Below are 72089 nucleotides of genomic sequence, written 5' to 3' on the forward strand. Positions count from 1 at the left end.
ATCTAACATCCAATCTTTATTGTCATGGTCAGCCTGATTTCACTACCAGCTATGAGACAACAACTAAGCCACATATTTCTGTCTTTACACCACCATCAATATGTCTTTTACCAGTGAGTCACATTCCACTGATTTTGATCCACCCCTGTCATCAATGTACGTAACGGCTGTTGTATTATCTGATCTGACCTGAATATGCTTTGTCCCCGTGATGGAACTTTCAAACGATTCCACCCCCCACACCCCCCGCCAAAAAAAAGGATTGCTAACAATTCCAAATAACTGATGTGACAGTTGGCTTCCAAGGGCCATCCATGTCTGTTGTTGTTGAGACTGGGGGGAAACGCCTCTGCTGAAAAAAGCTTTGCCCTTGGAAAATATCCCCTTCCTCGGTCACGCCAGGAAGGCGAGAACGGGTTAAACTCATAACCTCCATGCCCCAATATGTGGACGCGGGTGAAATGGCCCGGTATCCGTCCCGTCGTGTTATACTGCTGTTGTTGCACGACGACCCCAGTTTGATCTTGCTGCTAACTTTGTTGGCCTGTCATTTCATTCACATGCTTGGATATATCTTCTCCAAATAACTGGTATGACGAAGAGTTTACACAAAAGTTTGTTCTCTTGTTTCACATGAAAACAAGATTAAAACATAATTGACTCTTTTCTGCACGAGTTTAGTTCGCTGTTGGCATTTGCCAACAAGGACAGGCCGTCCATACATAATGTAGCCAATTTTGGTTTGTCGATTTTCCCACCTGTGACAAGTTCATTCATGACTTGTAGAACTGCGATTGTCCCTTTTACTAAGGGGTTCTGTATACGCTGAAGTTTCATGTCCATCGAGCGCACAGCTGGGTTCAAACTGTCCCACATTAACTGGTTTATAGTTACCTTGGGTCGCAAGTTAGTATTTGCGGGCCTCACGCACTTATTTAATAGCCCTGTCATCGCTGCTGTCTGCATGCCACCAAGTGGCAGAGAATTCATGATATCCGCCAATTCCTCGTCCACAGATTTGCCGACATTTTCAGCGAGGTTTTGGTTACCACCAAGGATTTACGAAGATTTATTGTTTCGGTTTCTGTACTATCATTCCCTGGTGTTACTGAAACGTGTGGGTCACCTGACAGGGACGTGTCATCGTCATGGTTACTGCGCAAGGCTCGGTCTGTGACCTCCGCTGCACTAACCTGATTACATAGCATGAAACTAACATGGATTCAAGACGAATGGTACGAAGTCCCAAGTCTGAATTGTCTGCGCTCGCAGAACTACTGGCACATGGCGTCGGACAAGACATGTTGCTTTCAACTTCAGACGACCGTCTCTTACTTCCAGCAGAACTGGTTTTCAGAGTTTTGTTACTTGGATGTTCTACCATTTCAGTTTGTTTATCTTTAACTCTTCTTGTAGATTTATTAGGTCCAGGGCCTTTGCCCTTTGAGCTACTCGAATCTTTAGCACTAGCTGATTTTGAGTCAGTCTCTCGTGTTTCCAACATGACGAGCGTCTCTACCACATGCCAGTATGAGAGTTTGAGGTATTGAACGGATTACCGGAGAAGTCAGTTATGTCCTTCTCTTGATTAAATTCAAGTGTTTGTTAAATTATTAACAACGTTTGTCTGCAGGCGCAATTATGCGTCTGATTTGATCGAGCGATACACTATGCTCTGCTGGGCACATGCGCGTAGCTCATCTCACGTGATCACTCTGTGAGGCGATGACGTATTACTGGGATTTCTGTTCAAGGCAACTTATAGAATTATTGACATGTGACAATAACAACATTGGTCCAGATTGATGGATACAGAACTTTTATAAGTACCAGTGTTAACTGCCAGGAGAACCGTTGCGTTGTTCATCGGTGCGTGAACATGAATGTTCATCCACCAGTATATGGTGTGCATATCTGCTCGTGAGAAAGTTCGTCAGTAAATCGCTAAAGGTCAGTTGGTTGTATAGTCCACTCGAATTTCCATCCTCTATAAAACTGAGCGACAGTGTGTAAGTGAAAACTTCTCGAGTGTGACATTACAAACAATTAAATAAATAAATGAATATTTAAATTTATATAAAAAAAACAACATCGCCTAGTACACAAAATCTAAGCCAAAACGTTCTTATTAGCAGGACAGTTCAAAAAGGTGATCCAAGATTCCATGTTTTCTTATCGCTTCTCAGGAAATTTCTATTCATAGTATATTACAGATTAAGTGCAAAAAGTTGATCCAAGATTCCATGTTTTCCTATCGCTTCTCACGTAATTTCTGTAAATAGTATAATACAGGCTAGGTGCAAAAAGTTTAGAGTCATATATGGTTTTAGTATGAGCTTATCATGGTCAAAGTTTGATCAGGGCAGGAGAAATGAACATCTGGCTTGTAATCTATGATGTCCAGAAACAAGGCCTCTCGCCGGAAACTCCTAAAATAAGTAAAAATTAGACAAATAAAGTCAACACTCACGCAACAAACCAGCTGTTCCAAAATTCAATTAAGTTGCTTTTGATAACTTTAAAGCAGACTGGAGATCATTATTGTTTGTATTCTGTGGAAAAGTAAATCAGTTAATATTTGTCAGAATGTGTAACTTCCCCAGTACTTTCTCTGAGGGAACGTTTTAATGGAGCTGTTGAGTACATATGTGTGAATAAGTCTCTGAAGAGTTTCAAAGGTTAACAGACATAGTGGACAACCAATGATCAATGTTTTTAAAATAAGACATACGTGGAAAGAAGAATGACAATATGTCAAGCATAGTTTTTTTGGTGAATAAGTCTACTATCAATTCTTTCAAGATAAAAGTATTTTTGTTCGTCGTTTAAAACAGGAAACATTTTCCCAAGAACAGAATGTTTCCGGACAATGAAAACCACACTAAATCTTCTAACGTTAATACCTAGCCCTTAATGCCGCTCCATCATGAAATATCCATGTAGGAAGAACATGTGAACATCACGTGCACAACTGGAGGCGGTCTGGTTCATATACACGTATCTAACCCTAGACATCTGATAATGTACTGTTTTCACTGGACGCCCACATACCAAGAATTAACCTTTTAGTACAGTATCGTAATCTTTATGGTAAATGCGTGTTTCAAAATATAAATCACAATAAACATGCATTAGTATGTACCTACTAAACATGCAGTAGTATGTACCTACTAAACACGCAGTAGTCATACATTCACATTAGTGCACACACTTTACCAATATTGCACAGCCGATCTGTAGTTACTAATCAGTGGTACAATATTGTACAGCCGATCTGTAGTTACTAATCGGTGGTACAATATTGTACAGCCGATCTGTAGTTACTAATCAGTGGTAAAATATTGCACAGCCGATCTGTAGTTACTAATCAGTGGTACAATATTGCACAGCCAATCTGTAGTTACTAATCAGTGGTACAATATTGCACAGCCGATCTGTAGTTACTAATCAGTGGTACAATATTGCCTAGCTGATGATATAAAGTCGGACGAAAGACAATACTAAACATATACGCCATAGGAGTCTCTATTTAAGTGGATCTTTGACTCATGGCCCAAACATTAAGCAAAACCAACACATTTGAGGTTGCTTGAAGACACATACAAAAAGCCCTACACTACAGTGCATAAACCATGTTAATGATCTACATCAACACCATGCATGGTCAAACTGGAAGTTAAAGGAAGAAATCATAAAATTTCATTGCAAGAAAATGTCACGTACGTTCACTTTCTGCGTGATTAATACGTGGATTTCCAAAATTCCCTGTCGGTACAGACCTCAGATATACTTTGATATCATGTATCCCTGCAAGTTATGTTTTTGAAAAGAAAACCAAATAAGTAACATTGTATTATCGAGGTATACGTTGTTTGCTGTAGAAGGTACTGTGACTTGTGCACTGCAGGCATTTCTGAGTACAAGGATGTCAAAGCATACATCTATGAAAACGGTTGTAATCGGAAACCTTTCTACACTGCGAGGGCTGACGAACTATAAGGATCACAAGAACGCTGTATTTCTGGGTATGGTAATTTCGTCATGTGTGACGCAACAATATATATATATGGATACATAGAGATAAAGGAAACAAGTGCATAAAGATCAAAAATTTAATAAAATAGGAGGTATAAAAGAGCCAGCTACCAATCTTGTCAGAGCTCTGGATATTCACATTTAGTCTACAACGATGAAATCATTTGTGTTATTAAGCTTAATCGTGGGCATGACTCTCGCCCATAAAGAGTATATGTCTCGGTTACCTAATGGGCACACAGTGCCCAATCCGTGCAAACCTGGTAGCTATTATGGAGCGTCTGGACATACAGATGAATCGGGCAAACACGGAGAAAATCAGTTTGGCAAGGTGAAGTGTCTCACATTCGATTCTTTTTTGTTTTGTTTTTGTGGTATAAAATGTGTCAGTAAGTGTAAATCATTATGAACGTTTTAAACTTTTTAAAGATGCATTTGCCCATTCTCACTGTTTGTGAGGCCTAGGTGAGAACGTGTGTGGCTGTGCCGTCAGAACGCCAGTGTGTGAGTGTTTGTGAGGCCTTGGTGAGAACGCCCGTGTGTTACTGTTTGTGAGACCTGGGAACGCCCATGTATTAGTGTTTGTGAGGCCGTGGTGGAAACTCCATTGTGTGAGTATTTGTGAAGCCTTGGTGAGAACGCCAGTGTGTGAGTATTTGTGAGACCTTGGTGAAATCGCCAGTGTGTGAGTGTTTGTGAGGCCTTGATGAGAACGCCCGTGTGTGAGTGTTTGTGAGGCCTTTATGGGAACGGCCTTGTGTGTGTTTGTGAGACCTTGGTGGGAACGCCAGTGTGTGTGTTTGTGAGACCTTGGTGAGGCCATACGTGAGTGTGTGCACAGTCTATCACAAATATGCTGAGCATATCTGTACATCATAGATGAAAAAGTTTATCAGTAACTCGCCGACACCGTAAAGGTCGGTGGTTTATGCAGGGTACTCTGGTTTCCCGCACCCATAAAAATGAACGCCTTCGTAAAAGTTAAAAACAAAGCATGAGTATAGAATATGAAATAATCAATGGGCCTCCGTGGCTCAGTTGGTTAGCGCGCTAGCGCAGCGTAATGACCCAGGAGTCTCTCACCAATGCGGTCGCTGTGAGTTCAAGTCCAGCTCATGCTGGTTTCCCCTCCGGCCGTATGTGGGAAGGTCTTCCAGCAACCTGCGGATGGTCGTGGGTATCCCCCGGGCTCTGCCCGGTTTCCACCCACCATAATGCTGGCTGCCGTCGTATAAGTGAAATATTCTTGAGTACACCGTAAAACACAAATCAGATAAATAAATAAATAAAATAATAAAAAAACCTGTTATGAGTGATAACCAATATTCAGCCCATGCAGCGTGATTGCAGCTACCTCGACATGCAGCTGCCGCCGTCGTATAAGTGAAATATCCTTGAGTACGACGTAAAGCACCAATCAAGTAAATAAATAAATAGAAACATGAAATAATGGCCTCCCAATCACAAGTTTGAAAACTTAGACCAGACGTCTAGTCGTCAAAGCAAGTATTCGTATACCAACCTTCCATCAAAATGCACGTTCCAGGGCCCGTATTCATCAAGACTTAAATCATAAATTGCAAATAAACTCTGGATTAACAGGAAAGAACTCAAATTGTGGTCGGTACACAGTTCTACAGTTAAAAATCAGTGTACAAATTTTTAACTTAGTACAGTAAAACATTTTAATTGTAGTAATTGTTTTTTTACTTAAGTCGTAGGACTGTAGCTAAATTTGGCCCAGGTCAACAATCACAAAGTCAGTTCCCAGAACAACGTTCAACACAAACCACCAAGGAACTAAGAAAGTAAACGAAGTATGAAACATAGATACTTTTATTCACACTCTCTGTGGCTTAGCACATTACGATAAATGGACGAAAGGTGGTTAATGATAAATGGTAATCTTGTAGTGGCTTCCATTTATAAAGCCGCCCGTCAAAAACCAAAAAATTCTTTTGGACATGTCACTTACAGGCCACCGTTAGCCACTGGCGGGATGTTCTGCACATCGAAGGGTTGGACGGTTATATTTTGGCAAAGAAAATGCGGTTGAAACCTTTTTACTGATCCATAATGTTACCTCTGTAAAGTTGTTTTCGAGGAGAAGATGCATTTGCCTTGCATGACATCATACTTGTTAAACATCATTTTACATGTGAGGTCTCTGTTCAAAAGACATGTATAATTTGATTGGTATAAAAATGTGACAATCCAGACGTCACTGGTTCTGTTCACATAACCAACCATAACAAAAAGTGAAATTCTTATAAAAAAAGAGTTTTCTTTCTTAACTGCTGTCTTTAAGTTTCCGATCTAGCCACAGAATTGCAAATGTATTGGGTGTTTTCAGAGATACCAGCATGACAAGAATATCAAATCAGTATAGCATAGTATTTTCGTAGTGTCTACATATTAGGTCTGTGACTTGCGCAGTGAAGATATGCTTGAGTACAAGGAAGTCAAAGCATGTATAAATGGTAACACTGGTGATTGGAAACCTTTCTGCACTGCACTGTGAGAAACTTTTCTGCACAGTTCGAGACGATAAGGAGTCTCAAGAATACTCTATCTTCGTAGATGTTCTTTATCAGAATTCTTCCATATGACCTTTGACTAAATATAAATTTTATTTAGAAAAAAGGGGTATAAAAGGGCTGGCTATGCCTCACATGTGAAATCTCGGGATATTCATATTCATTCCATACAACGATGAAGACATTGATATTATTTAGCGTGATCCTGGGCATGGCTCTAGCCCATAAGGAATATATGGATAGGTTACCCAACGGACATAAAGTGCCCAATCCGTGCCGACCTGGTAGCTATTGGGGTGCATCGGGGCATACGCAGCCTGATTCGGGCAAACACGGAGAAAATCATTTTGGCAAGGTGCTGTCAAGTATTTTTAAAATTTTTTTTACCCATGGCAGTGAGTTTTAACAGTTAATGTGACGATAAATGTTTGCTTCCTTTCCTTTCAGACTCGTAGTAAAATGGATGCTTGCGTTGTTGCATGTTCTCAATGTAGAAATGCTAATATATTCGTGTGTTTATTAAATTTGTATTTAACCCTGTATTAGTGATTTTTTTGCATTGACACGAAAACACTCAGATCTGACACGACGGCTCTCAGATTTGACACGACGGCACTCAGATTTACAGACAAGGAACTAAGATGCCTGATAAAGACTTTGATATAAAGCCACAGCTGAACTTGCGAGAATTGGAATCGATCATGCGGCTTCATTTATCAGAACTGATAGAATAGCACCAGAACAGGGCTTTAGCTGATAGGACAAGCCAGGACCTGTACTTATATGCCAATGGGCCATTTCCAGAATCATCCCATTTTGACACTCTGTACCTTAAATCCGCATAAGAAAAGCTCAGAAATCTAAAAATATCCTTAGTCTTTCAAGGTAATTTTCTCTCTTGCATCTAAACATACACATAATGTATTTTCTTACTTTGGGCAATGATATCACTGCATAATTTTCATATTCATTAGAAAAAAAGGTAAGGACGCTGAGTTGAGCCAGCCAAACCTTTAATCAGTTGTTCTGCAAATTACATCATGTATATTTACCGACAGGACTTTAAACACCGCGGGGACAAACATTGGAACACGGAGCTATGTCAGATGGACTCTGACGGGGACGGCCAGACGAACGGAGCGGAACTGGGAGATCCAGACTGTAAATGGAGTCCAGGATCGACCCCTGCCGGACCTGCCAAGAGCCATCCAGGTTGGTTACATTCCGAGTGTGTAGTCCTAAAACGTTTGCAGAATATGTGTTGATATTAACTTTTCGTGACTTTTACGGCTTTGATTGACTTGTGTTAAATGCAACCCACAAGGAAGTTTCCCTTATGCGATGACGACAAATTTCAAAGAAAGACACGAAAAAACAAAACGAAAAGGACGTTTTCTCCCCCTGAACTTTTACGGGGATATCGAGCTCGTTATGCATGCTGTCTTCAACGAACTTGTTTTAGAAACATCTAAACTTATTGGCACCAGAGTCCGGAGAATTGTAACCGGATCGTCACATCAGATATTTCTTTGCGATGGCAGTTCTGTGATTTGTACAATGCATGTATTAATGATATTTGTCTGAAATATACTTTGAAATTTTCATAAATAATATCTTTCACCTATCATAGAAATCCGGAATTCCGCGAACTGGAGAAAATGCTTTAAAGTGTAAAATTGTAACCTCATTACAAGAATCTACCTGGGGCCCTTATCACAAAGCGCACGCAGCGCCGCGTGCACGTACCTACCATGGCAACGTAATACCTACAGTACTGGTTGCCATGCCATCACGCTTTGTGAAATGAGCCTCAGGTCGTTATATCCTATGAAGACTTGTGCACACCTCAAGATTGGACTTTTGGGATATCACGAATACAGCGCTAATTGTACTTGCATATGTTATGGACATGATCCCTTATAAATCCCTGTCTTCATTTCAGGAATATGTGAGCCGCTTACAAGCAGTGCCTGTCGTTCTCATAACCCATGCTGAGTAGGAGTGAGTGGACGTATGGATTCTATTATAATTGATCTAACGATTTAATACCGGTACTTAATTTGTAATTTTTTAAATATACGAGTACAGGAAAAGTGAGATAGTTTGTCTTCTCTCTGTTTTATCTGTAGGTTTACCTTACTTACTTGATTTACTTGATTGGAGATTTACGCTTTATTCAAAAATATTTCACTTACTCAACGTCGTCCTGCATTGTGGTTGGAGTAAACTGGACAGGGTCTAGTGGAAACCAAAACTTGCTGGCAGACCTTCCCAGATATTACCGGATAGGAAGCCAGCATGAGCTGGACTTGAACTCACAATGAACGCATTGGCGAAGGCTCCTGGGTTATTCTGATGCGCTAGCACGCTAACCACCAGGCCACGGAGGCCTCAAATTTACCTTTCAGTTTAATTTAGATATGAAATCCTGTGTACGATGCCATCACAGTTTAACGCCTATACTAAAATACCAAAGGAGCCTCTACCATCTGCCTCACACGATTTAAGATTCAAGGATTTTTTCATTTTTGCTTTTTGTTATGAGCTTAGGCTATGGCCCACAAATATAGACAGACACTATGCAGTTAATTCTTGGAACACCCACAGAACACCATCTTAGAATCATGACCAAATTGTTACACGTTCCCTTTAAGTGACACTTCACACTATTCCCTGAATATGTTGCTCAAGCTCTGTCTCGCCCGCACATTTCCGTTGAGTTCTTGCTCTGTGTGAATATGGTGTGAAGATTTCCTTGAGATGCTGGAAAAACTGACCTACATAATGCAAATTTTTGGGGTCAGTTTATTCATTTATCTACTTAATTCTTATTTAATGTCATACCTGGTACTCGAGAATGAATTGGTTTATGGAAAGACTGGGGCCTGGCTGACCCAGATGTTAAAAGCACTTCTTCATTGCGACCATCGACTTGGTCAAAGCTTGTTGTTTTATCGTCAACACATGAAATATTTACTGAACACTTGTAACTAAATGGAGTACAGTCATACAGACGTTTAGTTGGAAAGGACAACTACGGCGTTGTTGTTGTTCTTGGGGATGCCATTCTTCTTGTTCTTGATACTGGGTGCATTTTTGAAATGCACATGCGTCGCCATACATAATCATTTTTTCTTTATTATTTTTTCTATTTAATATGCATTGGAGCAGGAGTTGGATTTTGAGTTTGAAATTTGATTGATTGTGTGTCTAGAATGATGGTAACATTCTTCAAGACATTGTTGAAAACAAAAATACTAATTCCCTTTTGAAAAATGTAATCATGCAGCTTTATTTTAATATACGTATGTTTTTGTCTCGCAGTATACGAAAACTGGGTTTTAAAAGTGGAATTAACGGTTGTTTTCAACAAGAGTCGTGCCAGCTGTGATTCTACAGTTGACAAATAGCATTCTGCTATTATGCTAGTATGTAACATTCTTGGCCTTGAAACTTCACCCAACATCTGCGCCGCCTTATCCAGTCACATTAAGTAGGTATATGCTGTATTGCTACTACCGGTGACTTATACTGGGTCTCACAGAATGTGGATTCTTCCATATACCACTTTGCTGTAGAAAACTCATAACTGGTAAGTATGCTAGTCAAAAGAAAAGTCTTACAACAGCAAACGAGGCGCCATACTACAGCTTAACACAGCCACATCACATTGTTAGTATAGTACACGGTGACGGTGGTAGGTAATCGTTTAATATGCACACCGAGACAAAAAGTGTATTATTTCAAAAGTGTATTAAAAGTTAAATCAGGCTTTAATCTTAATACAAAACCAACAGGACTTTAGTTCAGATTAAAGTCAATAACGGTGTTAACAGCCAATACATTTTTGAACAGCTGAGCCCTGAACATCTAAATTTCGGAGAAAGTTTAAACGGGTTAACGTCGAGTGCACTTTATCTGATAACACCAATTTTAATATCAATGCTTGGATAAAAATAAATCTGACCCAAAGACCAGGCTTATAAATACAGTTGATTGCCCCCCAAAATATATTCAGCGATCAAATTCCGCCAGTTTTACCATGAAGACTTTGCTTCTCTTCTCCTGCATCCTAGGGATGACTTTGGCTCATAGAGAGTATATGGACCGGATTCCTAATGGGCATAGAGTGCCCAATCCCTGCAGATCGGGGTCAGTTTGGGAGGCGGTGGGACACAGTGTGCCCGACAGCGGACATCACGGGGAGAACCATTTTGGCAAGGTGAATGAATTCCTGGAACCATCAATAAATTAGGAGCAAGGAACCTTTTCCAACTAAGACACAATTAAACTGCAAGCTCTTTTGTAGTGTAAAGGTTCATACCTCTAACGTTTTCTTTCCCAGTGCCGTTTTGCTAATAAGGGTATTGTTGATCAGTTAAGATATACAGGCTCTATGCTATAATTTCGATATTAAATCACGCGGACTTCAGAGGTTCTTTAATATCAGCTTTGCAGGGTGAAACACCAACCTATCTCAAGTCAACAAAGAAATCGATTTTTTTCTCCTAAAATGTATCACAATTTTCCTAACAACTGTGTTAGATTGATTTGGATGTATAAACATATTACAGTTCTAGCTGATTTCCTGATGGTTCGAACGTACCAGAAAAGGAAGGGCTGCATGTCATGAAGAAACGTCCTGTCTAGAGCTTCGGTCTGAACAGCTGTGATGCAGGCTCCTTAAGTAGACAATATTCAAGAACACCAAACTGGATGAATCTCCAGACCTGTCAGGCACCATGCGAATACTAAACGCATTGTAACGTTTCCTATAAGTGAGGTTTATCCAGCTTCTTGAAGTTTTAGATTGGCTTATTGTGGTTAGAGCGAATACTAAACGATAAGTGCAATGTGAGCAATGATGCCGAATTGATGTGCATTTCACGTTTATTTGCGACAGGATTTTAAACACCACGGGGATAAACACTGGAATACAGAGCTATGTCAGATGGACTCTGACGGGGACGGTATGACGAACGGAGCGGAACTGGGAGACCCGCACTGCAATTGGCAACCAGGAGCGACACCTACCGGACCAGCTAAGAGCCATCCTGGTAAGTCATGAACTTATGAAAGAAGTCAAGAACTAAAAAAATCTTCTACTTCTGTGGTTTCTCACAAACAATACCTAAATATGCGTCTAAATGATATGAGTGCAGTTCGATTCGGTCAAGCGCTGATGATCATATCAATGGCGTCATACTCAAGCAAATTTCACTTATACGACGGCAGCCAGCATGGTGCGATAAAACCGGGCACAACCCAGGGCAAACCCATGACCATCCGCAGGATGCTGACAGACCTTCCAACGTAGGAACGGCATGATGTCATTCTCTGAAAGATCATGTTCTTATCAATATCAAGTGATATAGGAATATACACGTATCTGATATTTCGGTCTGTGTTTTCTTCATCTAGGAATCTGTGAGCCGTTGACAAGCGACAAATGTCGATCGCTTTCCCCCTGCTAAACTGTTCAGTACCAAGTAACGCTCTCATTTCAAGTGCGAGACTGACACCACACCCAAGACAAACAATGCTTAGTTAACATCATATCTATGTGTATATAGATTTATTTTACAGTCTATTGATATTAAAACTACTTTTTTTCATACATATTTTTTGACTTCATAGTTACTGTATATTCAGATTCATGAATGGTTTTTGGAATATATTCAGCATTCTGATACGACATGGGGCCGAAGATGCTCGTGGTCGTTTGGGCACTTGGTCCTTAACCAAAATAGTGTGCATATCTGTCCGTCACACGTGGGAAAGTTCGTCAGTAACTTGCCAGAGCTCGGGGATTTACTCAGGAGACTCAAGTTTCCTCCTCCCACAAAAAATGATCGTCATTCTGTCGTACCAAGACGAAGACTCTTGAGAATGGAGTTTAACAACAATAAAAAACGTTTGGCAAAGTTTATCAGTTTCCGGAGGTGGAGAGTTGGAGGTTTGGCATACCAATCATAATTATTTGAACTTTAGATTGACGATATTATTACCATATTTAATTATCTGTAATCATACTATTGTGAAATTCGATTTCTCCACCAAAAGACTCGTGTCAATAAGTTTTTACTCATTCGATTAACGATTACCTCTACAATTTTCACCTATGTCAAAACGTTTAAATGTATGGGTGAAGGTAACTGAAAGGCAAAAGGCAAAAGCTAGCGGCTCCCTAAAGTTCGTGTCACAGGCTTCTATTTCAAACAAGCAAGTATATGTAGCTAAAGAACTTCTGCATTCCGGGAGTGAAAATCCTTTTTCGTTTGGCTTTTTGTGATTTTTAACTTTACAATATCCTGCCTTGTGCAATTACAGTTCACAAACCTCACCTGGGCATGGAATAATCTCGAATTTAGCTGTAAAAGTATAGCTATTGTCACCTGTTCTCTGTGTTAAACACATTGGGAAGCCTCAGATGCTTGCAGCGAAGGTACCGCTGTGACGTCACAAGGTCAAGGACGGCTCGATCACAGCAGAGCTGTTTGATCACCAAATTGTACTATTTTTTCCGTTTTCAACGTGTTGAACGATCGGAATCGATTCAGGGACGTGAGACCATTTTTGTGCACTTTGAAAAACCCAGCGCTGGGGATTTACTTTAAGAGCAAACGTTTACCTACGACTATCCGCAGATTGCTGAGAGACCTTCCCACACATATCCCCAGAGAAAGCCAGCATCAAAAAAGATATATTCGTCCGTTTTAGACACCAGATTCTCTGTATGGCAAGCTTTAAAAACGAACTCTCGAAGTACCCTCCCCAGTCGTATGGCTATGACCATTACCACGTTACATGACCACGCCTCAAACACAAGTTAATTTAGGTTCTAACAAAAAACCAGTTTGTTCTACATTGAATCGAGATGGTTTATTGACTTCAGTTCGTGTCCGTTAGTAGTGAGCATTGGATGATTCTTGTCAGCTGAACAGAAAACTGGGTTGAAACAAGAATATGTAGGTCTATCTTAGCGCGACATAGCTCAACATCGGTAAATAATCTTTTAACAGTAATCAAATCTTTTAAACTTTTGAATCGAGCAAGTCGACGCAACATCCGCAAAGTTTTGAATTCGAACTTCCAGCACGGCGATGGGCCGCAAAAATTTTACCTCAGCCAACATATACCTTATGAATTTGTAAAAGGTAAGCTCACCATGCAGGTTTTACGATCGAATAAAGTATTCTGTAAGCCCAGAGGTGCCTGTGCTGTTTAAAAAGGCGGAACAGAACACTAGAGACTGGATGCCGACTATAACTACGGAATCAAAATGGGATCGTGGGGCTTCCAAAATTGCGTTTTTAAAATGTCAATGGTTCATTTAAAAACTTGATGCAGAATTCTTAAAAGCGACTTCGAGCTTTAAATGTGAATTTATCATATGAATGCTCGACGACTAAGCTCAACCTTAGTTTCAACCACGAAAACGCGATGTCCAGTTCCGAAAGGAGGCGACAAGTTTCAAATCTCATCAACTTCTGTGCACGCCCTTCCTTCTAATTTTAGGAGTGTAGGCGTTAAAGTGTACTCGTATTATCTGATTACTCGTTATCAAAGTTTTATGGAAGCCGGTTTCATGAACGTGACCGACTGGGTGCATTATGCGCTTTATCTTCTTCTTTCAGTACATATGCTGTGCTGAAACAAAAGTATACAGGAACTAGAAATAATATTCCATAAGGCAGCAGTAACGTCCTGACTGCCAAAAGACCGATGGCACAATCGTACGAAACGATAATTCGAAGGTTCGAAGCAAAATGACGATGATAACGGAGCGACAAGACGCTGACAAAGACGATGGTACGAAGCAACGCGGCGATGACACAGAGGATGGGACGATGGCCCGAAGCAACTGGACAATGACACAGACGATGCGACAATGGCACAAATCGATAGGAAGACAGCACGAAGCGAAGGGACGATGGCACAAATGGTCATTCCCATTCCCATTATCATTCCCATTCCTTCCGTCGCCGGCCGATACTATGATGGTACGATTGTGACCTTAACCGGCTCAAAGTTTGGATATAGCCTGAACAAGTCTGACCCAGAAAGACGAAGGCTATAAATCTCACAGCTTGTTTATACTCCAGGCTTACCATGAAGACGTTGGCTCTATTTTCCTGCGTTCTGAGCCTAACCGTCGCTCATCAGTTTTAAAGTGACCGGATTCCAATGGGCTCGCCGTGCCAAATCCGTGCAAGCTCGGAACGATTTGGCAGGCAGTAGGGCACGAAGTAGCCCAAACCAGTTTGGCCAGGTGAATAAGTTTGAACTCCACATTTCCCACCTAGCACTGTATTTCATGACGAATGATGTGGGTCAGGATCATAGGATTCAGAATTGAGCTGTTACAGACCTTAAACCATGAGGGGTTAAAAGAAAAAACATAATATAACCTTAGCTATATTATGAACAAGAGGTGAAATAAAACCTTAAGGCCAGATGCATTTTTTCTTATAGGCTTGTAAACTCTGTTAAGTTTAATGGATGACACGAAGCCGCGTCTCTGGTACACTAAACTCTTCATTCTCGGCGTGTACGACAAAAATGACAGCGTGAAGTCACAGGTCAAACAGTCGCATTGTCAAGGTATAGAAATAACTCCCGCCTGGCTGCTAAAAATTGAGCATTTTTGCTTATATTGAAATGCGATATCTCTGTTATTCAACATCGCAAAATATAAATAAAGTACGCATTTGACATTTTGTGTACAACGCTGTATCTATAGGCCTACATATATGCAACTGAACCAGCGCTGTCTTTTCTTTTATGGCTTTCTCGGCTGTGAATTAAGCTGGCTTAAAGGCCCGACTGAGCTCAAATAATAGTGACATTCGAATAGCTTCATAAAAGCTTGCATAACCAACATGAAAACTTAAAACGGTATTAAATTTCCATATAGGGATATCGTCATATATCTCATTTGACGGCTGTGTGAAACTTACATGATGTACGATGGCTTTGCTAATCAAAGTCTTCACTGGTTCTCTAATACATATCAAACATTTACCTTAAGATATGGAAGGCACCTCATTAAATATCCCTTAAGAAGAATGGATGTAATTTTAAGTCTGTGTTAAAGTGTATGAGATGACAATCCCATTTGTGCTAAAATATATACTATATCGCTATATAAAATGTGTTAATTTTAACGTTTCCTAACAGTAAAATTTATTTGTTTAAATGGTTTTATTGTCTTCACCAACGATGTTGCGCCTGTAAAATGATGGAGATAGTCAGTACTATAGATGAGCAGGATAGGGAGTTCATCAAACATATAACTGATATACGTTTATCGTCGATTTGACAGGACTTTGCAGGTGACGAGCACAGAGTTTGGACTACACAACTTGGTCAAATGGACTCTGGCGAGGACGGTGTGACGAACGGAGAGGAACTCGCCTGCCGGACCAAGTGCCATCCATGTAACGACTTTACTGAATTAACAAGAAACGATGCCTCAGTGACATCTTTCAGATGTTAACGGCTTACTAGGGTTGGATTTCGAATTTTGCCATGTCTAAGGCTTACTTTTATGTTGCCCCCCGCAACTGAATCTGTGCCATGTTCTTTATAAAACTCTTTTCCGGTGTACCCCGAAAGGTTTCACTTACACAACTGCGCCTAGGTTCATAAGTACACGAAACCAAGGTACCTGGAACGCTTCATGACTTACAACCATAGCCGAAGTATCAAAACCTGACTCATGTAGTCTGCAAATGTAAGTTTCGAAAAGTCAGGAATCTTGGGCTTCACGAATGAACATGCCAGATTAAAGGTATGGCCACAACATGTGCCATGACACAGCTCGATCAATTAGAAAAACCGCACCGAATTACCAATCCGAACAACGGAATACACAATGTATTTTCTAATCATGTACACTAATATCTGGTGTTTAGCCGACGTATCAAGAGCTGAATAAGAGTCTGCAAATGTAAATTTTAGAAGTCAGGAATTGTAGGCTACATGAATAAACATTCCAGATTTAGAACATGCCGATAAAAAGGGAGTCAGTCGGTTTGAAAAAAACTTACCATTTTCTTACCATTTGCCCTAACATCTGATGTCCGATGTCTTTTGTCAACTAGGAATATGGGAGTCTCTGGAGAGTGTGCAGAAAGAAAATGGGTATTCGCAGCTGGAGAAAGAGGCCTTAGCCATCGTGTTTGGAGTGAAAAAGTTTCATTAATTTCTGTATGATCGACATTTTACCATCATGAGTGGCACAAACCATTATTTGAACTGTTAAAATAAACCAAGGGAATACCAGCCATGACAGTATCACGTATTCAGCGCTGGGCGTTAACATTGTCAGCCCACGAATATGAGCTGGTCTACAAATCTGGTAGGTCAAATGCAAACGCAGATGCTTAAATCGTTTGCCACTTCTTAATTCGTCAGGCGGTAAAAATTTACCATTCCCAGAAAAGAACATTTTACTCACGGAACATCTGGACATTCTTGGATCTGTAAACCCAGAACAGATTAAGTCATGGAATTAGCGAGGCACAGTGTACTAAGATTTGTTATCCGGGGCTGGCCAGATAAAAGCCCGGAAGCAGACCTTCAACCGTTTTTTTCACAAGGCGGACAGAACTCTGTGTACATAACGGTTGTCTTCTATGGGGAGCACGTTTAATTGTACTTCCACCGGGACGTCAACAGGTGATACAGGAACTTCATGTAACTCGACAAGAGATTTATTTAATGAAAAATCTTGCAAGGAGCTATATGTGGGGGCCTAAGATGGACAATAAACTTGAAAACAAAGTACGCAGTATAGAGTGTCAACTACACCAGCGTACACCACAGGAGGCTCCGTTACATCCATGGGGAAGTCCGGGACGAACTTGAAATCGATTATGCGGGACCATACATGGGAAAATGTGGCTGGAAATCTTCCCAACTTAGGGATCGATTAGTAGTTCCAGTATTGAGAAACTACTAGAGTGCTTTGCCACTCACGATATGGTCACCCATGTTAAGCCATAATCATTCATTCTACCGGATCAGACTGTATCGGATAACGGGACTAGCTTACTAGTGGTGAATTCAAGGAATTCATAAGGCAAAATGGAATTAACCACATCTTGACTCCCCCATATCACCCGGCATCGAATGGTCAAGTAGAACGAGCTGTTCAGCTCTTCAAAGGGACTACGGCCAAGATAAAAGGTGGTTCCATTCAGGACAAGCTGAATCATATACTTTTTCAGTATAGAATCACACCACAGACAACAACAGGCTTGTCACCTGCTGAAATGTTGATGAATCGTGGACTTAAATCCAGACTGGACGTATTGCATCCAGATATTCAAGGACGCATGGAGGAGAAGCAAAATAGCAGAAGACATACCATGATCAACATGCGAAATGTCGAACTATATTGGAAAACGACAGGGTCTATGTTAGCACTCATAACAGAGGGAAGAAATGGATACCAGCAAATGTGCAGAAAAGGACAGGACCTTTGTCTTACCATGTTCTAACGCCAGACGGACAAATCTGTTTTCGACACCAGGACCAGATTCGACTTCGCACTGATATCAGCGATGACAATGCTGTAGCCGTGAAGCATCAGCATCAGGCATTGACACCAACATTGGTCGTTGTCTTTGTGATAATCACATGAAGACTAATAATGTTCCAGAGACTACACCAAACTCTGAACCAGTGCAACCTACCTTCCAGAGGCTAGGGGTGAAGCGTTATAATTCACGTGTTAGAGAGTCACTCTCTTATTTGAAAGACTATGTTCAGTGACTTTTAATTATTGAAGATGTTAAACTGTTCTTTGGTATTTGATTATGACAAAGAATTACCTATGTTTAAACTGACACTAATGATTCTACAAAGACTGTGCAGAATTAACTTAAGCGTCAGGATAGTCTAAGTATAACGCTTTACTGATTGACATGTATGTTATTTCCATATTACCAGTTGTCATTGCTAATGTTTTATTTTTTCCCATGTTACCATTTTCACTTAAGTGTAATTCTTAACTAAAGTTGAAGGATTGTAATATCGTGTATAAGCGCGTATAGCGCCACAACAGTTTATGTGCACATGTAATTTCAGCGCCCATATAGCGCGACGCTTGATCGATGTTCACTGTGAATTCAAACTTCAATGCGCCTTTTACATACAAAGCCTTGTGTGACTTTATTACAATATCACCCCATTATGCGGTAATAATAAATACTGTAACATCGCAAATAACACAAATATAATCGACGCATCCACTCGGACAGCATCAGAACTACGCAAACCGCCATTTTCGAATCACGTGACTCCATTATGCTATGGTGGACTCGCCTGTTCTTCCCAAAATAAAGAACATTGTTTTTTTTCACAATGGTTGATTATTGATTACAGTTCCTTTCTGTCCATTATTAACACATATATTACAGTTAAGAATTCCAAACAAATTGTCAATCCTCGTTTACATGGTGTACATCTCTTTGGTTTCAATCCAATCATTCCACGAGTTTAACTTTAGTCGTCCCACAAGAGGATAAGTAAATCGTCTCACTAAGGCATAAGTAAAATCGTCTCACTAAGGCATAAGTAAAATCGTCTCACATAGGCATAAGTGTATGTATATGAGTGTATGTTTTGGGTTTAACATCGTAATTTATAGCCATATGACGACGATGAGTTATTAAATGTGTGTACATATACTTGTGTTTTCTTGTGACAGGCGAGTACACGCCACCAAAGTGCTGGCGCCTCTGATGTATCATGCCGAAGACACCAGATATGACAACCCACCCACTCGCATTATGCTGACACCGGGTCAACCAGTGCTGTTTCGTTTCTTTAACCTCTTAGTGCCGACCGCCAAGGAAGGCAGCAGCAGGTATAATTTTTTAAATCTTTGGAATAATCCGAGTTTAACCCTGGGATCCCCGACTTCAAGGCGGATGTTCCGACCATTAGGCCACCGGTCAGAGAAAATTAAAGTCTTCTCACAAGGGGATAAGTAATTTCGTCTCACAAGGAGATAAGTAATGTCGTCTCACAAGGGGATAAGTAAAGTCTTCTCACAAGGGGATATGTAATGTCGTCTCACAAGGGGATAAGTAATGTCGTCTCACAAGGAGATAAGTAATGTCGTCTCACAAGGGGATAAGTAAAGTCTTCTCACAAGGGGATATGTAATGTCGTCTCACAAGGGGATAAGTACAGTCGTCTCACAAGGAGATAAGTAATGTCGTCTTACAAGGGGATAAATAAAGTCTTCTCACAAGGGGATATGTAATGTCGTCTCACAAGGGGATAAGTAATGTCGTCTCACAAGGGGATAAATAAAGTCTTCTCACAAGGGGATATGTTATGTCGTCTCACAAGGGGATAAGTAATGCGATCTCACAGTGGGTTAAGTAATGTCGTCTCACAGGGGGTTAAGTAGAATCACCTTACGAGGGGATAAGAAAAGTCTTCCAAAAGGAATAAGTGAAACTGTCTTACAAGAGGATGAATAAATTCGTCTTACAAGATGTTAAGTAACGTCGTTTCACAAGTTAAGCAACGCCCTTACACAAGGGGATAGGTAGCGTTTTCTAATAAGGGGATACAGAAAGTCGTGTTATGAAGGGGTTCGATAAAACCCCTCTAAATGGCAGAGCTTTTACAAGGCTGCAAGTGCTAAATTATATGATTTGTGTTTTGAGTCTTTTGATGTGTACAAGGAGGATCCATTTATACGCACAGTACAGGTTAATTCAAACGCGGGAACATTCATCTGTTGTGCACATTTACACCAATGGTAAGAAGTTTGGGTGAAAGGCGCCTCGTTGCTTTGAATGCACCGGTAACTTTCCCACCTGTAGAGTTTTGCCCAAGTTTTAAATCAGTAGTAAGGCATGACATTTACACGAATTATTAACACATTGATGATAAACATAACTAATTGTTTATCACGAAAGATTACACTATTCTTTAAAATGTGAAATCTGCATTTGACGTATGCATGTATGAGGCGGTTGCCTTTCTCAAATTGCAAGGCAGCCAAGAGTGTGTCAAAGATATTTCAAACACCTAATTTTTATTAAAATTACTATGTTATCACGAAAAGATTTATGTTGTTATCCACCTGGATGTATTTTATTTACTTAGATATTTAACTGATTGCGTCAAACTCAAGAATATTCCCTTTTACGACGTCGGTCAGGTTTGTGGGTGAATTGAAATCCATCCTCTTCCAATTAACCAATGAACACGCATAAACACCACTTACTTATGGAAATATTTTCATTGGGTAAATCATAACAAAGAATCACAAATTGACGCCCTTGTACAAATCAGTTCATTACTGTGCAAACACACTCACAAGTTAGATTATTAGTGTTCGCAGTGGTGCTTGTCCTTTTCGTGACTGTGGTGCTTGTCCTTTTCGTGGCTGTGGTGCTTGTCTTTTTCGTGACTGTGGTGGTGCTCCTTACATTCGTGACCATGGTGCTCGCTTTCTGTCGTGCTCTCTGGCTGGGGAAGTGATATACCGTGGAATCCACCGTCCCCACCCCCCGTGCTGTCCCTGTAACCTGAAATTCACAATGCATTTATTGTGAGTATGAATTTTGCATCATCTTCGAGTGTGTATTTTGAGCGTGTAAATCGACCGCTTTAAGTTTGTTCATGTGTAAGATAATCTTGCCAGTCCACGTGTTATAATTTTGAAGCCAACGAAGCTCATATTAGGGGAGTAATTATCCCTCGTTACATGTAATAATTGTGATAAATAAGATCACCAAACTGGATATATGAACAGTTCTAATCAAGGTTCAAGTGAGATATATATTTTGATGTAACGACCACTTATGCACTGCCGTGATATGAATGCTAATATAATTTATTCGCCTATAGCATCCCAAGCGCCTTTACCTTACCGTTGGAAATCTGTTGAATTCTTCTCTTTGAATGAATCCGTTCTAATTTCTTACTTTTTAAAAAACACTATATACTGTCTTGTTCTTTGGTGGTTTATGTTGATCGATGTTTTTAAAATTGGCCACCCAATTGATCTGGATCTTCCATTGTGGTTTAGTTTGGTAAAACGGATGTGTGGTTGGACGTCTGGATTCGTATTCCATGAGATACATGCGTTATTTGATAAATGAGCCGATGCTCTTACCGGTTTTCACTGTCAATGCATTTTCATCGGGTTTCTCTGTCATTGAATTTTAACCAATATTTCGATGTCGTGGTAGATACAGTCTTGTCACTAGTGTTAAGATTAATCGAAGGCCAGAAAGTGTGTTGCGTATCAACCAGTGTAAACGCGACACAGAATGCGACAGAATAGTGTTCTCTATGTCGCCGTGACGAATGCCATCATAAGGTATATTATTAACTTATTGGTTTTTGACGAACTGATTTACTGATTGATTGATTGACTGATTGGTGTTTAACTCTGCGTGTATTTAACAGACATATTTGCATGGGATGTTGACAAATTAACATTCATTAGAGAATTATCGGAATCAATAAATGAAATGTCGATATCGATATATAAATAATCGATATCGAAAAATATATTATCAATATCAATACAATCAACCCCGTGGTTGTACCTGGATGTCCAGTGGCCGGACCGGCAGGGGTGGACCCAGGGCTCCATTCACAATTTGGATCTCCCAACTCGGCACCGTTGGTTTTACCGTCACCATCCGAGTCCATCTGGCACAGTTGAGTTGACCATTGCTTACCCGTGTGCTTGAAATCCTTTGACGATTAAATTTTAAAATAAAATGAAAGTAACACTGTGCAGAAGTCTTCATAAATATATATACACCGGTCAACAGAAATCGTGTATAGTTTTATTTATCTATTTGTGTGATTCTTGTTTACCATCATACCCCAAGAAATGTTCTCTTATTTCTTATCAACCAATTTTATGGGCGGAGGAAATCGGAGCCCCCGAGGTAAACCACCGACCTTTGCAAAGTTAACAACGAACTTCCCCACGAGTGATATGACATATTAGTGGAAGTCAAGTGGCCTCTAGAGAGCTTCATAAAATATGAAACAGGAGCACCCCGCGCCTGTCTACTGGCACAAATGCCGTAAAACGATGATCCTATAGTTTCAAACTTTCATATTATTAATGGTATGCAAGTGAAGGACAGTTTTAACAACTTTTTGTTTCTAGAAATATATTGAGTTAGATAGGAACATTCCGAAAGTTTGCCCTAATGTATTATAGTTTTATTTCTTATTCGCGTGTCAAGACTGCTGCGTCCAGGCAATTAAACATATAAACTTGACAACTAAACACATAAACCTGACAACTAAACATATAAACCTGACAACTAAACATATAAACCTGACAACTAAACACATAAACCTGACAGACTTCATGCAAGTAAAACATCTATAATTGTAACGTCTCAACAAACAAACAAAAACCCCAAAAAGAATAAATAAATGGTGGCATAACGCAGATTACTTACGTTAAATAATACAAGACAGTCATTCTATTTGATAGAAAGCATATATTAGTAATATATTAAACAGCCTAATGGCTAGATCCATATCCTGTGTATTTTTTACCTCGAAACTAAGCAATTTTATTAATTAGACGCTTATAGCTTTACTTTGTTTAAGCTAGGTGAAATGTTCCAAATTTGATAACATATGGAACAACGCATGCAGGCAGAGGAAACTTGCTCAATGTATATCAGCATACTTTGTAAAGCCAGAAAGCTGCACCCTGTCAAGCAAGTGTTACTGCTTGGAAACTTCTGAACCTTTCAACGAGTCTATTAGCAATCTTGTGGCGCTCCGTTCACAAACCTTACCTCCCCAAAAGAATTATAACCGTCTCCATCATCGGGTGTCGTGTGACCCACGGCTTCCCAATAGGACCCCGGACTTTTGGGGTTGGGAACTTTGTGCCCATTAGGAATGCTATCCATGTACTTAGAATGGCAGCTGACATGAGCTGCCAGAAGCAAGCAGGAAAGGGCAATCAACAACATTTTACCTCACTTGTGGTGAAAGGCAAACTACTATGAGTCTCCTTTTTTGATAAGCCCTTATTTATACTGCCCAGGGCCTTTTGGGGGGTGCTCTAATTTAAGTTTCAACGCCTCTAAAAATAACAGTTAAAAGTCTAGAAGCTGCACTTATCTCTTAAATGTGTGTTGTTAGCTAGTGTGGAATTGGAGCGTCAGGTGTGCCTTGATGAATGTGCTGATATTTGACATTAATAGTTTGGTTTCGTCTAGAATATTATGACCATTTTCGGTAGCGCTATTTAGTACATGGAGGTGTGATTGTGTGTGGTTTGGATACATGGAATATCAGTACAACAGCCTAGAGTTAACTAAACTTTCCTATTGTTCCAGTTAATTTGCATTAGTGTTTCATCGGACTATTTTGTAAACGGCAGATATAAAACATAAACCCATCCTGCTAGAGTGTACTTTACACCTGGGCCCACCATGCTAGAGTACTTTACACCAGAGCCCATTCAAGTAGAGTACACCTGGCCCACCCAAGTAGAGTACATCAGGTCGACCTAAGTAGGGTACACAAGGGCCCACCCAGCTACAATACTCTACACCAAGGCCCACCCAGATAGCTTACACCCGACCCACCCAAACAGAATAAACCAGGCCCATTTAAATATACAGATGCTCCACCTAGCTAGAGAATACATTACACTTTGACCCGCCCAGCTAGAGTATACTTTAAACCAGGGTGGACGTAAGTGGAGTGTGCTTTACGCCGAGGCTCACTCTGCTAGAATAGGCTTTACAGCAGGCCAACAGATCAGAATGTTTTGTAAATCGTGTGCGATAAAAAAAGTATGAAACTATTAGTATGTCTTTGGTATGTCATTTAGAAACGGTTATAGGTGACATTTCATATATAAAGCTTTTGGATGAAGACCAGAATGACACGGTGGCTACTTTAATCTATTTCTTCAATTTGGGTTAAAAGCAACAATGGTCATAATCAATATGTGGTTTTTCTTTGTTTTCCGTTTCTTGTAAATAAGGTTCTCAGTTCGAAAAGGTCGGTGTTGTGTAGCCTATAGACCTTTCAGTACCGGTCTTATCATCTGGAGGAAAGATAATATCTGATAGGAAATACCGTAAATCCACCACATTTTCCTTTCACATGCAATCTAGATAGGGTCAGTGCAGAAGGGTGAATATTTTGTAGTGACACTGACCTGGACGAACTGGAGCGACCGCCAAGGTAATAGCAATGGCGGGGAAAGCACTACGGGAACTATCACTGGCGGAGCAAGCACTGGAGGAACCGTCACTGGCGGAAAGGGAACCGGAGGAACTGTCACTGGCGGAAAGATCACGGCAGGAATTATCACTAACGGAGAGAGCACTGCAGGAACCAACGGAGATAGGAATGGAGGGACCAGCACTGTCGGTGTGAGAGCTGTAAGGAACCATTACTGGCGGAGAGAGCACTGGAGGAACCATCAATGGCGGAGAGAAAACTGGAAGAACCATTACTGGTGGAGAAAGCACTGGAGGAGCCACTACTGGCGAATAGAGAGCGCCACAGGAGCCAACACTGTCGGAGAGAGTACTGAAGCCATCACTGTCGGATAGAGAGCACCACAGGAGCCATCACTGTCGGAGAGAGTACTGAAGCCATTACTGTCGGAGAGAGTACTGCAGGAGCCATCACAAACTGAAGGATCTATCACTGGCCGGGTGAGCACTGGAGACGCTATCAATGGCTATGTCTTAGTTATGATGAACATTTTATAAATATATTGTCTATTGAGCTGTGTCACCCATTCATGTTGCAAGAGTGTCTCCTTCATGGGCCTAGGCAAAACGGTTAAAAAGGTGAGAGCTGAAATCATGAGAGCACCTTCATTTTGGGAGGAAGTGTTGCCGGGCATTTTGGCCAAGATCGACCAGCACAAATACAATAGAATTTTTGCTGTTATTTTAGAAAGGCCCACGTGATTATCAATCACAAAATATTAGCACGTGAGACCGTTCAAAATCGGTAATACAGCTCCCACCATTTATAAAGCGTGTCGCAGTACAACTTTTTAAAACTTTAGAATCATTTTAACACTATTACTAGTACAGACACTCTTGTGTTATTTATTGAAAAGAACTCATTTAAGCTATACTCGGTAAATACAGAATATTGGACATGATCAGCGAAAATGGATTTTTGTCACTATTTAAGCAAGAGGAAAAGACAATTAACAGAACACCGGTGACTAATTTATGCATTCTTCATTCTTAACTTTCTGGGTTCTATGCAAAGCCAATTATCAGAGAAAGGCTACTGTAACACGAGGGATGTTTATTTCCTTCACTGTACGTTGAAGCCATAGTTCGTCACACGCGAGGAAGTCCGTCAGTAATTTACCCATGTGGTTTACACTGAACACTCCGGTTTCTTCACCAGAAGCAATCGCATAAGTGAAAAGTTCTTGAATTACAATGAGATAAATAAATAAATAAATTTCAATCCGTGCACAAGATGTATCACTGATATGATGTTTATTGTTTATGTGTTTATAACTGGATGAAACCTGAGTGACTCGTGTGCACCACTATCTTTTGTCAGGTACGTGACAAAACCTCCTGACCAAAAGCCATCAGCAAGACCTGGATTTGATCCTGCGACCGCACAGGTAAGGGGTTGATCGTCTGCAGTAAGAAGAATGGTTTAGGTAACTGAGTTATGCACTGATGACCCGGCCTGGTACAATTAAGTCCACTGGCTCATTTTGAAAAACCATCGCAATGTATTTATTTATTTATTTTGTTGATTGGTGTTTCATATTGTACTGAAGAATATTTCAAATACCTCATAGCTCAAACCCGCGACCATGCGCAGGTTGCTGAAAGACGAATGTACAGAGCGGCGCATACGCTGTAAGAAGTATGGGTCTGATAGCCTGAAATATCTGACCCAGTTCACTGGGATCTTCCTACCCTACATATGAATAGTCAGTTTGAGCATGGTACCGTGACTAATAGCTATTGCCTCGAGGCTGTGACGTTGATCTTTATGCTGTCAAGGTTTACGTAATGTGCTATACATGTAATGACAACACTCCATTTTGAGAATGCGAAACTCTTTCCAGTGCGTCGTGATCGCTGTAGAAGTATGTTTCTCGCGAAATCTCTTCAAATAAAAACGACGCGTGAATCCACAACTGGTAGCTGTACACTTTATTCGAGCACATATCGCAAAAACAAATCCCTTAGGCAAGCTTGCATTTTCGCGTTATCGCTCTTTTTTTTTTTATTCAAGACTCTTCTGTACAGCTAACATAAAAGATTTATTTTCAGGGAAGGTTGTAGACTAATATACGACCCTTCCGCTCGGAGAAGGAGCAAAATAGCCTGCGACAAATCATACTTCACAATGTATCTCCTGCTCATGTGCGACTCGAGTCGGAGTTACATGTTTGCAACTAATAAAAAACTCTTCAATCAACTTCAATCAATTAACATGGGCACGAGATGAATGCCTCTCACGAAAGTACCTTTCAGTGCGATAATCTAAAAAAAGAATACCAAATTCACTCTCATATGCATGTGAGTTCATTATTGCACAGATACACTCACAAGCTGAGTTCTTCGTGACAGTAGGCCAACTAGTCGTGATGCTTGTCCTTTTCGTGACTGTGGTGCTTGTCCTTTTCGTGGCTGTGGTGCTTGTCTTTTTCGTGACTGTGGTGGTGCTCCTTACATTCGTGAGGCTCGCCTTCTGTCGCGCTCTCTGGCTGGGGAAGGGATATACCATGGAACGCACCGTTCCCACCCCCTGTGTTGTCCTTGTAGGCTGAAATTCAACACAACGTCAAGATTATTAAATGTCTATGAGTTCTTTACATATAATAAGTTGAACGCTTTAAGGTTGTCTATGTGTATCTTATTGTAATGTGTGCGGTTGCAGTGAGTTCAAGTCCAGCTCATGCTCGATTCCTCTCAGGTTGTATGTGAGGAGGTCTGTTTGCAGCCTGCAGATGGTCGTTGGTTTCCCTCAGACTCTGCGCGATTTCTTCCCACCATATAATGTAGACTGCTGTCGTATAAGTCAAATATTCTTGAGTACGGAGTATAGAACACTAAATATATAAACTGTGTGGTGTGATTGGAGAGTCTGGTCTTGGAAACCAGCGTATCTTAGTCGTACCACTATGAAGCTTGCCAAGATCAGATGAGTAGAGAGTATGCCTGAGTAGAGAATATGCCTGAGTAGAGAGTATGCCTGAGTAGAGAGTATGCCTGAGTAGAGAATATGCCTTTCGTTACATTCGACTGCAACAGTTTAGTATACCATGTCCTTTATATACGATTCCCAAACGAGTCCCTGAGTTTACTGAGTTACAAAGTCAGTAAGCCTGAACGAAATGCTTTCTTCATCGCTAAATATTTCGACTTTGTGGTAGATACAGCATTTGCCGGTAGTTTTAAGCTTAAGCAAATATCACGATGTGCACTTTCAGGTATATTTAATCTTCAGCTTAAGGGAATATCATGATGTGTACTTTCAGGTATATTTAATCTTCAGCTTAAGGGAATATCATGATGTGTACTTTCAGGTATATTTAGTCTTCAGCATAAGTGGATATCAAGATATGTATTTTTCAGGTATATTTAGTCTTCAGCATAAGTGGATATCAAGATATGTATTTTTCAGGTATATTTAGTCTTCAGCATAAGTGGATATCAAGATATGTATTTTTCAGGTATATTTAGTCTTCAGCATAAGTGGATATCAAGATATGTATTTTTCAGGTATATTTAGTCTTCAGCATAAGTGGATATCAAGATACGTAGTTTTCAGGTATATTTAGTCTTCAGCATAAGTGGATATCAAGATATGTAGTTTTCAGGTATATTTAGTCTTCAGCATAAGTGGATATCAAGATACATAGTTTTCAGGTATATTTATTCTTCAGCATAAGTGGATATCAAGATACATAGTTTTCAGGTATATTTAGTCTTCAGCATAAGTGGATATCAAGATACGTAGTTTTCAGGTATATTTAGTCTTCAGCTAAGCGGATGTCATGATGTGTATTTTTCAGGTATATTTAGTCTTCGGCTTAGGCGAACATCATGATGTGTATTTTCAGGGGTTTTTTTTGTTAGTTTAAGCGAATATCATGATGTGTATTTTTCAGGGTTTTTTTTTGTTTTGTTTTTTTGTTAGTTTAAGCGAATATCATGATGTGTATTAAGCGCGGCGCAATGACCCAGAAGCGCATGAGTTCAAGTCCAGCTCATGCTGATTTCCTCTCCGGCTGTACACAGCAGCCTGTGGATGGTCGTGGGTTTCCCCCGGGCTCTGTCGGCTTCCTCCCACCATAATGCTGGCCACCGCCGTACAAGTGAAATATTCTTGAGTACGGCGGAAAACACCAATCAAATAAATAAATCAAATAAGAATATCATAATGTCTGTTCAGGTATAGGCTATTTCTGTACATACAACTGCATTGTATGTACATTGATTGTACCTGGATGTCCAGTTGCTGGACCGGCAGGGGTGGACCCAGGGCGCCATTCACAATTTGGATCTCCTAACTCGGCACCGTTGGTTTTGCCGTCACCATCTGAATCCATCTGACACAGCTGAGTTGACCATCTGTCACCCGCATGCTTGAAATCCTTTTTAATAACGATAGAAGTGTCAGATAAATTGAAAGTACCTATGCGTCAGTCAAAAACCATCGGTAAGTGCTACATTATAAGTTTATAACTTCATGTAGTTATCAACCTTCTTGTGTCCACAAACTCTTTAAGCCAGGTGGAATAATTTCGAAAGCTGGAGAGATATATAGTGGCTTTGATTTGCTTTTGTTTTAAACTTAAACGTTTACTTGCGTATAGACGGCTTCAGCTCAAATCACTGATCTGCCTAGTATTGAAGGAATAAAATAATTTTAGGCATTGCATAAGGCAGCTTATTTATGTTAAGATAGGACAAAAGAGACGTTCTATATGATACCAACCATGTACAATAATATATTACAAGATACATCGAAAGGTACTATAAAACAAAGAGTATGGTTTTAAAGAAAACGAAGAAAAATGTGCTAAACTGGCTAGACTTTTTTCATTTATCAGGCATAAAGTCTTTATATTTCCTAATAAGCCCTCTATTTTATTCACATTTCCGTCCATGATCGGAAATATTCGGAAATGACGTCACTGATTAACGTACAGGGAACACAAAACCATCTTAACGCCCAAAATTCGGGCTAAACAAATCTCTCCAACAAAACTGTGTTGACAACTTTTATAGTTGAGCTCACCACACAGCAGGACAACTGTAAAACCATATTTACGCCTCAAGAAGACAACTGAGTAGCTTTCTGTAATTCTATATGTTGGAATACATCATGGACTCCATATAAAGAAATAACAACCAAACGTTCCACGCATCATGTAAACAACCTTTTCGATAAAGACGTCGATGGTGTGTCTTAAAACCAAAAGTTAGCCACTTCATTATCTAAACGTTTATGGGTTTACGTTGTAAAAACTAACTGCAGTCTTCTGAATTTCAACTCATATGTACAAGTAGGCAAAATAAAGGAGACATGACCAATGAACATCAGTATGAGTCACTGTGAGAGAAAGCTGGAAACTGTGAAGAGTTAAGAATAACCGAACGGTGTATGGAAACAGAAGTTTATTATTTATTTCCTTCCATTTAGTTGAAAATTGAATCTTACCTCTCCAAATTGATTTAAACCGTCGCCATCATCAGGTGTCGTGTGACCCGAAGCCTCCCAATAGGACCCCGGACTTTTGGGGTTGGGAACTTTGTGCCCATTAGGAATGCTATCCATGTACTTAGAATGGCAGCTGACATGAGCTGCCAGAAGCAAGCAGGAAAGAGCAACCAACAACATCTTGTCTCACGTGAACGCCGAACTTCTGCGAGTCTCTTAGATAAGACCTTATTTATACTGCCCAGTTTGGGAGTTTGGGGGTGTTCTGTTTTAGGTTTGAAAGCTTCTAAAAATAACGGTTAAAAGTCTGGAAGCTGCACTTATCTGGTACATGCGCGTCGATTACCTGCTGTGCAGACTGAAGCGACAGGTGCGATTTGACATTTGACAGTTTGACATCGCTGACAACGGGATCAGTTTCAATAACGCTGTTTCGGAATAGAAAGATACCCTAAAATCTTTTGGATTAGATGCTTTAGTAAATCATTGCTGAAACATGGAGATATTGTTGTGAGGTTTGGGGACTTTTTAAGGCACAATAGAGGAGTCGATTGGGGTTAGGCAAAATACATGGACTTTAGAACTGTGATTTGCAATTCCCGTTTACTACCAGACATGGATGGACACCAGATGGTTAGGATTAACGTTGCATTTATGCCTTATGTCTTGCGTGAATTATAATTTGATTTTCGCATAATTACATGAAAAATTCCCCAGGATTTTTGTCAGAGATGGACTAGCCAGTGGGGGCAGCGTAATTTGTGTTTTCACCAACCATATACTTTTTTATATATTTGTTTTATCTCGAGATCATTGCAAACAAAGGAAAGACATTCTATGATAAAAGAAACGTCAGCACAGAAACAGCAAATCGAGGAACAGAGAACACATGAGAAGAGTATAATATCCAGAGCTATATAGTTGGCGGTTTAGGTTAATTATCTGTACGTTAACGTGTGAAAGACTTCAATGTTAATTCGCCGTTGTCTACAACTCCATAATATACCAATTTCAAATCTAGCGGTTGTCCATCGCAATATATCACCGTCATTCATTGAAGTCAATACAAAAACCTCCTAAAGAATTAAACGACAAAAGTAAAGAAGTAATCATCTAAAATAAGACAATAATTTGTAGAACAAATAATGTTAATACGAGTACTTTGGTTCTTCAGGTGAAAGCTGTACATATGTACAATGTGAGTGATAAAGGATCGATGGCACAACACCATCGTTTCATGGCAATGTGCAACAGCTTCGTGCCATCAAACTCCGTCACAAAAACAGCGATGGCGATGACACGACGGTATGAGGCGATGGTACGAAGAGGTGGTGCCTTGACACTGAGCGATAACACTAGGACACGAAACAATGAAACGATGGTACTAAGCGATGATAAGATGACAGGAACTGATTGCACAATGTGTCGTCATGGCGCCATCGCTTTGCGCTATCGTCCCATAACAATTGCGGTCAAGTGAGCGGGCTGTGAGTTCTAGTTCAGCTCATGCTGGCTTCCTCTCCATCTTACATCGGAAGGTCTGACAGCAACCTACGGATGGTCGTGGAATTCCTTTGGGCTGTGCGCGGTTTTTACCCGCCGTAATGCTAGCCTCTGTCATATAAGTGAAATATGCTTGAGTAAGGCCTAAAACACCAATCAAATAAACAACATCGTACCATAGCTTTGTACCATCGTCCCCTCATTTCGCGCCATTGTATCATCTGTGTTTTGACAGCCATGGTATTTATGGAACATTCTGGTATTTCGTTTCTAATCCTCGGGAGATGAAACACTGAAAATGTCCACAGGGTCTTTTGACACAGTCAAAGGCAATCATTCACTCAACAAGATCCTGCAGCTGGGGTTCTGCGAGACAACTAGGGTGAAGGCCTCCTGTTAAATAATTATGTCATGAAGTGAAGTTATATAAAATTCATAAATTATGCTTTATTTATATAATATATAGTTTATTTCTATGATGTACAATTCAATTTTAATTACAATCAAAATAAAAAAAATATTACCACATTTGGAATCGGAAAATGTATAATATCAGTGAATAGTGAAAAGTCTTTTTTTTTTCGTTTTCTTTGGGACAAAACAAATACTGTCAGTGCAAAAAGTTCGTTGTTGTATGCGACAAACCTTTCAGCACTGGTCTTATCATCGGACCAGTAGATATTCTATTGCAGGAAATACTGCTATTAGATAACAATCCCTTCATATGTAATCTAACAGTCCTGGATACACAGGAAAAGTGCAGAAGGGTGAATATTTTGTGTTCTTACTGACGGGGAACTAAAGGAACAATCAATGGCAGAGCAAGTACTGGAGGCAGTGTCACTGGCGGGATGAGCACTGGAGGAACAATCGATGGAAGGGTGAGCACTGGAGGAACAATCGATGGAAGGGTGAGCACTAGAGGAACCACTACTGGTAGAGCGAGCACGAGGAACCATCACAGGCACGTGCACTTTAAGAACAATTAATGGAAGGTGAGCACTGTTGGAACTATCACTGGTGGAGCGAGCACTGGAGATACAATTAATGGCTGCGGAGGAGAAATAACGGGCAAGAGATCACTGAAGGAACCGTCAATGGTGGAATCATCGCTGAAGGAGAGCACTAGAGGAACCATCACTGGCAGAGAGGGCACTAGAGGAACCATCACTGGTGGGGCAAGAACTGGAGGGACCACAACAGTCGTAAAAGAACTGGAGGAACCATCATTGGCGGAGAGAGCACTGAAAAATCCGTCACTGACGTGGCGAGCTCTAGAGGAACAGTCACTAGCGAGGTGAGCTCAGGAGACCCGTCACTGGCAGAGCAAGCACTAAAACATCCGCCAAGGGAGGGTCGAGCACTAGAGGAACACGGTCAATGTGGAGAAGACACTGACAGCAAATCAGTGGCGCCGTCACCACTGCATAGTGGAACCACCAACTGCGGGGTGATCCCTGTCAGACTCATTGCCACAACCAATATGGAATCACCAGTTTGGATTCGTCTTCTTTTAAGATTTTATTCCTTTTTCATTTCTTTACGAAAGCATCGGTCCGACATACTCGTACCGGTTTTCAATTTTCAGACATGGCCCGACTCAGGTGGAAGCTGAAGTGCTTGCCCAATTCTTACATGCATGCATATATGTCTGTCACAAAAGAGCCACATCATAGCATCTGTATATACGCCTATACTAGAGACAGATATACAACATATATTGTAATTCAGGTACCAAAGGCACACATGACATCACTTGATAAACCCAGGCCATGAAAAGGGTCATTTTAATAGACAGGGGCACATCAAAAAGTTTGATGGGAAGTTTTATTCTTCTTCGTTTCTCCAAATACAGATTCCAAATGTTACCTCCGAACTTAGGTACTCCAGTGATTGACAAGTCATCTGGGCCAAACTGCAACATTTCAGTGCTTATTCTTTTAAGTCATTTCTTGACACATTTCATAACATGTCCAATTTAGGTCAAAATGTCTTCAGACCTCGGCCATGAGACCATGGCTTATTCAATACGAAATTTACATTATGATTGGTCTTTCTTTGTAGGCCTATGCAGATATAACACATAGGCAAACATGCTTATTTTGTTTGATTGGTGTTTCACGCCGTACTCAAGAATATTTAATTTGTATGACGGCGGCCAGCATTTTGGTGGGAGGAAACCGGGTAGAGCCCGGTGGAAACCCACGACCATCCACAGGCTGCTGGCAAACCTTACCACGTATGCCCGGAGAGGAAGCCAGCATGGGCTGTCCAATGACCATCCGCAAGTTGCTGGCAGACTAACACCGGCTGATAAACACACGCTAAAGCATTACCACATGGCATTTTGTTTCCCATGGAATTCTGATATGAAGTCCGCAACCACGCTATTAAAACTGGTACATGTACCAAGTTATGAACCCTGGTATATAAACCGTCTGTAAACCGTACTTTTTCATTGTAAATTTACATAAAAGAGTGGCAATGTTGTCCACTGCATAAACCCCCTTTTCTGTAGGGAACACTAGTATAGCGAATTTAATGACTTCGTTGACCTTTCCCTCTCCCTAAATGTACACCAGACAACCATTTGCGCTCGACAGACGGCAAATTTACCAACAACCGGCATGCATTTGCATCGAGGATAAGTCTGTGGAATCGATGTTAATTGGCATGCAGTACCCTTTCCCTAGTGCGCCATCAACGTTTGCGTGGCAGTTGTACGTGTTGAACTTCAATGTGGTAATGTTTGGCATTGAGAAGATTCGTCCTATCCTTCATTCTTGTCGAAAGCTTGTTACCTGATGACGGAAACTGTGAGTGTAGATTTTTCTAAATTAGTAGATTTTTGCAGCAATGGCGTATAGGATTTCTCTTTGTGATAAAATGTTTGCCAATGGTTGCGTTGGCAGCGGCCAGTCACTGATATGGTTTGGATCCACGTGGTCAAAAACGGCAGCGCTGAGTGAGTAAGCAGTGACCAGTCACTAATATGGTTTTGATACACTTGGCCGTCAAAAATTTCAACGCTGACTGATTAAGCAGTGGCTAAGCGCTAATGTAGTTTGGATACACTTGGTCAAAAATGACAGCGCTGACTGAGTAACCAGTGGCCAATCACTGATGTGTGATTAGAATGGCAGTGCTGACTGATTAAGTAGTGGCCAAGCGCCAGTATGGTTTGGATACACTTGGTCAAATATTGCAGCGCTGACTGAGTAAGCGGTGGCCAATCACTGATGTGGTTTTGATACACCTGGCCAAAAATGGTTACTCTCACTGAGTAAGCAGTGGTCAGTCACCGATATGGTTTAGATATACACTGAAAACATGGGTTTTATAGGGGGGGTGGAAAGCCCGGGGTAAACCATCGAGCTTTGGCTGGTTTCTGATAAACTTTCGTAAGTGTGAAGAACATACATGTACGCCATATTGGTGGAAGGCAAATAGCCTTCAACGAACGCCAGACTGCGCAAATGGCCACACGAGCGTCGCCAATTGCTTATCGCACACCTACTATGTCGTAGCAGTTGAAGGACACAAGTGTCTTAATCACTTGTGAGTACAAGCTTAGAACATATCCTCTTAATAAAATTGTGCGCTTTAAAAACGAAAGAAGAAACCAATGTATAAGGTGCAAAAAACACGGTTTTATTACATAATAAAGCACACGTGTAAAAAAAGGACAAAATTATTGGAAGTTATAAAAATAATACATCCTGTCCTTCAAGTATATATAATGATCTTAACAAACTGTCCTTTTTTAGTAATACTGATTTATAAGGCTGAGTCAAGCTCCTTGACGAAGCTACCTTTATTGCAGTGGACTTACACAATAAACATTCTATGTAAGAAAGACATTTTCTGGAACTCATAGAGCCAACATTTATACTTACTTTACCCTTACCAGAAACAAACACGTAACAAAACGAAAACAATTACAAGGTAAATATGCTTTCACAGCTCAGTTCAGTTCAGTTTAATAACCATTAAAGGACCATTTGTAAACAGTTGAAAAACCTCCAAAGGCCATCCAGTCTACAATGCTCAAAATTCAAATTACCAACAGACCCAAGATGACTACATCCAATCCCTGCCAGATCATTTTTAAACTTTAAAATGTGTTTTTCTCTCCGGTAGTTCGTTGACAGGAACTCTGAAATTATGTTCTCTGGGATGAAGTATAGGATAGACCTGATCGGTGTGTTGATTGAGGGATCGGACATTGCGATGGAAAGCCTGGATTGGGATCATGCCTTTGTAGCTGGAAAACCCAAAACATATGTGCCATTCATTCTTCAAAAAGGCCATACAATTAATACAACAGGATACACAATCACTTTGGTGAAAGAAATCACATTTGCGTGTGTATATGACAATACCAACAAGAAAGAGAGTTCCTAGAATTTGATTTCCCTTCCAGTGAATATGGTCAAAGTTCTTTTCTACAAAAGGCAATAAAGCTGTCAATAAACAATGAAGCATACAATGTTAAGATGAAAATTGATTAACCAAAACAAAAGGTGTTTCTACAAATGCTCTTATCATCAATGGCTAAAGCAACATACAATACAGAGATCAAAACCCATGATGAAAAAAGCTGTTTCTTCCCATCGCATACCACCGAGAAACCAAAGTAACATACAGTGTAATGACCATAGATCAATTATCAAAGAACTACCAATACATGATTTGTGTCATATGTTAATACATGCATGAGAAATTATACTTGATTTGCTAATTAGGAAAGGCTGTGCTGGCCAAATAAAAGCCCTAGAATACAACCACATAATCACTTGAGGAGTACACACAATCCAAGCACATCAAATGAGACAAAATGGTCAAGCATCCACAAAAGTACCATACCACAAGTCACCAGAACCATGATATCACAAAGTTAAACTTTTATATAGACATATATATATATATATATATATATAAACTTAGCTAGACATTTCTCCAACAAATCTGCCACATGACCAAACTGACAATGAAATTCAACGCAAAATTAATCGTGAGATGAGTATCCTCACATATAAACCACAAAAACAACACTTGCAAAGAGAGAAAAACATGACTTCATCACAGCATTTTTAGAGTGGAAACTCTTGTTGAACTCTGACATGTAACTGTCCATTTAGAACTCTCTCAGCCACATATTTGTCCATTGCTTTGTTTGACAGTCGATTGTTTCGGTTTTCGTTCATAGAGTAATCAGCATTGTCACAATTTTCCGCATACAAAACCTTATAAACCCTGTCAACATGTGGACTCAAATGAGCTCTATTTCGAAAGCGATTTTTGAAGCCTTCATCATTCACGCGAAACTTGTCCAGTCTGAAACAGTGGTAAAAAAAAAAAAACAAACTAAAAAAGAGCATTCTCTGGGATATTTCTACTTTTGTTTACATTAAACTAAGTAAGACTGTCAATATTAGCATCCAAGTATTTGCCACACTTGATTCTTACATTTCAATTTCTTCTACATTTGACTGAAAAACTTTACAGTAAAAAGCAAAAAATGGGGCATCTCTTTGAGTCAGGAGAATAACTGGAATATTTAAGCTTAATTATTTCAAATGATGCACATTACAAGTAAGCATTATTTGATTACAGGAGAGTGACACATCAACAATATGTTATATCAGGTTACAAATTAAAGTGCAATTACAATTTTAAGTAAAAAAAAGGGGGGGGCCTACATGTTACTGAGTGGCATCACTAGGATTGACCACTCTCAGGGCATTAGGGTACATGATGCGATATATTGGATTAACATGTATTGGGGGTTCCTTCTCATCTTTGCGAATTCTAAACTTGAAGTTTGGGTCGTGTGTGATCTCACTGAAAATGAGAGCGTCGTCCATGATGTCAGGTTTCAAACCAGGTCTGGAAAAAGAGTGTAGAAACCAGAATTACTGAAGTTTTGAGTGAAGGCCTTTAAGTTATAAACAGCCTAAAACATTTTTGAAATTTTTGTCAGATTCTTGGATGTGTTCAAACCTGCTCAAAGGCATGTATATATAAATGCTTCCTAAATGTACTTTATTCAGAACTTTAATTCCTTTGAAACTAATCATGGTTTCACAAAGTGGACACATGGAAAAAAGAAAAACTTGAATATTTAATTGTGATAAATGCTAACAAAAATGATCAGATGCAAATTGATGGACAGAGAAAAAGTACCACAATCACTGTAATGTGGATGAATTTGTGCAATACATCGCAATCAACAACTTGATGTAAAGTAACTTCAGATGAAGTCATCAAAGACTTTGGCAAATCATCTTCCCAAAAGTACTGGAACTCCATGAACTATAGTGATATAAATGTAACTCAAGCAAAGGAATATAAGCCTTTGCACTGTAACCAAACCAACTGTCTGTACACACGAAAAAAGGTGCTCAATAACCCCTTAAGAATTCCAATTTCCTTAAGTATGTGTTCATAACATCTATACTGGACAAAGCTACGAAAGCTATATCAATCTGAGCCAAGAAAAGAAACCAACAACAACTCCACCCACAAACAGAACAAAGACTGACTTTCAAAGACACAGAGAAAAGACTGCCCCTGATGATCAGGATAAATGGCATGAAGATGTGTACATGTGGCACTTTGAGGGACTCAAATATCGTCACATGCACTGATTGAATGATGTGATGCAGCCTACTGTAGTGTTCTTGATAATGAACTGAAAGGGATATCTAGTGTTGTGTAAAGAATAATACAAAAGATGAAACATTTAATGTCCAGGGCCCAATTTCACAAATCTCTCTTAATGTTATCAGCTTGCAACTACCATCATGATGTAATGCCTACAGTACTGGTTGCTGTGGTAGTTAAGTGAAGGTCATGTTAAGAGTGCTTTGTGAAACCGGGCCCTGGTTATAAAATTGCAAGAGATAATTATTAAGGATCAATTATGTACCAAATATGTTGAATATATGACGATAAACCTTCTGCTATATTAGTATTAATTATCCTATGGACATCATACTAAACCAGGTAATTTATGTTTCTGACAAGCGATTTGTTATTATTTATATTTTGATTTTAGAATTAATGTATGAATGAGTTAAAGTGACAGAAGTGTATGGTTATCATGTTTTATGCACACATTTATCAGTGCATTGTTGAGTGGTTTATGAAAAGATTTGTTCACAGTGTAGAATGTAAACTAAATATCAGGCACAAATGTAAGAATGTGTTAGAAAAGAAGTCAGTTGCTGTTGAGGTGTGCACCACCGAGAAAACTGCGAAGCTAAATTAATTTTAATTATATTGCATTATTTATTATTTTGATCAATAAGTCTGGATGTAAATAATGTTATTATTAGTGTTAAAAGACGGCAGTGAATATGCATTAGATTTTTTACATACATGTGGTTAACATGAGAAGGTACAAAGTATATTTGAGCACATTAATTTACACCCATCGAAAAGTAGAAGAGGGAGGAATCTATTAGTAAGATGCTCGTCAAGTGTAAATTGAAAACTGAGAAGTGGTGGTCTATTGCTTATAAATTTGTATTTTTTCCTCTGACAAAAAAAGTAACGAGCTTAGAGTTTAAAGGTTCTACAGTGAACTTTCGCTAAAAAAAAATATATTTATTCATCTGACATGAAGTAGAAAATTTAGCTGTAAATAACACCTTGTATGATTATTTGAAAAGTGAGGTGATGTATGTGATAGTTAACATGCTGGTTACATTTGAGAAGGAAACCTGTTGAAAACTCACCTGTTAGTTCCGTAGGTGTCAGTCTGTACAGGAGGGTTTAAGCTGTGTGCTGGAAGAGCGGGGCCGGGCTCAAAAATACCCTGCAATTTCATTGAAATTGCAATATATGAAGATAAAATATAAAAATGGTAAACAATATATGTCTGTATCTTCAAACAGCAAAAATTTAAATCTTGTATTCAGCACCTGATAATTTAATCATGAAATGGAATTGGAATAAAAATTGAAGTTGACGAGGTATCATCAGTAAAAGTGAGCATGTATTCATTTTGAATGGAGCTACCATGTAAAGTATCAATAGCCCATAGTCTTTTCTTATGCAAATTACCTGCCGTTCAGCCTCCATGCGAATTGCTGCTTCCTTTTTCCGCTCCAAAATCCTCTGTTTGCGAAGGGCTTCTTGGTGATATGCTGTAGCCATGCTGATTTAATCGATCTCGCTGCAACCCCGCGACTGACGTTCCGCCCTCGATCCCTCAGGCCCTATTCCCCAAAAACGAAACCCAATGCGGTTGCTAGGGGATACCACGGGCATGCGTATAAACCAACAAATTTTCTCACTCGTACATTTCCTGATTCAATCGACCTTGTAGGAGTAGCACTGGGCAGCCGCCATCCATGAGGAGAACGTCCACGAGGAGAACGGACATCCATGAGCAGAACGGAACAAGTAACTTGTTCGTTTACGAATAATTGGGCAAGGTACGAGACTATAGGCCTGTATATTTATATAGGCCTATAGCCGAGCAGATAAATTCTCAACACTTTAAACCCCTTATTATCCGAAAACACAGACATTACTGTAACCCTGAAGACCTTCTCTAATGTGTCATTGTTAATTAGTAACCTAATAGTCCTCCATCACTAACTTAAAGAAAAAATATTAAAGATCCACGAGGAGGACCTTGCCTAGTTCACCTCCCCATAGGTATAAAGTATAACATCCACGAGGAGGACGGTGGCTAATTTACCTTCCTACTGGCATAAGATACAACATCGACAAGAAGGACAGTGGCTAATTTACCTTCCTCCAGGTAAAAGGTACAACATCCACGAGGAGGACGGTTGCTAATGTACCCTCATATAGGTATAAAGTACAACATCCACGAGGAGGACGGTGGGTAATTTACCTTCCTATAGCCGTAAAGTACAATATCCACGAGGAGGACGGTTGTTAGTTTACCTTCCTATAGGTATCAGGTAGAACCTCCACGAGGAGGACGGTGGCTACTTTACCTTACTGCAGGTATCAGGTACAACATCCATGAGGAGGACGGTGGCTAATTTACCTTCATATAGGTATAAAGTACAACATCCATAAGGAGGACGGTGGCTAATTTACCTCCATGTAGGTATAAGGTACAACATCCACGAGGAGGACGGTGGCTAATTTACCTCCATGTAGGTATAAGGTACAACATCCACGAGGTGGACGGTGGCTAATTTACCTTCATATAGGTATAAAGTACAACATCCACGAGGAGGACGGTGGCTAATTTACCTTCCTTTAGCCATAAAGTACAACATCCACGAGGAGGACGGTGGCTAATTTACCTTCCTATAGCCATAAAGTACAACATCCACGAGGAGGACGGTGGCTAATTTACCTTCATGTAGGTATAAAGTACAACATCCATGAGGAGGACGGTGGCCAATTTACCTTCCTGCAGGTCTTAAGTACAACATCCACAAAGAGGACGGTGGCTAATTTACCTTTCCTCAGGTGTAAAGTACAACATCCACGAAGGGAACGTTGGCTAGTTTACCTTTCTGGAGGTGTCAGGTATAACATCCACGAGGAGGACTGTGCCTAATTTACCTTCCTACTGGTATAAAGTACAACATCCACGAGGAGGACGGTGGCTAATTTACCTCCATGTAGGTATAAGGTACAACATCCAGGAGGAGGACGGGGGCTAACTTACCTCCATGTAGGCATGAGGTACAACATCCACGCGGAGGACGGTGGCTAATTTGCTTTCCCATAGGTATAAGGTACAACATCCACGATGAGGACGGTGGCTAATTCACCTTCATATAGTTATAAAGTACAACATCCACGAGGAGGACGGTGGCTAGTTTACCTTCATATAGGTATAAAGTACAACATCCATAAGGAGGACGGTGGCTAATTTACCTCCATGTAGGTATAAGGTACAACATCCACGAGGAGGACGGTGACTAGTTTACCTTTCTATAGGTATAAAGTTCAACATCCACGAGGAGGACGGTGGCTGATTTACCTTCTTATAGGTATAAAGTACAACATCCACGAGGAGGACGGTGACTAGTTTACCTTTCTATAGGTATAAAGTACAACATCCACGAGGAGGACGGTGGCTAGTTTACCTTCATATAGGTATAAAGTACAACATCCATAAGGAGGACGGTGGCTAATTTACCTCCATGTAGGTATAAGGTACAACATCCACGAGGAGGACGGTGACTAGTTTACCTTTCTATAGGTATAAAGTTCAACATCCACGAGGAGGACGGTGGCTGATTTACCTTCTTATAGGTATAAAGTACAACATCCACGAGGAGGACGGTGACTAGTTTACCTTTCTATAGGTATAAAGTTCAACATCCACGAGGAGGACGGTGGCTAATTTACCTTCCTACATGTATAAAATTCAACATCCACGAGGAGGACGGTGACTAGTTTACCTTTCTATAGATATAAAGTTCAACATCCACGAGGAGGACGGTGACTAGTTTACCTTCCTACTGGTATAAAGTATAACATCCACGAGGAGGACGGTGGCTAATTTACCTTCCTACATGTATAAAATTCAACATCCACGAGGAGGACGGTGACCAGTTTACCTTCCTATAGGTATAGAGTACAACATCCACGAGGAGGACGGTGACTAGTTTACCTTTCTATAGGTATAAACTTCAACATCCACGAGGAGGACGATGACTAGTTTACCTTCCTACTGGTATAAAGTACAACATCCACGAGGAGGACGGTGGCTAGTTTACCTTTCTGGAGGTGTCAGGTACAACATCCACGAGGAGGACGGTGCCTAATTTACCTTCCTACTGGTATAAAGTACAACAGCCATAAGGAGGACGGTGGCTAATTTACCTTCCTACATGTATAAAATTCAACATCCACGAGGAGGACGGTGACTAGTTTACCTTTCTATAGGTATAAAGTTCAACATCCACGAGGAGGACGGTGACTAGTTTACCTTCCTACTGGTATAAAAGTACAACATCCACGAGGAGGACGGTGGCTAATTTACCTTCATATAGGTATAAGGTACAACATCCATAAGGAGGACGGTGGCTAATTTACCTCCATGTAGGTATAAGGTACAACATCCACGAGGAGGACGGTGGCTAACTTACCTCCATGTAAGCATGAGGTACAACATCCATGAGGAGGACGGTGACCAGTTTACCTTCCTATAGCTATAGAGTGCAACATCCATGAGAAGGACGGTGGCTGATTTACCTCCCTATAGGTATAAAGTTCAACCTTTATAGGTATAAAGTTTTCCATCCTTCAGGTATGCAGTACAACATTGATGATTACCAAATTAACTTCTAATAAAGATTTAACTGATTGATTGACACACACTTATGAGGACAATAGATAAGTTATATGTCGTTTTGGTACAGCTAAAATCTATATGCGGAGGACTGTTGCCTTGTTTATTTCTGAGAAATATATATAACATATAATGTATAAGTATGTATGTAAGGTGATGGATACCAGGGTTTGTTACATGTTTAGGAAACTTTTTTAAAACTAAGTATTAGCCCGATTTGAATGGAAGTCCTATAAGTTATACAATAGCTCTTCGCCAGCCTAATCACGCTTGTGTGGTAATTAACCATAGGTTGTTTATTGTTACTTAGGAATGTTATATGTTTTATGTACATGATTATTATTATTGCTTTATTCTGTGTACAGTAAACTTCTGACGCTTAATGTTGTAATCCCTTTTGATCTCTGCCTGTGCATAGCTGTTCACAGCGCTCATGTTGTCAATTAACGTTCAATGGCCATTTAATTAGTATATAAAAACTTGCAGAGATATAAAGCCTGGCGAATTGTTACGCTCAGTTCCTTGATAAGGACAAACAAGGTCTTTGCTGCTGTTGTATAGCCTTATTTATAACCCAAAAAATACACATATGTAGCTTGAGACCATAATTTGTAAAGTGCGAAAAACATTGAATATTTAAGAAAGCTTATTTTGCCAAAGATATCAAGTAAGTTTTTCAGAGTTTGCTTCTTAACACACCCCACACATTATTTCCTCTTATGGCAGAGAAAGGTTCAAGCGTCTAAATTCTGTGTGTCTGACCTCTGACTTTCATGCATGACCCAGTTTATTTTGTTATACCGCAGAAGCTTACATCCACATATATCAGATTTCACTGGTGGACAAGTGATCGCCCGCTTTATTGCTCCTGAATTCTCTAAGTGAAAACATTTAACTTGAAACTAAATTAGGCGTCTCCATCTTATAGGGTTTTCATATGTCGCGCTACCATAAAGTTGCTTGCTTTATTTATGTATTTATTTATTTGATTATTGTTTAACGCCACCCTCTCTTTAGGACACATGGTTTGTTTATTCACAACGTAATGTATATAACATCCTAGCCCAGCAAACCACGGTGGAATTTTTAGAAAGACATTATAGTCCTCAGACTTAAAAAGGAATTCAGACTTATCTCCTTGTCAAGGAATCTGTCAGCTATAACTTTCTCATACCCAGAATTGTTTTCTTTGACCTAAGCAAGATGCATTTATTACTACTATTATTAAGTTTTAAAAAAATAAAAATGATCAGAATCATAAAAATCCACACATCACAAAATATTTCTTAACAAATATGTGTACAGGCAAAAGTATGCAACAATACAGGTGTATGTAAATATACCGTCAATGTAATTATGTAACTCAATTCGCATTAAAATTTGCCTTTCCCTGCCCAACAACCAAGCAGCAGAAGATCCATGTATAATACAATATGAATTGGGGTCGGGCTTTTTGAATAGCGCTTTGATTTTATTCATACAATGATGAAATCCTCATGAGATGGCTGAAAAGGAAGTATGTCAAGCAAATACCATTTCATTTGTACTACCTAGCACATTGGGCCTACTATAGTGCTTGAAAGTCATATCTGCAGTGTCGTGATAACTTTTGTTATGGTTGAAGAATTTAAAATGTACTTCGGACCAATATCTTCATCTTAGAAATTAAGTAGGACTATTTTATTTTGTTCATATGGACATGTTGTCTCACATGAATGATCTTCATGTCTCCTAATCCCAATTTACTTGGAATTCGACGGTGGAGAGTTATTTCCAGAAAAATTAACGAGTTCTATCATGTACGAGTTTGTTTATGTTTTTCGGACGCCAAAACAATACAATATTTGGAAAAACTCGATGTTGATAGAAGTATAAATGATTTTCTAATTCGATTATAAGATAAAACATTTTCAGTTAAAGTTAAAAACGTGGAGTTTCTAAGAACATTCAGTATATAGGCCTGCTCTTTCTACACTTTTATACCTCCGTGCATCACTTGCCACAATGTCTAAACAAAACAAATTTATGGGTAACTTTCGTGTGTCTGGACCGTGGAAAGCCGAGGTGGCGGTGTGTTTGTAAACACAGTTTCCCATCGCATGTCTGCTGAAGTAATACTATCTCAGGGTGACTTGTTAGCTTTGCAGTTTGGCTAATGTAGTACATAGCTTTTATAAAAGCTTTCCACTTTTCCGACGAGTTTATTTCTGGACGCCTCAATGTAACAATGACAGCACACCAACCTGTCGTGATTCAGTCTGTGGATGAATTGTTAAGTTGTGTAAAAAGTTGCAAGGATTGTTGTAAAGGAGACTATATTTCATTCCATTGTCCGTTATGTCCACCGTCAAAGTTCAAGCCAACAAGGAAGAAGAAAGTAGAGAACCATTTAAGAGCTGTACACTGGAAAGCACGCGTTGAGGGACAAAACGGCACGTAAAATTAAGCATCAATACGTTTCATTCATCTAAAATACTGTGTACATATATAGTTATCGTCTGCGGCTTTATATGATAGGCGAGCTTTTTGATTAACTTTTCATGTTAAAAAAATAGATACATTCCCTGTCAATGAGATGATATGTTCTTAAATTATTTTCTACATCTTTTTTCGAAATGTATACTCCTAGTGGTCATCCAGACGTATATGCAGATTTATCGGCTCTGTAGGTGACGCCAATTTAAAATATTCTTCCACTGATGAGGCAGAGTAAAATAGGTATCAAAGCAATCTAAACTTACAGATCTTATTTTCGTGATTGGCCCCGGAGATGGATGTAAAACAGAAAGATGCCATCAACTTCCGGTCGGGCAAATGCAAGTGTCTAATTTGCAAGGGAAAAAATAAGTAACACAAAGAGATCAGATCATCTATGCCTGCAATAGAACTTCTACTCAATGGCCTCATGTGAATAGTAGTTGTGTAGTGTTTGTGTACATATTCTCTCTATTAGACCAACAGATTAGTCATTTGGCGTGTATGTTTTAATACCACACAATGTAAAGAACGCTCCCGCTGCGCTAACCGTAACTCGAAAGCCAACAGATGTTTTTCTTACGTAATGCATGAACGGTGGCAAAAATTTTAATGCCAATCACTGGAAAACTATTCATCTGTAATAATTTGATACGAGAGAAGAGCACAATTTGTCCTGCTGACCAACTTTCAGCATTGCACCATTACTGCTTTTCGCATCGTGTCTCAAATATCAGAATAAAGTGTGCCTAAAAGCGAAAACTTCTTTAGAACCAAAACAAAGCCACATTCGTGGTTAGCTATTTATGCCAAATGCATGAACAGTAGGTAAATTGTGGTCAAACTTCTTAAGCTAGAACAAAAGCAAAGCCAGATTCATAATCTATTTGTCAAATTACACTGTATATATTCACACAAGAAATTGGATCAGCTATGCACGGGTTTAAACTTCTTTCCAAAGGCTTCACTGTGCGAGCAATCTAATTAGGCTTTAAGTCTGCGCTATATATTACAGTCCATGCACATATGTCCATAAAATTGACCGCCATCACATGGGCTGTAAATTGAGCTGTTTTTGAGGCGTAAAACACCATTGAAATAGATAACTAAATTATCACAATGTTCAAAAGACGTGTTTATTTTTGTAGGTAAAAGTGCCGTTCTTTGCCATCTAACTGAACAGAGTTCTTCACGGCATTTCCATTGCACGTCATGTTGAAGGATAATTATTCGCAAAGAGAACACTAATGAAGGAAATGCATTTCAAATCTGAATTGAATATTATACTCGTGTATATCTGCATTGTGGTGCTTGAGGCGACAAATGCTGGGCATGACTGAACATTGTTGCATGTCTTAGGGTTAAGGTCTTTGTCTTGAACACATTCTTTCCGATACGTTTTGCTTTAGAATGTGTAACGATGTGGGCGTCGATTTTGATAAGTGTTGCAGTCATTTCTCGTATGTTTTCAAGAAAGATACAACTTTTGTGATGTCTTGATTTCTGTAGGTTTTCGTCAGAAGACTTACAAGTGTCCAGGATTATTCCATCTGCGGACGAGGAACTCAACAATGAGGAGCAGGATTCCAACATGTTTATTTGTGTATCTGATGTCATTTCACAGGTATGGATAAGGGAGCAGTTGTCATGCAGGTGACATTGATTTGTTTATTTGATTGGTGTTTTACGCCGTACTCAAGAATATTTCACTTATACGACGGCGGCCAGCATTATGGTGGGAGGAAACCGGGCAGAGCCCGGGAGAAACCCACGACCATCCGCAGGTTGCTGGCAGACCTTCCCACGTACGGCCGGAGAGGAAGCCAGCATGAGCTGGACTTGAACTCACAGCGACCGTATTGGTGAGAGACTCCTAGGTCATTACGCTGCGCTAGCGCGCTAACCGACTGAGCCATGAGGGCCCCAGGTGACACTGAGGCATATACTCAAACTGTTTAGAAATAACAGGTGGGTCTGAGCCTCAAGTATTCAGCATCAGTAGAAAAATACCATTAAACTGTGTCTGACAATTTTTGGATTTTTAACCAACTTAAACACAATGTTTGGATTGTATATATATATGCCGCATAATGTTGATATTTCAGGTTGATGTGATCGACCAGTATGTGGAAGGCTTGTTGACAGACAGAGGTTCAAAGTGGTATGTATAGCTTAAATCTGTACACTTCATTTATTTTCTTTGTCTTTTACATATTTTTCTATATTTCCTCATATGTGTAGGCGCATTCTGGAGTTTCGCACAGTGACTGGTGTGAACAACAATTAGCTTAGGAATACCTACACATTTTTCTGCGCAATTATAATTTACAGACACAGTGTATTTAATTGACCCTTGTATTTGACTATATACAGTAGTTTTAAACATATGATAATTTCTGTCTTTCCCTATTCTTCTATAGTGGCGTGCAGCACCACTGTACATTCATATCACACAAACTCGAAAGATTTCGCTGCTATTTGAAGAATAGTTGCTGCGATACAAATAATTAATTTGTTACATGACATATAGTTTAATGTATTGTTTCACATCATACAGCCACACTTGATGGTAGCATGTGATTTCATAAAGATTCTCATGCACTTCATCGCCCGGGATATATTATTATGTATCTAAAACGAGTGTTTTAGAGTGTTTCACTGTGTTATATTGATAGCTTCTCCTAACCCCTTCCTCGTACAACTGTATACATGATTATGTGTTTATCTAGGTCCGAGAGCTCTGAGCTGGAGATTTTCTTGACAAATCCGAGAAGGGAATTTCTAAAGGGCTTTGGTTTCGGTTATGTCTTGGACTTGGTACGTAAAAGTGTGATTTCGGTGTATAAATTGTTTATAAATTGATATTGACTTTTTCGCTTAGCTTGATTTATATGTACTGAAAATACCCTTTGTATGGAAAAAGCCGTGTTACTATATTTATATATGTTTTACGTACCAAAAACAACGCTGCGAGACTTTGGAATTTTGTAAATGTTTTGTGAGTAAATTATGGCCATTCTGGGTGTTATTTCGAATGGGTATGCATATGGTACTTAATAAGATTTTCTCTTTTAGGCTTATACATATCTCGAAGCCTATGTGGAAAAAAAGTTCTTCAAATTGAAGCTTAGGGACAAACAGTACGTATAGGTACATGTAGGTAGGGTGGTTGCCAGTAATCCCGGTCTTCTCCATGCACGTTTCAAATAATCATGCCTATAAGGGTTTTTTGTTACAGTACAGATCTGGGATGTTCTGTTTGTTTGTTGTCACAACTTATCTGCATATGCTTTTGTATACCTTGTCTGTATATGTGCATTGGAAATCGGCCATGATTATCTTTCACTGTGTGATTATATTCTTGTGTGAAACATTGCTTCAGGCGCCCCGCCACATCTGGATTTGTACACAAGCTAGTCCAGCTACCAGGAACCGAGCGAATTCAGAAGATTTTAAATGTGGATGGGTTTGTATTTACCTTGTGTTTTATCTGTCTGTTTTTATTTTTTGGTACAATTAGATATGGCTATTTTGGCTCCAGTTATGAATGGAGTAGTATCGGAATGGCTTTCCAGCTTTCAAGTTATCTATATACAGACAGTTCAAATGTGTATAAACATTTGACAAGGCTAAAGTCATAAAAAAGGAGGAAAGTAACTAAGAATATTGCAGTCATCAAGTAGTCATTTACATGTAGATGTGTGTTTAATTATTTATCATTATAATTTCATAATTTTGTTCCGCGCATGACTTGCTAAAAAGTGTGAAGGCATATGTGTTTAATTAGTAGCAATATATATACATTTCCAGATTTCAGTCTTTTACAAATGAAATAGGAAGCCTTTAACAGGATTGCATTCTGTTCACATTTTTTTCTTTGTAGGTACGAAGGGACAGTCAGGAATAGGAGATGTAAGGAAGCTTTGGTTCGGGATGTAGTCGCACTGCTTGTATCCAACAAACTGCACATATCTTTACCAGAAGCAAGACGAAGATGCTGTCAAACTGAACATTCATCGTTACACACGGCACTTAAAAAAAGTGAACAATTAAGAGCACACCGCTTAATCAGCAGTACCGAGTCGTAAATGGCATGCTGTGTGTGTAAATAATAGATGACTGATGAGTTGACAATGTGTATTTTATATCATTGTTATCATTGTATCATGGCTATATGCCTTGTACATATAGCCTACACCTATAATGTATTTTCCATTCCACCTCCATACCATTCATTGCTTCACTTACACATGTATAGAATCTTAGAATGTACAAGAGAGTTAATACACTAATAAACTTGCCTAGGGTACTGCAGCATATGTAATGAAACACAACTTTTATCCGTACATCTCAGTAAAGCGTTCTTCAGTTTATAATAGTTTTTCTGTAAAGGTTTTTGCAAACCGGATGAATACAATGCTGTAACCATTTTTAGGGAAAGGAACTTGTTGAATTAGAGTTTCTGTTGGCAAACTCTCCATGGGCGGTGGGTTATGGCACTGCGACAGGGCTCCTTAAAATACATATATTTAAACTAGAATGTGGTTGTTGACTTTTTTATTCAACTGTCCGGAATTGGTGGTCACTGGATTTCTCATATTGGATGATTCGAGGATTATATTCTAAGGCTCTGTGAAAACTTTCTCATCTACGTACATGTAGAGAAAGGCAAACTCGGTTTGTCTTCGTTCGTGTTGGGCTTTTCCCATCTGCGGAGAAAAAGGATGGTAAATTAGTCACCGTCCTCCTCGTGGATTTTGTACCTGATACCTATAGGAACGTCAATTAACCACCGTCCTCCGTATGGATGTTGTACTTTATACCTGCAGGAATGTAAATTAGCCACCGTCCTCCTCATGGATTTTGTACTTTAAACCTATAGGGATGTAAATTAGCCACCGTCCTCCTCGTAGATGTGGTACCTTATACCTATATGGATGTAAATTAGCCACCGTCCTCCTCGTGGATGTTGTACTTTATACCTATAGGAAGATAAATTAGCCACTGTCCTCCTCGTGGATGTTCTACCTGATACCTATAGGAAGGTAAACTAGCAACCGTCCTTCTCGTGGATGTTGTACTTTATAGCTATAGGAAGGTAAAGTAGCCAACGTCCTCCTCGTGGATGTTGTACTTTATACCTATATGGATGTAAATTAGCCACGGTCCTCCTCGTGGATGTTGTACTTTATAGCTATAGCCTCGTGGATGTTGTACTTTATACCTGCAGGAACATAAATTAGTCACCGTCGGCTTTGTGGTTGTTGTACCTTATGCCTATATGAACATAAATTAGTCACCGTCCCCCTCGTGGATGTTGTACTTTACACCTGCAGAAAAATAAATTAGTCACCGTCCTCCTCGTGGATGTTGTACTTTACACCTGCAGAAAGGTAAATTAGTCACCGTCCTCCTCGTGGATGTTGTACTTTACACCTGCAGGAAGGTAAATTAGTCACTGTCCTCCTCGTGGATGTTGTACTTTACACCTGCAGAAAGGTAAATTAGCCACCGTCCTCCTCATGGATGTTGTACTTCACACCTGCAGAAAGGTAAACTAGCCACCGTCCTCCTCATAGATGTTGTACTTCACACCTGCAGAAGATAAATTAGCCACCGTCATCCTCGTGGATGTTGTACTTTACACCTGCAGGAAGTTAAATTAGCCACCGTCCTCCTCGTGGATGTTGTACTTTACACCTGCAGAAAGGTAAATTAGTCACCGTCCTTCTCGTGGATGTTGTACTTTACACCTGCAGAAAGGTAAATTAGTCACCGTCCTCCTCGTGGATGTTGTACTTTACACCTGCAGGAAGGTAAATTAGTCACCGTCCTCCTCGTGGATGTTGTACTTTACACCTGCAGAAAGGTAAATTAGCCACCGTCCTCCTCATGGATGTTGTACTTTACACCTGCAGAAAGGTAAATTAGCCACCGTCCTCCTCGTGGATGTTGTACTTCACACCTGCAAAAAGGTAAGTTAGCCACCGTCCTCCTCATAGATGTTGTACTTCACACCTGCAGAAGGTAAATTAGCCACCGTCCTCCTCATGGATGTTGTACTTTATACCTGTAGGAAGATAAATAAGCCACGGTCCTTCTCGTGGATGTTGTACTTTATAGCTATAGCCTCGTGGATGTTGTACTTTATACCTGCAGGAACATAACTCAGTCACCGTCCGCTTCGTGGTTGTTGTACCTTATGCCTATATAAACATAAATTAGTCACCGTCCTCCTCGTGGATGTTGTACTTTACACCTGCAGAAAGGTAAATTAGTCACCGTCCTCCTCGTGGATGTTTTACTTTACACCTGCAGGAAGGTAAATTAGTCACCGTCCTCCTCGTGGATGATGTACTTTACACCTGCAGAAAGGTAAATTAGCCACCGTCCTCCTCATGGATGTTGTACTTCACACCTGCAGAAAGGTAAATTAGCCACCGTCCTCCTCGTGGATGTTGTACTTCACACCTGCAGAAAGGTAAGTTAGCCACCGTCCTCCTCATGGATGTTGTACTTCACACCTGCAGAAGGTAAATTAGCCACCGTCCTCCTCATGGATATTGTACTCTACACCTGCAGAAAGGTAAATTAGTCACCGTCCTCCTCGTGGATGTTGTACTTTGCACCTGCAGAAAGGTAATTTAGTCACCGTCCTCCTCATGGATGTTGTACTTTATACCTATAGGAAAGTAAACTAGCCAACGTCCTCCTCGTGGATGTTGTACTTTACACCTGCAGAAAGGTAAATTAGTCACCGTCCTTCTCGTGGATGTTGTACTTTACACCTGCAGAAAGGTAAATTAGTCAACGTCCTCCTCGTGGATGTTGTACTTTACACCTGCAGGAAGTTAAATTAGTCACCGTCCGCTTCGTGGTTGTTGTACTTTATGCCTATAGGAACATAAATTAGTCACCGTCCTCCTCGTGGATGTTATACTATATACCTATAGGAAGGTAAAGCAACCACCGTCCTCCTCGTGGATGTTGTTCCTGATACCTGGAGAAAGGTAAATTAGCAAGCGTCCTCCTCGTGGATATTGTACTTTATACCTGCAGGAAGGTAAATTAGCCACCGTCCTCCTCGTGGATGTTGTACTTTATACATATAGGGATGTAAATTAGCCACCTTCTTCCTTGTGGATGTTGTACTTTATACCTATAGGCAGGTAAATTAGCCACCGTTTTCCTCGTGGATGTTGTACTTTATAACTATATGAAGGTAAAGCATCCACCGTCCTCCTCGTGGATGTTTTTCCTGATACCTGGAGGAAGGTAAATTAGTCCCCGTCCTCCTCGTGGGTGTTGTACTTTATACCTGCAGGAAGGTAAATTACCCACCGTCCTCCTCGTGGATGTTGTTCCTGATACCTGTAGGAAGGTAAATTAGCCACCGTCCTCCTCATGGATGATGTACTTTATACCTATAGGAAAGTAAACTAGCCAACGTCCTCGTCATGGATGTTGTACTTTACACCTGCAGAAAGGTAAATTAGTCACCGTCCTTCTCTTGGATGTTGTACTTTACACCTGCAGAAAGGTAAATTAGTCACCGTCCTTCTCGTGGATGTTGTACTTTACACCTGCAGAAAGGTAAATTAGTCACCGTCCTCCTCGTGGATGTTGTACTTTACACCTGCAGGAGGTTAAATTAGTCACCTTCCTCCTCGTGGATGTTGTACTTTACACCTGCAGAAAGGTAAATTAGCCACCGTCCTCCTCATGGATGTTGTACTTCACACCTGCAGAAAGGTAAATTAGCCACCGTCCTCCTCGTGGATGTTGTACATCACACCTGCAGAAAGGTAAATTAGTCACCGTCCTCCTCGTGGATGTTGTACCTTATAACAGTAGGAAGGTAAATTAGCCACCGTCCACCTCGTGGATGTTGTACCTGATACCTGCAGGAAGGTAAATTAGCCACCGTCCTCCTCATGGATGTTGTACTGTATACCTGCAGGAAGTTAAATTAGCCACCGTCCTCCGTATGGATGTTGTACTTTATATCTATTTTGAAGGTAAATTAGGCACATTTTATATAGATGCCGGTGGAAAACAACCGTCTTGCCAAGTACCTGTATATTGTATAGTCCTACAGGCCTATGAACCGCATGTCGGGACAATAGGTCTGGAGAGGCCGTGGTCTGTTGGGTTATTATGATATAGAATACCTTGTCTTATTCATCATCTGTCTTCGATAGTTCGATAATTTATACCGATAATTTATAAGATACCTTGTCTTATTCATCATCTGTTGTCTATAGTTCGATTATTTGGAGAAGCCCTGTAGTAAATAAAATTTAAGTGAATATTATGAGATATACAGTGATATAATCCGTAGGCCTATGTCTTTTTAGTGAACACAAATGTGTAACTATATCCCACGACTTTGCGCCATATGTGTGGTCATGCGCACTACACCGTCCTCCTGATGGATGTCCGTTCTCCTGGTGGATGTACTTCCGTTCCCCTCGTGGATGTAGGCTGACGAGTACTGTTGCCTTGTAGTCTCCAAAACAGACTTTTCTTTCCAGAACTTTAGTCATCACTTAGGAAGTCAGGCATTTTTATTTCCAACAGCACAACCGACCTAGCCTGTGATTCCATACGATACCATTCAGCGGTCATGCGAGTTTTTAAGTGGTTTATGTTTATGCTCACATTTGGGAAAGTTCGTCAGTAACTTAATTAACTTGTGACATTAACTTGGATATCATTAATTACCCCTGGCATTCAAGGTTCCTCTACCCAAAAAACTGACCGCCATACATCGATCGTATACATGAAAGATTCTTGGGTATGGCGCTAGCCCCCCCCCCCCCCCCCGCGCTATAAATAGGCCTAAATTAACGCTATGTAGGGCCTATTTAGGCCTATTGGTCCCTATCATTCCTTGCATGGTTGTCCTCTCTGCTGTTTCTATAATAATACTCTCTATGTATAATACACGTATCCCAGCTATCATCCGGAACAAATATAACAGACATGCTATTAGGGCCTAATGGTATCAGATAGCATGTATCATTTTCGAAACAATATAGTTTAAAATGCATCGCCACTACGTTAGGCCCAGAGACGTATACTTAATATGCAGTTGTTCAGTTGTAAAAGGGTCCAGATCGCAGTAGGATGCGCCGTTTTCTGTTGTGACGTTATACGCCGATAATTGTCACGTAAAAGAGAGGAAAGAATAAAAGAGTTCATAGCTTCGGGCTGCTTTGTTACAGGCGGGAATTACGAGTTGCAAGCACGAGTTTCCTATTATAGGAACAACCGGATTGATTCCCATAACTTTCGTCCTTTTCCACTGAATTTCACATGACATTATGTATTCTAATCCATTAAATCAGTTCGGTGCAAAGTTATAATACAAAACACTGAACGTTTTCTGTTAATTTTTTATACACACACATTTATTCCATACATACATACATTTATGGCTTATAGCATGCAAATATATACACACACATATATAGGGCGGGTGTACTTTTTCTATACCGGCAGTCGTATATTTAGCTTGCACATATAGCTTCAGTGGACTTTACGTAGTTTAATCGAAGATTGTTTTCTTATATGAAAACAATGACAAAGCAATGTAATTGATGAAGTAAGTGATTGGTCACAGAAATATTGCATCAACCACTTTGTTGATATTAAGATTTTAATGGCGCACATGCATTGATTTTAGTCCAGCTTTAGGATTTGCCTATGTTTGACGCGATTTATATGCACTATACATTGCATATGACCTCAAATGCTGTTAAATCGAGACTATGCAATTCAAGCAATGTACCAGTCATAAACTAATACTCTCGAACTCCGACGGATTATATAGTAAAACCTGGAAACTGATTCACTTCGATTAAATATTAGTATTCTGACTCGTAAAATTCGATGTAAAATTTTAGAAAAGTGGTAACAGCGGAATAGTTATGTGACATTTTACACTGAAAAGATTTATTTGTAATAACATTAATGTTGCTCATGGGCCTTGGTATATCGACAATTTAGGTTCTTTTACGTACAAGAAAAAACTCATTTGAAAACCTGCGAATAATTGTAATGAATCGTATCTGTAATTTAGAAATATGATCAGTATTGTGCCTGTAAACATCACAGTTGTGGTGGCACGTGTTAGTGTTTTGTATTTTGGATTCCGGGCTATGTAAGGGGGTCACAGATTTTAAAACGGGGCGTCGGTAATGCGCGAACAGACGTGCTTCAGGACCAGCAGTGCGCATACGGTGCATGCATGTGCTACCGACTGAAACCAGGGTCGTCTTTCATGAAAATTCCGGCGTTATTTTATTTATATATCTAATGTGTATATAGAATCCTAATTTAAAGGCTATACCTTGACCACTCTTGAGGTACGTATTGTCGGGTTTGTGATCTTTTCTTTTATGATACCCGAAAAACATTTATTCGTCGTCAGATTTTGGGGACTTCCGAATTTGGAAGAAAGAAATGAAAAGTGACCCGGGCGTAGTTGAATTTGCATCTAAAATGAACTAGGTTCACTTCATGTTTCACAAGATCACGAAAGAAATTATTCTCGTTATTAGAAGACGTGATCTAGCACGATTTCCTAGGTTTTTTTGTTGTTCAATATTCGGTTTGAATTTTGAGTCGCAGAAGTGAAAATGGATGCTGTGCTTGGGGTAAATTGTTGTAGACACACAAATCAGTAACCATAACTACAAACCTTTGTGTTGTATTTTTCTTTCACGTAATCTGGTTCTCTTAAAATTAATATTCCCCAATCACAGTTTTCAAAACTGAAATTGTTCTATTTTGTGTGTATCGGGGGTAATTGGCTGTAAGAGGGTTAGCTTGAGGACAGTGACCTTAAAACGAGGTGCTCACTACAACAACAACGTAGGGATATCTCTTCCGGATTTTCAAGTGCAGGAAATGGTGAAAAGGCTTTGTTTTGTTTACATTACAAATATTGCTGTTATAACATGTGAGTTTATGTGATGGTTGCTTATTTCATAATTGAGTGGGTAGATATTTGGGCTCTTTGAAGAGAGCTTTCATGTTGTGGGTACATTGTTCATACTCAAGTTTGAGCTATCCAAATTCTCTGTTCCATTTAAATCTGAATAGACAATTCACAACCTGAAACAGGAACAGTAATGTCCATTTCTGGTGGATGGGTAACTTGGTTCACAGGTGAAATAATAAGCGGTCATCACTCGCCAGTTGCGACGTTATGAATTATTTTGGCGAGTACCTGGTTTTCTCTCATTTACCATTCCGGCGAGTAAAATCTCAACAATGTTTATTTTTCATGAAATTCTAGCAAGGATAAAAAACTTCAGTTTAATACTTGAAGTGAGTGTGAATTTAAAGTTGCAACAAGAGTGCAACCCAGCATGAACCTTAGACCTCAAGTTTGGCATGTCATGTCTGAGCTTTAATCGAACTCCAGACCTTAATCTCAGTCACATTCCTGTGATAGTCCATAATAAAGGACATGCTGCTAGGACATGCACATTTCAATCCCAATCCATCAGAGAGATGCTTTGTGAGCATAAGAATCCATGTGGTACCGATGAATCCCACTTTCCTAATAGCGTATAAACCTTTGAAACAGAAGTGTCGAAGATAGTTTCGTTTTGTTGCGAGACTTTTACATTTTTTTTTATTGCCCTCTCGGCCGTGAAACAAGTTTTTCGTGGCTCGACTGCAGTCGAGCGTAGGTCTCAAAGAGTTAAAATTGCTTTTTATTGAAGGTATTTGTTTACTGCAAATTTGAAAACTGAACTTGGCGGGTTGCCGATTGCCTGTGAAGACCACTCTGATATGTTGTCAAGTCTCACGATCAAGCATGGCTTCACAAAATATTCACTTTTTTCAGGAATAATGCAACATGTGCACCATTTTTCCCCTCCTAAAGCATTGCTTGACAGACTTTTAGCAGTTGAGTACCTTATACTGAATTCCATCCTTTCGTGTGAAGTACAACAACAACACACGTACTAAGCTTTCCTGTTATACTTTGTGCCGGCTTCAATAAAATAAACACCAGCTGTGGATAGAGTAAGGAATACCTAAAAGGTATCAACAAGATGAAGTTCAAATTTCCCATCTATATTATCAGCGGTTGGCGTGAGGTTGATATCCCTCTCGTGCATACACGGATCAGATATATTCAACGTATTGTCTGGAAAAAAGGAATAAAACCTGTGGCGCCTAGTCTTGTGATTTGGCATCCAGACAGTCTGAGGTCTCAAATGACCCCTGAGCAAATTTTCTTATTTTTTTTGCCTGGCTCTCTGCCACGCCCTCTTAATGCCACAAATACACAAGTTACTGCTAAGAAAATGGATTGCCAAAACCACAGAATATCAGGGCACAACTCTTGTGTACAGCAGTGGCTAATGAACAACAAAGTGAAAGATGAACAGCAGTAGATGATTCTGCGAGAACAATTCCTGATAAAAACTGAAAATTACAGTGTATCTAGCAAAGAACTATCTGTACAGCTTACATGAATTGTAAGCGTTCACAAAGTAAATCTTTTGGGCTTGTTCCTGCAAAGCAGAGTTTTATATTGAATGCTTTATTTAGGACAGTATTTTCACATCTTGATCTGTGAGGTAGCTTAGGTGTGTGCACGTAATGCAAAAAGGGTATTGTGTAAGTGGACCCAGTCACCCTAGACTCTTGGGACACCATGCTTATTCACACACATAGGATCTGCATAAATGCGGCAATCATACATAAACGCGGCAATCATAAGGCTAGCCAGCTACCACTTGAACAGGTGAAATGGAAAACTGGTGTGACTTGGACACTTTGTTTCAAGCACTATTGACACATGAGAGATAGGAGAAAAGAAATCTGTGCACCCCTCCTGTAATAAAAATGACCTCAGAAAGGGCTGTTAGAACACACTCTTCCATATCTCTGGCTAACCCCTTGACAAGAGTGACAGTCCGAATTTATATGAAGACTAGAAAAGATTGGCTACGTATCAGTGGCAGTAAAAACACGGAAACTACATGTGCTTTGTGGAGATCCAGGAAACTACATGGCCGTGCTTTTCAGAATTTTTGCAACTACCTTGGCAATGTGACTCATAAAATTTCACTAAAATCACCCGAGGGGTTTTCCAGCAACAAGGTTATAAAATAATGGAGAAATGAAAGTGTGGAAGAAATTATAATAATTGTTATACTTTTCTCCATTTATTAGGCTTGGCCCCCTAATGATAATAATCTAGATGTTAAAATAATATTCTCTGTGGCAAAAGTTTATGTAGGTGCATATCTCGGCACTTCACTCAAAAAGGAAAATGCAACAACAGTGGGTTGAATTTCCAAGAACTATGGCTGATAGGTTGAAGTATTAGTATGTTAAGACTTGATCAGATCAATGTCCACAGCATACATGTAAATTGTGAATGTCCTCAATGTTTACGTCTGACACTGCCTTGAAGTATTTTTTTTTTTTAGTATCACATCATGTTCAGACAATAATCTCATCTCTGTGCCTGCACCAGGAAATACTGTAGATGCTAAGTAAGGGACAAATATGTGGATGTGTTTCGTCTTGATTATACCATACTTCTCCAGGTTGTGTCATTGTAATAAGATCACCTCATTTAGCACATAGAATAAACTGATATGAAGATCCCTATCCATATTTCAGTGTACTGTCTTGGTATAGCATATGATCTAAGGGTTAATAGCCAAAAAAATTTTGTTGAGAATAAGTGAAATAAATTTGATTTTCTAGTACTGTAATTGTTATTGTACTGTCATGTGATGTTGCGTTCCCGTCTCCATACAAACCCTTTTCCTTTGCAGATTAAAACTTTTCAGAGTCTGAAAGTCATGGTCATGGAAACTCCTAGTCCTCAGTGCGTTGGCCGCGAATTTGTGAGGCAGTATTACACACTGCTGCACGAGGCCCCACTGCACCTTCACAGGTACTTATTTCTTCTATTCAGTTGAAGAGCTTGACACTTGTCATTGTCCAAGACTGAAAATAGTGTGCTAAGCTTTCCAGGACATAAGCAATTCTTATCCATTCTTTTACCATTCTAAACTGTAAAATTGCAGACTCCTTACTTGGATATTAATTATTAAAGCTTAGCCTTTTTAGCAGTTTTAGCAAATTTTAGCAGTTACATGTAGTGAGTTCAGACTGAATTTGACTCCTGTCAATAAGTGATCATGCCTGATCCATCATTCATGTGTGTTCATATGGAGTTGGAGCTACATTTAGCGTAATTAACATTCAAGAAAAGTGTCTTAATCAGCTTCAACTTTAATCCAGATAGAACTGATTTTCTTTATTTTGACATAAATTGTGGACCTAAATTTTCTGTGAATGATTGAAAACTTTAATTTGGTAGGGATACTCATTGTTTTCATAGAGGCCCCTCCAAACAGTAATGTGTGATAACAGTATATTGACTGAAAATTTTAATATAAATATTTGGAATGATTTACACTTGGAGATTTAAATAACATTGCATAATTGTGCTGCATGTATATAAAAAGGAGTAGGAACCTAATACTGTGATGTTGTTGTAACTTCAGATTTTACAGCCATAACTCCAGCTTTGTTCATGGAGGGAGTGGAGAAGCCAGGAGAGGAGCAGCCACCAGTGACGGGACAGGCGGTAAGTTGAAAGTCTTACAGTTGAACATCAACCTGAGTTGCTTTTATACATCAGTGTATCTGTATAATTTCATGAACAGTTGACAGCAACTCATCTAAAAGAAAAAACACATCTACTGCTTGATATTACCAGCAGCTGGTAAGTTGGTATAATACTTGCAGTACAGTTAGTTATCAGAGGAGACAAGGAAAACCGGTGTAAGGACAAAATGCTATGGAAAACCATGATGGATTTGTCCTACCTAAGGGATGGAATGTGTGATTGCTTGCCCTGCAGCAAGTACATGTACGTGTAGTCATCCATGTTTTAATGTCAGTACTTTTGTCTCTATGCAGAACATTCACAAAAAGATCGTGTCCCTGAATTTTCGGGATTGTCCATGCGAAGATCGTCAGGTGGACAGCCATGCCACTGTGGATAATGCTGTTGTTTGTGCAGGTTTGTTTTGGACCCGTCCGATCCTCATGTGCCATGACTCCTTCAAGAACATAATGTTTATCAGCAATCTTTAGACAGTGAAAAATTACTGCTGAATAAAGTGATCCATGTTAATAGTTCTGGAATGTGTATTATGGACTCCCTAGGTCTCTGTACAGCTACGTGTATATGGTACAATTCTGTGAAAACCTCTGGCTACAGACGACACACATTAAAGTGAATACTGTAATTATTCTGTCTCTTTGTAGCTTAGAATTGTCCCTATTGGGATATAGTTGTAAAGTTTCATAAGTAGATAAAAACAATTATAGCTGCCATAAAGCCACGAATATAGTTGTTTCAGTCATTGTAATTTATTAAATCAAGGTCCTTACGTTTATAATGCAGTTTTATTATTTAATGTACAAAGATTCATGACTGATTGGTCTTTTAGGCATTGAAGAATTCATCAGCAATGTTTTTGTCTAAAGTAGTCCTATGTTTAGTAGCAAAACATTCTTATTGCTGCTTCAGGTGACGGGAGAGCTGTCTAACAACGGGCAGCCCATGAGGAGGTTCATGCAGAACCTTTGTGCTCGCTCCTCAGTATCCCAAGAAGTACTACGTCCACAATGACATCTTTCGTTACCAGGACGAGGTATTCCATGACACGGACAGCGATGCGGAAACCAGGAGGATGTGGCTGGTATGTGCTGTCAACAAAGTGGTCTCAACTTAGCAATACTGAAATATTTCCGGTCAATAAACCTTCATATTTCTAATTTTGTTCTACAAGATGAGACATTTTGCTTAGTCATGGTGTGGGCAACATAGCGTTGTTCTTGACAAGTTGTTGTTGGTGACACTACACTCTGTGTGACGTCCCTTTGAACAAACATTTCAGCACTGCAAGTCCAAAATGCAGGTGTGCATATTACTTGCATACATATATGAGAACCTATATTCAACAACCTCAGTGTTAGTAAAGCTTTGCTTCAGGGGATTGAAAATCTGAATTTGCATGCAAACTCAGTGATCAGTTGTTGGTCGTCATTTTGTCAGCACTTGTACTGTGCTTTGTACCTGAGTATTGATATCTATGATTGTGTTTGCAGGGAGCCTCCCTTCCATGACTGACTCTGACACAGAAACACCGGAGACCCAATACCAGGAGGAGACTCACCCAGAGAGGAACAATGCCTGCTTATTTTGAAAACACCCAGCCACTGAGGGAAGCTTTAGGTATCCACTTGAACGAAAAGCAAGAGAATTTAACTTCAGGGTATTTTTCTTCTGTATTTTGGTGATGGCAGAATCAGAATTGCAACTTTGGATAAATCTCCAAAACCAGCTTGATTCCTGTACAATTTCTGAATATTTACAAAACTCAATAGTCCTAATTAGTGATCAGTTTATATGCATAGACTGTTTAATCTTGTTTGATTTTGATAACATTTTGCGCGCATATGTAGTTTGTGGCCCCTAAGGTTAAGCTTTTAGACCATGTGCATGTTTGAAGGTGGATAGAAATTCTGTGCAAAAACTGAAATGTTTATTGTCTTGTCCTATATCCTTAGTAATGGCACGGCTCACCTGGAGGAGGTGACTGATTCGGTGTCCCCAAAAGAGGAGGAAGATGTTGTCATTACGAAGGAGGAGGAGGTGGAGGTGCCTGAGGCAGGAACTGTCTTTTGAAGGAAGGACAGGAAAACCCCAGAACCAGAGCCCGAGCCTGAACCAGTGACCGAGGCAGACAGTGGTGAGAAAAAAAGCTATACTCAGCACCCATTTGCAGAGGAATTGTAATCTTAATGGATTTGTGATGTTTTCTGTTCCTGAAGGAAAGAATTCAGGATGCTGAAGTGGTAAAGGAAAAGGAAGAAGCTAATCTGAATGTAGTTTTTCTGTTCAGATCATTTCAGGAGTGTCCATTCCAATGCATGATACTTATAAATATTTGTATGTCGTTAGGTGCTTAATGCAATAGGTTGGCTAAGTCAAGATGAAGGCATCTAGTTAAATACTAAGGTAAAGTTATGCAAAATGGAATTCCATGGTGTTTCTATGGTTGTGATAATGTTTTATTTGTGTTTATCAGTGGGTGATTGTACTTTCCAAATCAACAAAGGTGTTTCATTTCATTGGACAGTTTCTCCTGAATCCAAGCCATTCTCATGGGCTGCTATGGCTAGTAAGAACACAGCAGGGGCGCCAGCAGTGCAGAGCACGAGCCCTGGCAGTCATGCCCCTGTGCCAGTGAAAGCCCAGCCTGTAAGGACAGAGGTGAAGCCTGACCAAGGAGGACCCACTCCTCAACCACAGAGAGTACCCAGGTACATGCAAACATTATTATTAGTTTGCCTGTAAAAAGTACAGTTGTAGCTAATGTCATACTCCAAGTGTCAGTGTCCAGTAACAGTGAGAACACAAGCTAAATATATGCTATCTTAAAAGCTGGTATCTTAATAAGTCATACAAGTACTGAACTCAAGTTTTGCCTGCATGCAGAGTACAGTATCATAAAGGGAATTTGAGGTAGTCGATGCTCCTCTGTGGTGAATTAATTACTGTAAATTACAAAATTCATGACATTGTCTTGTGTCAAAACAGACTCATTGTTAGGGTAAATGTTAGGGGTGGTATTTCACTAACTTGGGAAGTCTGCATCATGCAGTTGTAAGTCTACATTGCTGCTGAGATCAGGATTTATCCTCCTGTGGTGCTTGCCTTCACCTGTAATTATGTTCAGTTTGTATGTTCACTCAATTGATAATTGAGGGAAATTACCCTCTACATTAAGCATTTTAGTCAAATGCACTTTTGTATTTTTACATGTACTAAACAGTGATCATAACTAGAATCCATTGACAAGTTGTCTTTTGGCTGCTATGATGATGTAATTTGCGCCAGAGTGATGTGTGTAGGGACAGTAGCCTGCTGTCATATCAACCACCTCATCACCTGAAGACTGATTCCTTACTGAGCAGCTTTTAAGTAGGGCACTCGTAGTGAAATTTAATCACCAATGCCAGTGTACAGTGTTTAACATTTGGCTCTACTGATGAGTTATTTCCCTTGGTTTGGGTATTTAAGTTATTTGTGTTACTGACATTAAGGAGATGGTTACCTAAAATTTTCTGAATTTATGTAGTCTTCGTAGAGTTTCTGTCTATAAGTGTATATTCTTGATTTGTAAATCTAGGCATTTGTGGATGTGATAAACTCTAAACTGTTTGCATCGATTGGGAAAAAATATTTTGATTGCTCCACTTTTTTGCGTGTGTAAATAAAGGCATGTGGCAGTGGTTAGGCATCTTCTGCGGTTGGAAGATAAGGCAGTGTTGGCTGATCTGATTGGTCAACTTTATTGTCTATTTTGTCAGTCCTGGCTGAGGTGGTGTTTTTCGTCCCTTCAGTACAAGTGGTGATCTTAGAATGTGTTTGTCTGTCCTCATTATGAGCTTGTTTCTTCCTTAACAATTAACAATACTACTTGTAAGCACCACACAGTGCCATAACAAGCATGGGCTTTGCACCTGTAGCTTTGGTCTGCCGGTGTATTGTACTTTGCCGGGTTCGTATGGGTGAGTATGTGGGAAGGTCTCTCTGCAACCTGCGGATGGTCGTGGTTTTCCGCCAGGCTGTGTCTGGTTTTCCACCCACCATAATGCTGGCCGCTGTCATATAAGTGAAATATCCCGAATACGGCGTAAAACACCAATCAAGTAAATAAATAAGTCAAGGAAAACCTGAAAAGTCATGGATTTAGAGAATTTGAAATCCAGGCCTGGAAAACCAGGAAAACTGATATATTATTTTCATAGGAAAATCATGGAATTTGGAATTTCAGACTCCGTAAAGGAAGGGGTATGCTTTGTTCAGGATTTATTCAAGTTTCAAATCCGTATCCAAATGAATGATCAGTTAGACTTGGTTGTGGGTGAGGTGGCCCACAAATTCTCTAGTGGTGTCACCAGATCATTTTGCTGAACAGTCAATGGAAAGGGTAATGGAAATCTATGACAGTGGTCATGAAATAGTCATCCATGGACTTTGACTTGGCCTGTAGGTGTAGGAACCCTGATTTCAGTTTCCATGGTACATGTAGCATTTTGGTTACATGCAGACCAATTGGCTGCTATGATGATGTAATTTGCGCCGGAGTGATGTGTGTAGGGACAGTAGCCTGCTGTCATATCAACCACCTCATCACTTGAAGACAAATTTTCTACTGAGCAGCGATGCTTTTATTTTCTAATCCATTTTAGAAAAAAATTTTGGTACCCTTTACAGAGACCATATTACATTGTACCCTAAACATTTAACAAACCCATATTATGTGTGATAATTGTAACTCAAATTCCCTGTGGTCCTTTGTAATGGCTGTACAATGATCTGGAAGTAATTTTTACACTATAATTTGGGGTTTTAAGGCATAAGTTTCATATTTTTTTGTAGGCCGAGGAATCGAGACCGTGAACGAGGGAGCATCGGTCGCAATGAGTCTGAGGGTGACACGGACAGTCAGAGTGGCAGACGGGGCTCTCGCTATCCTGACAGCCACCAACTATTTGTGGGAAACCTCCCTCATAACATTTCAGAAAAAGAATTAAAAGATTATTTTGAAAGTGAGTGCCATTTGGGAAGCACAACATTATAATTCTACCAGTAAAATATTGTGTGTAGTAAATTCATTTGCCTCTTCTGGTGTGTTGTGGTCCTGATATTTTATGTTCAAAGTCCTGTTGAACAGATGTTTTTAGCTTCCTCTCCTGCTGTATTTGAAAAGGTCTTGCAGCAACCGGCGGATGGTTGTGGCTTTTCCCCGAGACTGTGCCAGTTTCATCCTACCATAATGCAGATCGCAGTCATATAAGTGAAAATATCCTTGAGTACCGCATAAAAAAAGTCAAATAAATAGATTTTCATACTCTGCCAGGAGCTCTCTAGTATTGGGTCACCTAAGCCCTTATCAGAGAACAGAGTGATATTCTACAGTTTTGTAGATCTGTTGTAAATGATGGGTTTCCTTTTTTTGCAGAATATGGTCGGGTGGTGGAGCTACGTATAAACACCAAAAGTGGAGGCGGGAAGGTTCCTGTAAGCCAAAATCTTAGACCTCAATGTGCATTGCCCAGTCTGTTCTGCTACAAATGGATAAATGCTCTGTCAATACTGAATCAGTGCCTGTTTGGTGACTTTCTTGTATTACTTTTAAGGCGGCCTCCTTCGGGTTCAGATCAATTTTATTGATATTTATGTGACTTCAAGGCACACCTAAAAATGTTTTGGCACAATTTAACTTAATTTACTCCATTCTGAGAAATGGCCCTTTTTTTAGGAAGAACGTGTTAGTGTGGTATTTTCCTAACGGTTTGCACTGACTTACCTATGATATGTGTATATTTTGTTAATTGAAAGAGATATTTTTTCTTTCAGAATTTCGGTTTTGTGGTATTCAACAGCCCAGACCCAGTTCAAACAATATTAAGTAGTAAAGTGAGTATGGGTGCTTAATAATTCTTACTGCCTCAGTGAATGTTTGTAAGAAAACAATTCAGATCCAGAACTATTTTAGTCTGGATAGTGTCAAAGTTGGAAGGCCTATTATTTTAGAAGTCTCTAGCTCCTGAAAAGCAAAATTATACTCGCATCATACAATCAGGTGTAAAAAAGGTTAAGTTTGGACAAACTTGGATTTCGTATATAAATTAACGACATGATTTTTGTTGCAGCCTATAATGTATAATGGGGAACACAGATTAAACGTGGAGGAGAAAAAGGCTAAAGGGGAAGGTGGTCGTCCCGGAAGTGGGCGTGGCGGTCCAGGACGAGGCGGGCCCATCGGTGGAGGAATGACCCGTGGGGGTTTCCCCACTGGCCCTTCAGGCAGAGGCGGGCCCAGGCCAGGAGGGGGAGGAATGGGTGGCAGAGAAAACAGAAACAATCCAGGAGGAGGAGGTGGTGGGAGGGGCATTTCTAACTCGAGACGTTGACCTTCTGTTAAATGGTGCTTAAAGAAAGTATGCAATTCTGAGACTGGACTTGTGAAGAGAGAAAGAAAGAAAGAGAGAGAGCGGGCGGACAGGTGAACTGTTGGTGAGGGCTGGCTTCCGGGCTGGCAGATTGGTTGTGGCATATTAACCAACTGAAGACTGAGCTGAACTTCTTAGCCTTCTGTGTGAACATCATAGTTAACATTACGTCACTCAGTCTGACTCCAGCTTCCCAACCTCTTCGGTTTGTTACTTAAAATATTAAATGAAAATCTCCTGTTTCAGATATTGTACAAAGTCTATTTAACTATTTATCATTCCCGTTGATAGATAGGTCGCCCAGCCGATGTAACCAACCAATGTATTTTTTCCAAAAATGTTTGTAAATAAATTCCTCTGTTGCAAACGGGTCTCAATTGGTTTGCATTGGTGGCAGTCTCTTTCTTGCTCACTTGTCTCTCTGTGACAGAACAAGACAGAATTGCATATTTTCTATGTTTTGTATTCATGTTTATTGTCAACTGCATAAATCTGGCTCCGCTTTTGTCCTTACGTTTTTCCCCTCATCAGAGACAATTTTTAACGTGCTTGTCAACTTTTGGTGGGAAAACTTAATGAAGGTGTTACTAAAAAAGCCCAATATACAAGACCCAACCTTATTTTCGTATATTTTTTTTTTTAAATAGAGTATTATAACTTTGTTTTAATTATCAAAACGATGTGATCTGCGAAGACTTTGTTTTGTGGATAAAGTACTATGCAAAGTTTCTACGGTATCTTACTGTGTCCTGTACTAAGTTGTTTAGCCCAAGACGTGGCTCCCATGCTGGCAAGGGAAGACAGGCACAGTTTTCTATTATCATCCACATTCCTCCTTCATAGAAGCTGGTTTTAAAACTAAATCACTACATAGCTTATGGCTAAAGAAAAATCAGTGAGAGAAGAACCTGCGATTTCATATCAGTAGCATCTGCACAAGCTTTTCTGAACTTAATTCTGAAGTTGGCTGAATCTGCGTGGTCAAATTGGGTGGGCTTTGAAATGATCTCTTATCGTACATGTATTAACAGTTTGGGGGGAAAATCAATACTTAACTCATGAAACAGGCTGGCATCATGGGTAAGGGATTGGAGAGTATTTAATAACAAAGTTGACAATTTAAATGTTTTTATATCAGTTGTGTTAGGGGTAAAATCTGGCAGCTTCTCACAAGGGTTGATGCTTCTCTTCAGGGCTGCCTTGTGTTGCCAAAGAGATTCTTCCAGTTTGAAGTAAATTTCGTGTGTGGAAGTTTTTATTTCTATTTTTTAATTTTTTTCCCCCTGGAGCTGAGAGAAGTATGTGAGTGAAGAAAGGGAAAAAATGCCATGTCTTTCAGTGGAAGATGTTGAACGACCATTTGGCCATTGTCCGTTATGAGTTGTGAGAACCTTGTGAAAAGCTGCCAGTATTTAAGATAATAAATTTATCCTGTATTTAATGTTTTCTCATTGTCTTTCCATTCTCCATTTGTACAGATCATAAAAAAATCTTAAGTGTAACACATAACGTCTGCAGTTCTTGTTTAAAAACAGAAAAACAAATGTTTGTAGATTCAACTTGTATTGTCTGGCTTCACGTTTTGAAAAACTATTTAATAAATATGTAGGGATTTTCCCATTTTTCCACGTGTCCTGTCTGCTGTTTACAGGTTATGTTGACTTCAAAGTTATGACCTACAAATTATGCTGTGTTTTGTGTCCATTGGCTTACTAGCAAGATGAACATATGCTGTTCCAAGTAGGCCATTGACTATATTTTAACTGACAAATCTGCTAGTATGTTTTTGATGCTAGCAGGAATAAATGATTGTTGAAAGCTGAGCCTATGATCAACTTGTGGCGTCAAATTCACTCTGAACTCCTTTTTAGACAAAATATTGCAATGCATGTTTAAACTCTTGTCAACCCAGTTCTTAATTTGAAATTTGAAATGTGTAGGTGAACCTGAAAATGCATTGCTGTGGACAAATTGCCAGTTGGCTTTTGACCAAGACCATCAGTCCATCCAAAAGACAGCCAGCTTTTAATAGTACAGCACAAGACTTGGAATGTTTGACAGTGTGGAGTAAGGGGAAGGAACTCTTGTTACCAATTTGCGGCAGGATGTGAGCGGAGTAATCCTTAATTTCTCTAGTGCAGAATTATGAAAAAAAAACAAAAACCCTTCATAAGTCTGTTGTTCTGTGCCATGCATATTGTGTGAGCAACAAAGGGCTATCTAGGGTAGTTAATGAACTAAATCTTGGGAACCCACTGAAACTGCTTGACCACAAAAAACTTCCCGATTCTGTGTCCAGGTCATTGATCATTAGGGAATATATGAAAATATATCATTCAAAACAGTATTGATACATGTTCAGTCCATATACATGGAAAGTACCAGTACATGTAGACCTGGAATTGCACCATTGCAATAAGTGTTGCATATTTACACACTGGCTCCATTCTTTGCTGTAAGTGCTTAATTCCAGGCGTCCACTGACTGAGCTTTCTGACTCACGATGACGTGTTCAAGTGATGTACTTGCAACCTTGATGCCATTGAAAAACGTTCATTGGATGCTTCATGCAAGAATTCACGCCATTTTGGTGGCATTTGAAACACTACTTTGAAGTCCATCACTACCATCAGAACTGAATGGACGGTTTGTTGTAAGCACGGAAAGCTGCCCATAAAGTACCAATTACCTCTTCCAAGACATGAACATGTTGAACCATTGTGTTATGGATAACACAATGAAAGCTTCATATAACACCACATCAATGTTGCAAATGGACATAGTTCACCTTGATAGCTATAAAGAAGTAACCACATGCATGGACTCGTATCAAGTTTAGATAGAAGGTGTGATAACTTCACAGGCCAATCCACCGCAGAGGATTATCAGATCGGGGTATGATGTGGAATACTAGAATGCTGCCCGACCAAATTTTGCCCGTTTTGAAGAACATTTCGAAGCTTTTTTTGTTGTCAGGATAACAAAATCCTGAGGACAAATTTTCGTCTTTGTGTGCAGGGCTTTGGGCTTATTAACATAAAATGAGGGAAATATGTAATTTTATAAGCCCACATGCATGAAATGTTGCTTGTGTATTGACTCATCCAAACTTCAAATGCTAAAAAAAAATCCCAAAAAATAATTGACTTGATCTTGCCAAACAGTTATGTAACCAGTGTGTACGTTAGTTATTGGCCGAGGATAGATGTCCAAGCTAGATGATCACCCAGCCTCGACAGTCTCATTAGCTCAGACATCAGTGACAAATGATGCCGAGGGCTGAAACACCTCAGACAGTAACTATTACATACATGTACATATAAAATGTCTCAAGTGCTGCCGAAGACACCAGACATGAGACCCCACCCAGTCACATTACACTGACACCAGGCCAACCAGTCATGTTTCCTTGTTCTAACCTCTCAGTGTTAAACAAAAAGTGAGGCAGCAACAAATACTATTTTGATTGTCTTTGGTATGACCAGGATCCAGGTTCACTGTGAAGAAAACTCAAGTCGCCTTGAGAAGCGGAATTTAGCATTACAAGGATTGGTACCCTGCAATTACATTTATTCATTTGATTGGTGTTTGATGCCATATTCAAGGATATTTTAGCATTATGGTGGAAGGAAAGTTGGCAGAGCCTGAGGGAAACTCACAACCATCCACAGTTTGCTGTCAGACTCCCAAGTACCTGCGCATGTATACTTATACTGATATTAACAATCTCAGGACCAGTACATGTACTTTCTTGGTACGACACTCAACCTGAGAGGAATAAGCCCAAATGTTCACTGGCCCAGGTTGATTGAACAGTGAATGGATGATCTGATGAATGGAGCATTATTGTATATGTTGACATGGTCAACGGTGCATTACAAAGAGAGGTTATCTGAACACCACTAAAATTATGTCACAACGTCCCAACATTCAAGAAAGCAAACTTGGTAGCTTAACAGGGATAATATTTGGTTTTAGCTATTTAAACTAAATGTATTCTTGTCATTATGGATAATTCTGAGCAAATTTGCTACAGCACTGCAATCCCTCCCCCCCCCCACTGCAATCCCCCCCCCCCCCCCCCCCCCCACACACACACACATACACAAAAAGATTATTATAAAGGCAAATTAGAATCATAAATTATTACTTTGGGTGGCATTTTATTTTTCCAGGACTGTCATACCTCACCTTCCGAATAAATCTCAAAGCACCTTTATAAGCTCAACAGATTTCTCAGAATCTGGCAAAATGAATAACTTTGTCAAAGACGAAATTTTAGTTCTAATACATGGAGTAATATACAAAGGCTTGACCTACTGGCACAAATAGCTTTACAGCGGTAAAATTAGTCAGACGTACATCTCACTGTGGTGCTGGTGTTTGATAAACTTTACAGGTGGATAGGAACTGTCGGCAAAGAATGGTTTACAACGTTCCTTCATACACAGCATTTTGAATGGAGCTACAAAGGTCCACAACTCACTTATTGTGACCAAAGAAGGAACGGGCACATCACCATGTCTACCATAAACTTACAAGTACAGAAATCACATAAACGGGCTTGGCAGGCAAAACCCATGTATGTGCTGTGGGGATAAATGTTTGAAAAGCTAGCATGCCAAAAAGCTCTTTGTGACCAGTGAAGCAACATATATATCTAGAGACGGGATTTCTCCGTGATTTATATATTTGATTGGAATTTTACCCCATACCGGTACTGAAGAATATTTCACCTACACAACAACGAACTACATTATAGTGGGAGGAAACCGTTGCTGGTAGACACTCCTGCGTAAGGCATGAGCTGGACTTGAACTCCCAGGGGGCACACTAGTGAGAGACTCGTGTATAATTGTGCTATGTATGCTAGCATGCTAACCACTAGGTCACGAAGGTCGCAATTTCTAAGTATGATAGCACTAGAAATTCGACAAAATAGAAACCGTACTGGTAATTCCCCAAACATGTCGTAACATGACTGAAATGTTTAACTATTGTTCCTTGTTTCAGACCATTCTCAAGAGTTTTTTACTTCCATGATGGAGTGCTGTGGTAAGCCACCAAGCCAACTTTCTCACATGTGACATACAAGCTTGCAGGTCATTCTGGCAGCAGACAAGTGGCCTTCCAGAAAAACATAACCAATGTCTTGACAAGCGCCGGCAATCACTTACTGTCACCAAGGCCCCTACCAACAGTGAGAAAATAGTGTTGCTAAAGAAATGCTGAACGGGGGTTTAATGTTGTACTTAACAATTTTTCAGTCATATGAAGACGAAGGAGTGTATGTAATGTGCCAGGATGGATTTCCACCACTCTTTTATCTAGTACTACTTCTCTGAGACAACTTACCCAAGGGAAGTAAGCTGCGCCGCCCGAGCCATTATACCGATACGTGTCAACGAGTCATTGCACTATCCCTTCAATGT

General features: G+C 39.8%; 3 protein-coding genes across 4 annotated transcripts; 1 reads left to right on the forward strand and 2 right to left on the reverse strand.

Annotated features, from left to right (window-relative positions):
- Positions 1-20933: 20933 nt before the first annotated feature.
- Positions 20934-25009, reverse strand: LOC135481885 (homeobox protein OTX1-like). The gene is made up of 4 exons (XM_064761651.1): positions 24772-25009; positions 23390-23532; positions 22163-22268; positions 20934-21133 (listed from the first exon to the last, which is right to left on the reverse strand). Exons 1-4 carry the CDS (start codon positions 25007-25009, stop codon positions 20934-20936), a joined length of 687 nt encoding a protein of 228 aa, XP_064617721.1.
- A 10750-nt stretch (positions 25010-35759) lies between these two features.
- Positions 35760-40011, reverse strand: LOC135461536 (uncharacterized). 2 transcript variants are annotated; one of them, XM_064738674.1, is made up of 4 exons: positions 39861-40011; positions 39533-39612; positions 37493-37679; positions 36991-37127 (listed from the first exon to the last, which is right to left on the reverse strand). In XM_064738674.1, the coding sequence occupies exons 1-3, from the start codon at positions 39951-39953 to the stop codon at positions 37496-37498; spliced, it is 357 nt and encodes a 118-aa protein (XP_064594744.1). In that variant the 5' UTR covers positions 39954-40011; the 3' UTR covers positions 36991-37127; positions 37493-37495. The 2 variants fall into 2 exon arrangements, with proteins under 2 accessions (XP_064594745.1, XP_064594744.1); XM_064738675.1 differs by lacking the exons at positions 36991-37127; positions 37493-37679 and adding an exon at positions 35760-36054.
- Positions 40012-59411: 19400 nt separating this feature from the next.
- On the forward strand, positions 59412-68280 carry LOC135481892 (ras GTPase-activating protein-binding protein 2-like). Its single transcript, XM_064761663.1, is given in 13 exon segments — positions 59412-59506; positions 60123-60156; positions 60158-60205; positions 60541-60634; positions 61149-61207; positions 61209-61328; positions 61771-61904; positions 62200-62315; positions 62772-62955; positions 65081-65250; positions 65664-65722; positions 66062-66121; positions 66358-68280. Coding segments are annotated over 13 exon segments (1434 nt in total). The 3' UTR covers positions 66619-68280.
- The last annotated feature ends 3809 nt before the right edge of the window (positions 68281-72089 follow it).

This window comes from Liolophura sinensis, chromosome 1 (genome assembly GCF_032854445.1).
Source record: "Liolophura sinensis isolate JHLJ2023 chromosome 1, CUHK_Ljap_v2, whole genome shotgun sequence".
Lineage (NCBI taxonomy): Eukaryota > Metazoa > Mollusca > Polyplacophora > Chitonida > Chitonidae > Liolophura > Liolophura sinensis.

What these genes read in the sequence shown, in the direction of transcription:
- LOC135481885 (XM_064761651.1), bottom strand. Translation starts at nt 25,009, where the DNA reads ATGGTTCCTTACAGCTCTCACACCGACAGTGCTGGTCCCTCCATTCCT. An exon ending in GTTATAATTCTTTTGGGGAG is followed by an intron (nt 22,269 to 23,389) that starts GTAAGGTTTGTG and finishes CAACTGTGCCAG; the next exon opens with ATGGACTCGGATGGTGACGG. An exon ending in TCCGGCCACTGGACATCCAG is followed by an intron (nt 21,134 to 22,162) that starts GTACAACCACGG and finishes TGTGAATTTCAG; the next exon opens with GTTACAGGGACAGCACGGGG.
- LOC135461536 (XM_064738674.1), bottom strand. Translation starts at nt 39,953, where the DNA reads ATGGCTACAGCATATCACCAAGAAGCCCTTCGCAAACAGAGGATTTTG. An exon ending in GCATGGAGGCTGAACGGCAG is followed by an intron (nt 39,613 to 39,860) that starts GTAATTTGCATA and finishes ATGAAATTGCAG; the next exon opens with GGTATTTTTGAGCCCGGCCC. An exon ending in GACACCTACGGAACTAACAG is followed by an intron (nt 37,680 to 39,532) that starts GTGAGTTTTCAA and finishes CTCTTTTTCCAG; the next exon opens with ACCTGGTTTGAAACCTGACA.